At 46.1% G+C, this 70,036-nt stretch overlaps 6 protein-coding genes and 1 pseudogene across 10 annotated transcripts; 1 reads left to right on the plus strand and 6 right to left on the minus strand.

Moving 5' to 3' along the window:
* Nucleotides 1-1,400: 1,400 nt before the first annotated feature.
* Nucleotides 1,401-2,434, minus strand: LOC136537257 (uncharacterized). Its single transcript, XM_066529294.1, has 3 exons — nt 2,145-2,434; nt 1,538-2,078; nt 1,401-1,442 (listed from the first exon to the last, which is right to left on the minus strand). The coding sequence occupies exons 1-3, from the start codon at nt 2,432-2,434 to the stop codon at nt 1,401-1,403; spliced, it is 873 nt and encodes a 290-aa protein (XP_066385391.1).
* A 17,732-nt stretch (nt 2,435-20,166) lies between these two features.
* On the plus strand, nt 20,167-23,790 carry LOC136532875 (probable protein phosphatase 2C 33). 2 transcript variants are annotated; one of them, XM_066525463.1, is made up of 7 exons: nt 20,169-20,652; nt 20,777-20,948; nt 21,060-21,277; nt 21,397-21,504; nt 21,595-21,720; nt 21,820-22,055; nt 23,157-23,789. In XM_066525463.1, the coding sequence occupies exons 1-7, from the start codon at nt 20,443-20,445 to the stop codon at nt 23,506-23,508; spliced, it is 1,422 nt and encodes a 473-aa protein (XP_066381560.1). In that variant the 5' UTR covers nt 20,169-20,442; the 3' UTR covers nt 23,509-23,789. The 2 variants fall into 2 exon arrangements, with proteins under 2 accessions (XP_066381554.1, XP_066381560.1); XM_066525457.1 differs by having other exon boundaries at nt 20,167-20,652; nt 20,777-21,277; nt 23,157-23,790.
* A 532-nt stretch (nt 23,791-24,322) lies between these two features.
* Nucleotides 24,323-28,352, minus strand: LOC136532889 (calmodulin-binding protein 60 D-like; annotated as a pseudogene).
* Nucleotides 28,353-30,671: 2,319 nt separating this feature from the next.
* On the minus strand, nt 30,672-33,188 carry LOC136532911 (putative zinc finger CCCH domain-containing protein 21). The gene is made up of 2 exons (XM_066525492.1): nt 32,065-33,188; nt 30,672-31,347 (listed from the first exon to the last, which is right to left on the minus strand). Exons 1-2 carry the CDS (start codon nt 32,995-32,997, stop codon nt 31,063-31,065), a joined length of 1,218 nt encoding a protein of 405 aa, XP_066381589.1. The 5' UTR covers nt 32,998-33,188; the 3' UTR covers nt 30,672-31,062.
* Nucleotides 33,189-33,377: 189 nt separating this feature from the next.
* LOC136532922 (exonuclease DPD1, chloroplastic/mitochondrial-like) lies at nt 33,378-38,813 on the minus strand. Of its 4 annotated transcripts, XM_066525505.1 has the most exons (5): nt 38,476-38,813; nt 37,818-37,880; nt 34,891-35,520; nt 34,237-34,442; nt 33,378-33,988 (listed from the first exon to the last, which is right to left on the minus strand). In XM_066525505.1, exons 3-5 carry the CDS (start codon nt 35,421-35,423, stop codon nt 33,780-33,782), a joined length of 948 nt encoding a protein of 315 aa, XP_066381602.1. In that variant the 5' UTR covers nt 35,424-35,520; nt 37,818-37,880; nt 38,476-38,813; the 3' UTR covers nt 33,378-33,779. The 4 variants fall into 4 exon arrangements, with proteins under 4 accessions (XP_066381602.1, XP_066381598.1, XP_066381608.1 ...); XM_066525501.1 differs by lacking the exon at nt 37,818-37,880 and having other exon boundaries at nt 38,476-38,812; XM_066525511.1 differs by lacking the exons at nt 37,818-37,880; nt 38,476-38,813 and adding an exon at nt 35,728-35,848.
* On the minus strand, nt 36,027-37,804 carry LOC136532899 (pentatricopeptide repeat-containing protein At5g50990-like). The gene has a single exon (XM_066525482.1). It carries the CDS (start codon nt 37,698-37,700, stop codon nt 36,027-36,029), a length of 1,674 nt encoding a protein of 557 aa, XP_066381579.1. The 5' UTR covers nt 37,701-37,804.
* Nucleotides 38,814-40,762: 1,949 nt separating the features above from the next.
* On the minus strand, nt 40,763-43,335 carry LOC136540075 (COBRA-like protein 7). The gene has a single exon (XM_066532064.1). The coding sequence runs from the start codon at nt 43,136-43,138 to the stop codon at nt 41,132-41,134; it is 2,007 nt and encodes a 668-aa protein (XP_066388161.1). The 5' UTR covers nt 43,139-43,335; the 3' UTR covers nt 40,763-41,131.
* Nucleotides 43,336-70,036: the final 26,701 nt, after the last annotated feature.

A 70,036-nucleotide genomic window follows, 5' to 3' on the forward strand; every position in this document is an offset into this window, starting at 1 on the left:
GAGTGTACTTGGTCAAGAATTGATGCCTAATCCCAAACTCATCACATAAATCATCAACTCTTGTGTTCTTGAATTTACTTCCATTGTCACTTCTCACTTTCTTGATAGTTGTTTCAAACTCATTATGAATTCTCTTTATGAATATCTTGAAGGTTGCAAACACATCACTCTTGTCAATAAGAAAGAACACCCATGTATATCTAGTGAAATCATCCATAATCACAAATCGATATTTGTTTCCACCAATACTAGTGTACGTGGTTGGTCTAAATAAATCTATGTGCAACAATTCAAATGTCTTAGATGTACTCATCATGCTCTTCTTAGGATGTGTGTTGCCAACTTGCTTTTTGGCTTGACATGCACTACATAGCTTATCCTTCTCAAATGTGACATCTTTCAAGCCTCTAACTAGATCATGCTTAATCAACTTGTTTAATTATTTCATTACAACATGACCAAGCCTTCTATGCCATAACCAACTCATGCTAGACTTAGTGAGCAAACATGTTAACAATTGAGCTTCACTAGCATTGAAATCAACCAAGTATAGATTCTCATATCTAAATCCTTTGAATATCAAGTTAGAGCCATCTACACTTATGATCTCTGCATCATCCACACCAAATATACACTTGAAACCAAGATCACATAATTGAGCTACCGATAATAGGTTGAAGTTCAAGATCTCTACTAGTAGCACATTGGAAATGCTCAACTCATTGGATATTGCAATCTTACCAAAACCTTTGACCTTGCCTTTGTCATTATCACCAAATGTTATACTATCAATACCATTGCTCTCATTCTCATTGATTGAATTGAACATTCTTGAATCACCGGTCATGTGTTGTGTGCACCCACTATCAAGCACTCAATGCCTTCCTTCGGCTTTATATTTTACCTACAAAAGAAGATCAATTTTTTAGATACCCAAACTTGCTTGGGTCCTTGAAGGTTGATCACTAAGGTCTTTGGTACCCAAATGGCCATTCTTCTTTGGGCCTACAACTAGTGTACCAATGAACTTAACCTATACACCATTCACACCCTTAGTAAGCATGTAACAAGAATCAAAACAAATTGAGGATACATTAGCATTATTCTTGTTCTTATTCTTTATGCATGATTGCTCTAAGTGCCCTACTTGCTTGCATCTATTGTAAAACCAAACATTGCTCTTCACAAAGTGAGCTCTAGGAGTAGCAAAGGCCGCCTTATCTTTCTTGGGGTTATAGCCTAATCCTTCTTTGTTAAGGGAGAACCTTTGGCTACCTAAGCACTTTAGCAAGCGGGCCTCACCGCCATAGGCCTTGGCTAGGGCGTGAGTGAGCTCATCCACCTCTCTCTTGAGAGTCTCATTCTCAACCATTAACGAGGCATCACAAGTGAAACCATCACTAGTAGTAGAGGTAGGAGTGGTAGCGGTGGTGGATGATGAGCTACAAGAAAGGTTAGTGGGAACAACAACAATAGGTTCATAAAATGATTCTTCACTAATGTCACATGTTACACCCACATCACACGATACTATAACCCTTTCCTTATCTTGTTCAAGAAGCAAGGAGTAAGCCTTTTCAAGCTTGGTGTGAGCTTTTCCAAGCTTCTCATGGTCTTCCACTAGCCTCTCATGAGTAGCATTGAGCTCATCAAAGGATTGCTCAAGAGCACTAAGCTTCTTTTGTAATTCTTTGCACTTCTTACTTTTCTTGTTAATTATTGAGCCGGCTTGTTCTAGCATGTTCATTAGTTGTTCATTTGAGAATTCATCATCATCACTATCATTTTCACTTTCACTATCATCATTTTCACTCTCATCATATTTTACCTTGGAGCCCTTGGCCATGAAGCATGATGAAGTGTCAAATAGTGAAGGCTTGTTGTTGATAGCAATGCTTGCTAGAGTCTTGGATGCCTTGTCATCATCACTTGAATCATCATCAGTGGAGGCATCATTATCCCATGTGACAACATAGGATCCACCCTTCTTCTTCTTCTTGAAGGTCATCTTCTTCTCCTTCTCCTTCTTTTCTTTCTTTTCTTTCTTGTTCTTCTTCTTCTCATTGTCCTCATTGTCACTATTGTATGGACAATCCACCACAATGTGATCGAGACTCTTTCACCTATAGCACAATCTTGCATACTCCTTGTTCTTGAAGTGATCTCTTCTCTTTCTTGAACCATAGCCCTTCTTCTTCATCATTTTGCTAAATTTGCGCATAAAGAGAGCTAGTGCTTCATCATCACTATCATCATTAGAGCATTCTTCATCACTTGATTCTTCCTTTTTAGTCTTGTCCTTGCTCTTGTTCTTGGAGGATGAAGTGCCAGCCTTGAATGTCACACTCTTCTTCTTCTTGTCTTCCTCCTTCACAATCTCTTCACCATCACTATTGTATTGGTCCTTGGTCATCACATCACCAAAGCACCTCATTTAGAGTGACATCCTTCAATCCACCTCTAAAGATGATAGTTCTCAATGTCTTGAATCTCTTTCGCAAACACATCAAGAACTTGCGAGAGAAGTCCTCATCCATCACCTTCTCACCCAAATTCTTAAGATCATTGATGGTGACTTATAGCTTATAGAACATCTCTGAAATGGACTCATCATCCTTCATCTTAAAGTTTGATAGCTTGTCTTTGAGCATGTAGAGCTTCGCACTTTTTACCGTGGAAGTGCCCTCATATGTTTCTTCTAGTCTCACCCAAACTTCACTTGCCTTCTCAAGATCTTTGATTTGCTCAAACACATTTGAGTCAATGCCATTGTATATTGTGTTGAGTGCCATAGTATTGCATTGCTTGTTGATCTTGTCATTATCGGTGAGATTGGTGGGGTCAATGATCACAAACTCATTCTCTACCACATCCCACACCTTGTCATTGATTGAACCAAGGTACATCTTCATATTTCTCTTCTAATAGTCAAAAGATGTGCCATTAAAGAACGGTGGTTTACCCCCAACATGGTTGAATAGAATTTGAGCCATATTTTGCACCAAAGGTTGTTAAGCCTTGAAACAAATGGTGACCATAGCTCTGATACCACTTGAAAGGTCCTAAATGGCTAGAGGGGGGATGAATAGCCTATAAAAATTTCTACAAATATAGTAGAGCAAGTGGTTAGTATACTAAATGGTGAAATGCAATTTTGCTCTAGCTCTACAAGGGTTGCAAGCCACCTATCCAACAATTCTAGTTGTTATGATCACTAGACACAAATAAAGGCTATGTCACTACTCACTAAGAGCTCTCAACAAGTCTACACTAAAGAGCTCCACTAGGTGATACTAAACTAGCAAGCAAACAAGCTCTCAAAACTAGTTACACTAAAGAGCTTGTTACAACTACTTTGCAAGTAGGTAAAGGAATGAGTAGGTGATTATACCGCCGCGTTGAGGAATGAACCAATCACAAGATGTAGACAATCCAATCATCGGGAGAATACCAATGGCAAGAGACAAGCGATTTTTCTCCTGAGGTTCACGTGCTTGCCGACACGCTAGTCCCCGTTGTGTTGACCAACACTTGGTGGTTTGGTGGCTAAGAGGTGTTGCACGAACCTCATCCACACAATTGGACACTGCAAGAACCTATCCACAAGTGAGGCAGCTCAATGACACGAGCAATTTACTAGAGTTGCCTTTGACGCTCCACCAGGGAAGGCACAAGACCCCTCAAATAATTGATCAAGGCTAGAGACAATCACCAACTCCACTCAACGATCCTTCAATCACTGGGCCATCTAGGGGTCAACAAACACCAAGAGTAACAAGCTCACAACCAGCCCAAAATCACCCAACTAGTGCCACAAGATGATGCAACTCAATGCAATACACTAGAGGCTCTCCAATCTCACCCAAGATGATGAAATCAAGTGAACAAGTGTTAACACTGGATTTTGGTCGACTTTGGAAGATGACAGGTGGACCCGCGTGCGGGATGAAGGACATTCGGCAAACAAAACGAGCGGTCGGCTAAATGCTTGTGCGGTCGGTTACTTCGGAAGGTGGTGACTCCATTTGGGAAAGCAGAAGATGGCAGGCAAAGCCGATTGAAAAGATGAAAGTTGTAATAATGAAGGACTCTGAGAGTTTAGGGCAAGAAGTCGTAGTTTCCAAGTTTGTTTAAGAGTTCCTTTGTAAATCATAGTCTTTTAGGACTCATGTTTTGTCTAGGGTATAAATATTGACCCTCGACCATTGTAATAGGTGTTCATAACCAAATCAATACAACCGGCCCCGTGCCAACCTTCGAGTCCTTTTGTCATGTCGTCGAGTTCTTCGAGAGGAGTCATCGATCCGTCGACCTCCGTAAGTTCCGACAACCTTGTTATCATGTTTAGTATCATGCGGTGGATTTAGACGTGATGCAAGTAGTCTTGTTTGTTTTCAATGATCGTGCGGCGGATCTTTGCTTGACAATCAAGAAGTCTTTGCTTATGCTTTGTTTATGAGTAGATATCGTGCGGCAGGTGTTTGCTCAATATGCTTAGTGAAAGCAAGATAGTTATCGGCTCTATTAGATACGGCAAAATCTAAATAGATTCATTAAGTTATCCTATGTTGCATATTTTAAATATTTTATATATTTATAACACACTTCTGCCCAATCTAGATTGATATTGTTCGGCCCTCTCTTATGGTTTTATTCGTGCTTCAATGATCATTACTTTCATATCACCTTTGAAAATAGATAACACGCTCATAATGGCTGAACTATTTTAATCTAGATTGTCACATGTCGTGGGTACATGCATGTTAATTACGTTTAAGCTTTGACGAAACTAGGTGTCATGCGGCAGATGCAGGTTTTAGATTAGTTTAATCGTGTTTATTTGCATGTTCTTTCTTCATGGACCCCAACTCGGCTGGACTGCTGAGCTTGGTTATGCATTAACTCATAATTAATTTCACTTGTTCAAACATGTCTTCTCATGCACATGCATTCGGCAATCGGATCCTTACATGTATTCATCTTACAATTAGCCGAATGGTTTATAAACTTATTGGCAGACAGCTTCCTATAGCTGTATGTCGTTGTAAGTGGCTTCAGGGCCGTATATATGGAACTGTCTGGTCTCACCCGACATGTTCCGGTTTGGCATTTAACTGTTTTATCCCTTGTTAGTTTTCAGGTCAAACTGACTAGCACGTTTCCGGATCACGAAACACCAGGGCATCCGATTGAAGCCACGCTTTCCGGCTTGCTGTGTGTGAGGCACAGTGCGTCACATTTTGTGTCAACACACTTTTTGGCACACTCGGTGGGACCACCTGTTAGTTCAAGATGGCGTCTGAGATCAACAATGATCATGTTCTGGATGTGACCATGGCAGAATTTCCAGATAATTACAGGGATTTAGTGCTACAAGCATGTGAGCAATACCAACGGAAGTGTTTGATGTCTTTTTCCAAAAATAAGAGCAACAAAGTGTTTCAAAAGCAGTCAATGCCCAGGGTTCTTCTTCCACATCAAACTAATTACACTAAAGAGGAGGATGCTCAGAAGATGGTAGCCCTGGTTTATAAAGCTATGGGAGAAACCATGACAAACCATCACACAACTTTTCTGAATACCTTTCGGGCAATCATGATCAGTACTTTTGGTCCAATGGTTGATAAATACTTTGAAGAAAATGTTGGCCCACTCAGTGGACCGACACTTTTCAATGTTCCAAAGCATCAAGAGAAGCCTGTTGGAAAAGAAATAGCATCGACTTCAAATATAGGTGGATTGACTCACACTGAAAAGCAATCACATCCTACCTATGGCCAGGTAACATTTGGTACCACAGGAGAAGTGCCACCTTTAGCTTATAGAGTTTCTCCAGCATCAAACAGATTGCAAAAGAATATGTATGGAGATGGGTATCAAGAATTTACTGATTACAATGCTATCAATGCTATGCCAAATCCAGGGTATAGGAGTGCTTTAGGATTGCCTTCTGGAGTGCAAGTATAAGGAAATCAGGATTCAGGCATTGATGTTTTGATGCACAGGATGGCTGATATGATGCAGAATCAGTTCGGCTTGAAGCCAAAAAATCAATCCTATTCATACAAGTCTCCTTATCCAGAGTGGTACAACAGAGTGGCATTACCTCCAAGGGTGAAGCCTCCAACAGATTTGACCAAGTTTTCTGGTCAAGATGATACTAGTACCATAGAGCACGTCAGTCGATACTTAATGCAGCTTGGAGAAGCTGCTTCAGATGAAGCTTGGAGGATTCGATATTTTCCTTTGTCTCTTACAGGGCCAGCTTTCACGTGGTTCACGTCTTTACCAGCTCATTCCATTGTTACGTGGGCAGAGCTAGAGCAGAAGTTTCATTCATATTTCTACACGGGTACTAATGAGAAGAAGTTGGTCGATCTCATGAGTCTGAGGATGAGAACAAATGAGACACCATTGGAATATCTTCGCAGATTTAGGGAGACCAAGAATATGTGTTATTCTCTGAATTTACCAGATGATCAACTACCTGGAATAGCTATAGCAGGAATGTTGCCGAATATCAGGGAGAAGTTGTTCGGCATGGAGTTTGATGATCTTGGCCAACTTGCATAGCGTTTAGTAGCTATGAGTAATCAGGCCCAAGGATTCAGGAGAGATAATCACTTTCAGAAGAACAATGCCACTAATGAGGTGTATCAAGGTTTTCTGGAGGAAGCGACTGAGTATATTGATGAAGATGAGATAGCTGTAGCTGAGTTGAATTGGGCAAAGGAGCCTACTCAAATTAGTCAACGCTGGTTGAAACAACAAAAGGGAACCTATGATTTTGATGTTACTAAGGCAGACAGGCTTTTTGCATTATTGATGAAGGAAGGACGCATCAAGCTGCCAGAAGGACATCCCATGCTACGTCCTGAAGGAGTGAAAGACAAAAAGTATTATGGCTTCCATAATACTAATTCTCACTCTATCAATGATTGCCAAGTGTTCAGAATACGAATCCAAAAAGCTATCCAAGAGGGACATTTGAAGTTTGATGGCAAAATGAAAATTGATGATCAGCCTTTTTCGCAAAATATGATTTCTTTCTCTGTGAATATGGTCTCTGCCAATGATCTCAAAGGTAAAGGCGAGATGAAGGTGTTAACTTCTGATAGAGCAAAGAAAAGTGGTGCTATTGACCCAGATCGGCAAGTCACCAGTAGAGAGCTGCAGCAACGAGTTCGGTTTCAGAATAGCCGAACCGAGAAAGGTCAAACTTCCAAACCCAGAGTTACGTCACGTATTTTGCTAAACAAGTGGCAGAAAGAACAAGAGAAGGAATACTATAAGAAGCAATGGTTTATGGAAGAATGCCGGAGGTATGAGGAAGAGGTATACCAAAGGGAGCAAGAAGAATACATGACAGAATAGGAGCAGTCTCATTGGGGTTGTTCATTCTTTAGGCATTGTTGGAATGAAGGCTTGAGGTTGCCTGCTAGAAATAATTGTCCGGAGTGTAGTGCTCAGTACTCTGAGTATAGGCAATCTTGAGTCAACCGCCGTCCTGTCTATGAAAGACTTGGAACGAAGGTTCCTGAAGATGATCGACGCTTAAAAATAGATGATTTTGAGAATTAGCAAAGGAAGAGATTTGCAGGTCAAGGTTGGATTCATGATAGGGTGCAGGATGAAGAAGCTGATTCCTATAGATACGTATGGCAAAAAGGACAGTGGTGTCCTCCAGGCCTGAGGAAAAGTCAGAAAAGAAGAGTTCAACGGTTGAGGGATAGGGAGTTGAAACAGGAAGTTACCGAAACAAAGCAAATATGGCGTCCTAAGAAGAAGCCTGATGGATGTGGTCCTTCGGCTGATGCTTGCATGACTTTCTTCCTCCCATCAGAGTTTATAGCTCTCGAAAGCCAAGATGTCCAAGAAGAGGTGTACTCTAATTTTGATGAAAGTGAATGGCAGGATTTGATGGCCCAGCTTGTATTAACACAGCAGGCTGTTTTTGACAAACCAATCAAGAATCGTCACTTGAGACCACTCTATTTAAAGGGATATGTCAATGGCAAGCCTTTAACTAAGATGTTTGTTGATGGAGGGGCTGCTATCAATATCATGCCTTATACTACCTTCAAAAAGCTTGGGATGACTAATGAAGAATTGTTGAAAACTGACATGGTGCTTAGGGACTTTGCTGGCAACCCTTCCGATACCCGAGGTGCTATCCATGTCGAGCTGACTATTGGGTCGAAAACTCTGATTACTACCTTTTTTGTCATTGATGGCAAGGGGGCATATAGTCTACTCTTGGGCAGAGATTGGATCCATGCTAATTGCTGCATTCCTTCAACCATGCATCAAATTCTCATTCAATGGATTGGAGATGACGTTGAAGTTGTACATGCTGATGATTCGGTAAGTGTTGCTGCCACAGAATCTACCTACTGGGAATATGAAGGTGTCGATTGTTTCTCTGGAAAAGTGTGGAAAGAAGGTCCTGTAAATGTTTTCAGCGAGGGCCAATAGCCGATCCAAGCAGTCGGCTCTCATAGTAATTTTTAATGGGAAATCATGTCGATGGCAACAAAGGAAAGTTGGGACGTGGTTTTATGTCGGCTGATAAGTTGGAAGAAATTGATGTTGGTGATGGTTCTAAGCCAAGGCTGATGTATATTAGTGCAAAGTTAGACCCAGAATATAAATCAAAGTTGATAGATCTATTGAAAGAATTTAAAGATTGTTTTGCTTGGGATTACACGGAAATGCCTGGATTGGATCGTTCCATTGTTGAGCATCGATTACCCATTAAACCTGGATTTCGTCCTTACAAACAACCTCCATGGAAGATATACAAAGAGGAGGTATTGGCCGATGTGAAGAAGGAGGTTGAAAGATTAATAGAAGCAAACTTCATTCGGCCATGCAAGTATGCAGAGTGGATTTCAAATATAGTACCGGTATACAAGAAAAATGGAAAAATGAGGGTTTGCATAGATTTTAGAAATCTTAATAAGGCCACTCCCATGGATGGTTACCCAATGCTAGTTGCTGATTTACTAGTAGATGCAGCAGCAGGTTATGAAGTCATTAGTTTTATGGATGGTAATGCTGGCTATAATCAAATTTTTATGGCAATAGAAGATATTTCAAAAATAGCCTTCAGATGTCCTGGTCATATTGGTTTGTTTGAATGGATAGTCATGACATTTGGGTTAAAGAATGCCGGTGCAACTTATCAAAGAGCTATGAATTATATTTTTCACGAGCTGATCGGCAAGATTGTAGAGATCTACATCGATGATGTAGTGGTCAAGTCTAGAAATCATGAAGGACATTTAGCCAATTTAAGAAAGACTCTGGAGTGCCCAAGAAAGCATGGCTTGAAGATGAATCCAAACAAATGTGCCTTTGGAGTTTCGGCTGGTGAGTTTTTGGGATTTTTAGTTCATAAAGGAGGAATTGAAGTTGGGAAAAAGAGCATGGAAGCAATAGACAAAGTTGTGCCGCCAACCAATCTCACAGAATTACAATCATTGTTGGGCAAAATCAACTTTGTAAGAAGATTCATATCCAATCTATCAGAGAGAGTTTTACCCTTTTCTCCTTTATTAAAGCTCAAGAAGGATCAAAAATTTGTATGGGGTGACATACAACAAAAGGCTTTTGATGAAATCAAGCAATATATGAAGGCACCACCTGTGCTGGTACCTCCACAACTTGACAAGCCTTTTAAGTTGTATGTGGCGGCCGATAGCCTAACGATAGGATCGGCCCTTATGCAAGAATTTGAAGGAAAAGAAAAAGTCATAGCTTATCTTAGCCGAAAGCTGCTAGACCCAGAAACAAGGTATTCGGCTACAGAAAAACTTTGCTTGTGTGTGTATTACTCATGTACCAAATTTCGGCACTATTTGTTGAATGCCGAATGCGTGGTGGTTTCTAGTTTTGATGTAATCAAACATATGCTATCAATGCCAATTTTGAATGGAAGAATTGGCAAATGGATTTTAGCATTGTCAGAATTTAATTTAAGGTACGAATCGGCAAAGGTGGTAAAGGGTCAAATTATTGCCGATTTTATTACCCAACATCGGGATCTTTCTATTGAGGCGATAAGCATTGTGCCTTGGGCCTTGTTCTTCGATGGATCATCTTGTAACAAAGGTGGTGGTGCTGGTATTCTCTTGATTTCCCCACAAGGAAAAACTTTTGAGTATGCGGTTCCTATTGAATTTCATGTTACTAATAATCAGGCAGAGTATGAAGCGCTGCTTAGAGGGCTTCGGCTTCTTATAGAAGTAAAGGCCATTGATGTTGAAATCTTTGGGGATTCTGAGTTGGTGATTAGTCAACTGAGTGGTCAGTATGAATGCAAGAACAATGTGTTAAGAGAATATTATGAGGAGTGTAGAGAACTTTTGAAGAATTTTCTGGTAGTAACCTTGCATCATATCCCTAGAGAGTACAATGAAGAAGCAAATAAGTTAGCTCAAGCTGCTTCTGGATATCGAGAGAGTCGGGAAGTTTTTGCTATAGAAGAAGGTGTTTTAAATACTGATCAAGTAGATGGTGATTGGAGATACGAAATTACCAATTATCTGAAAGGTCCATCTCAAAAAGTTTCCCGAAAACTCAGGTACAAAGCTCTCAAATTTGTGTTCCTTGGTGATCAGTTATATTACAAGTCCATCGATGGAGTATTGCTCAAATGTTTAAGTCAAGAAGAGGCCAAGAAGGTGATGTATGAGGTTCACGAAGGATTGTGTGGTGCACACCAGTCAGCTTATCGGATGAAGTGGATAATTAGGAGAACTAGTTATTTTTGGCCGACTATGTTGGAGGATTGTTTTGAATATTACAAAGGGTGTCACAATTGTCAAAAATTTGGCAATATTCAAAAAGTTCCAGCATCTGCTATGAATCCCATAATCAAGCCTTGGCCGTTCAGAGGATGGGGTATAGATCTAATTGGTCAGATCAATCCTCCTTCTAGTAAGGGACACAAATTTGTACTCTTGGCCATGGATTATTTCACCAAGTGGGTTGAAGCTATCCCTTTGAAGAAGGTAACGTTAGAGAATATGATCAGTTTTGTTAAGGAACATATAATTCATAGATTCGGGATTCCTCAAACTATAACAACTGATCAAGGAACTCAGTTTACTTCTTCAGAATTCTATGATTTTGCCAAAGATATGGGGATTAAGTTGTATAATTCTTCTCCTTATTATGCACAAGCTAATGGCCAGGCAGAGGCATCAAATAAGATTATGATTAAAATCATCCAGAAGAAGATTGATGAAAAACCAAGGAGATGGCACTTGGTTCTTAATGAAGCATTGTGGGCTTACTGAATGGCTTGTCATGGGTCCACTCAAACGTCTCCCTATGAACTGGTTTATGGGCATCATGATGTATTACCATGGGAATTATGGTTAGGTTTAAGGCGAGTTGTGTTATAGAAAGAATTGGTAGAAGAAGATTATAAGAATCTGATGATGGATGAATTGGAAGATTTACATTTGATTCGTCTCAAGGCATTGGAAAATATTGAGAAAAATAAAATACGTGTTGCCAGGTATTATAACAAAAGGGTTAGGCTGAAGCAATTCGCAGAAGGAGACTTGGTTTGGAAAACTATATTGCCAGTTGGAACAAAGGATAGAGCATTCGGCAAATGGTCTCCAAATTGGGAAGGTCCTTTCCGAATAGTAGAATGTGTACCTGGCAATGCATACATATTGAAGACTTTATTTGGGGAGGAGTTTACCAGAGCTATTAATGGAAGATTTCTTAAGAAATATTACCCCAGTGTTGAGGTTGGTTCATGAACATAGATCAGAAAAGCCGATAAAGGGAAAATCGCCTTTAGCCTAAAAAATAAAACTGAGAATAGCCGATATTGTTCATATCGCCTTTAGCACAAAATAGCTGATGCAGTGTGCATCGCCTCTAGCACAAGAATGTTTATGCGAGACCGGGTGTTTTCAGCATTTTTCTGACAGTCACAGACAGAATTTTACCGAAAAGAATCAAAGAAATAAGTATTCTTCCAAAAGACAAGTTTATTTACAGAAGTCCATCCTAATACAAACTACTCCTCAAATAACTTGTTGAGGACGGACTGGGGATGTGTGGATTCGGCAAGGGCGACGGCATGATCATCGTAGACCTCCAGACGCTCATCGATGTCGTCGATCTCGTCCGGGCGTCCTCCAGCGAAGCCGACTGGCTGGAAGGAGTAGTCTTCGTTGGTTCGGGAGGTCATTGCCGCCAGCCCGAGAGAAACACCAAGGTGCACACCTTGGATGATGGCCTGATCAACACGGCCGTCCACAGCATCAAGGCGTGCCTCGGATGTCTCCCCCTGGGCATTCACCTTGTCGGCAACCTTGTTCACCGCCGCCTTCAGGCAGTCGTTCTCCGCAGAAAGAGCTGGGCAGAAAAGAAAAAAAAATGGGTCAGCAAGCAGGGGAAGCCAGAATGATAAAACCAAATGAAGATATCAAACCAGTGATGGCGTCGCAGAGTTGCTTCCGCTGGTCCTCCCATTCGGCTTGCTCGATGCCGAATTTCTTGGAGACGTCGCCTAGCTCCTCCCGGGCCTCGTCCCTCTCCTAGCAAAACTTGAGCACTTCCTCATGAGAATATGGATGGTGTGCATCTGCTGGTTCCACCAGGCCCCAAGGATTGGGATGATAGGAGCTTGAAGAGCTAGAGGATCCGGAGGAGCCAGATGATGGAGTTCCCGGTTGAGCTGCTGTCGCCGGAGGAAGGAGATGATATTGGCTGGAGCTGATGACCCTTATCCTGATGAATGAGGAAGAAAAAAATCGAAACTAAGAGATGAACAAGAAAATCGCAAGGGGGCAAAAAGTCGATTCATACCCACGGCGCCGGCAGCGCGATGCTCTGCTTCCTTCCGCCTCTCCGTCAGCAGGTCGCTTGCCACGGTCGCCACTGTTCGCCATTTGCTTTGGTGGAGGTTAGGGTTTTCTTCTGGGATGAATCGAACAAAGGAAGTGGAGGAGACAGATATGAGAACGCTAAAACGGAGATAGCGATGAGGGCTAACGGAAGGATTTATTTATAAGCCGAAGCGAAGAATCGTGGCGAATTCCACGGAGTCGTGGGGCGAGAATACCGAACGATGGAGAAGGGTTTTTCCCTTTCAGCTGGACCGCTACTGGGCCAGGCATAGATTAAGTCGGGCGTCGTTCGACTATCTCCCTGATTTGTTGGAGCCAGCATTGTTCGGCTGTACCCTCACAACATTTAAATTAGGATCCGTTCGGCTATCGGAACAATGGAGACAATCGGCTACATTCTAATCGAGAAATTTAAGGGAAAATGGCCGATTGCTTTTTCAAACGAATAAAAATATGTAAACATAAAGTTGATTGATCAAGGGACAGAGGATATCACACTTAGGTTTATTACAAGCCCAATGTCTATTTGTTTAGAAGCTGATTGATTGCCTCTATGGCTTCAGTCCTGATTCGGCTAACATTATCTAGCACTTTCTGATCCTCATCTTCAGAACTCTGGATGCTGGATAACTTAGTTTTGATTTGCTGATCTTCTTTGATGGCCGAAGTTATCTTTAGTGAAGCTGCTTTTATGTTCTTCGGCAAATTAGCTATATGGGCCCTGTGAGACTGAATTTTGGCATTCAGTTCGGCCAGTTGAGCTTCTAGTCTGCTTTTCTCATCCTCCATGGCTTTCAGTTTAGGCTCCAAGGTTGTCAAGGAATTTCTTGTAGTCTGGATATGAGAGTGAAGGTCTTTAATCTCTAGCTTCTTCAAAGATCTATCCTTCTGCAAAGCAGTCCTCGAAGATATGTTCTTGGTTGCCCTTCTCACCATGGCAAAGTGGTCGTCAAGATGGGCTACAGATTCTAGGGGGGCCTTGAGAGCAGAAGGGATATCTTGATCAATGAGTTCAAGGAGGTCTCTTATCTGATCTGCATCCTGAACTAGATTAATTGTATCCTTGTTCAGTAGAATGATCACCTCTTTTAGTCGAGCCTGATTTTCCAGTGATAAGGTTTGTTGAGAAGTAATCTCTTCACCTTTCTCAATGATGTAGTCCTCAATAGAGAAGGAGTAGCTGGGGGTCAGTTTAGTGATGTTCTTCTAAAAGAAAAGAGAAGAAAGGAGGTGTTAGCCGATTGGGTGAATTTGCTAAAATATAGTGTAAGGCAAGGCATTACCTGCTAAACTGCTTGATCATCAGGATGGGTTATACCCTGGCTTGCTGGAGGACTTGGTTGAATATTCAGAAGGGACGGGCTTGGAGCTTGATCAGGAGAAGTTTCCCTTACCAGTTCATCTAAGATTTCATCTATTCTCAATAAAGTAAATGATAATGGGCATAAGGGATAGATGTTATTTAAAAAAGAGAAAAAAAAGAATTAGTTGAACGATGTTACCTATAGTCTCATCAGATTTATGAGCCTTTGAACCTTCAGCTTCATGAGTCTCTGAAGCTTCACTGTCATGGATTTCTTCATTTTCGGTAGAAACTTCAGGGGTTGGTTTTACAGCTGCTGAGGTGCTGCCTAGTCTGGGAATTTTGACTTGTGGCTGCAATGGGAGTAATGAATATAGAGGTGGTCAGGTCTACTGCTAAGTGGGGTTGTTAACCTGATAGAGAATAAAAGGTTCATACCTTAAGAGATATTTTGACTCTCTTGGTCCTTGGTTTCTTGGATAGGAGAAAACTTTCAGGTGTTTCCCTTTTGCTTTTTCCTCTTGAAGATGCAGCAGCTGAAGTGGTAGGAGTTCTCATGAGTGCCTTTAAAGGTGCTGAATCCAAAGTTACAGGAATTTTCATGAATTCCTTTAATTTTGGAGCATCAAACCCCAGAGCAGGCTTAGGACCAGCCGAATAGTACTGGATTGCTTTGGCAGGGAGAGTAGACTCAAGATCCTGTGCATAACCAGATGTTAAAATAAGAAGTGAATTCAAGAGCAGGAAATGATGAGCATAATGAAATTACCTCACTATCAGAAGCAAAATTGGGCTGCAAGTTTTTGCATAAAGGATGAACTGATATATTGAAGATATGAGCATGCCATTCTTGCCACCAAGAGACAAAGAAGGGATGAGCAACATCTATTAGCCCAAATGGAGATGGTTCGTATGTTGGCAATTCACATCCTAATTCAAAGATTTTCTTGGCTTCCATTTTTTCTGTTATTACTTCCCTTGACTTTATGATGGTTGAGAAGAGGAATCTTGGGGGCAGCTGGCCACATCCTAATTGTCTGGCCACTGTATTTGGATAGTAGAATTCGTAGGTGGACTGCACTAATCTCCCATGATGAAATTCGGCTGGCAGAGTGCAAGGTTTGATAAAGGAGTTGAAGATCTCCGTGGATTCTTGACCTGAACAACCAGTTTCATAGCTAAACTTGCAGGGCAAAGTCAAATTTTCATTTTCTCTATAAGGGAATCAGAGCACATTGCCGAATCCTTTGAAAAATAGCTTGAAGAAATGACCAATGTCTATGTCAATGCTGATAGATGATGCTGCTTCCCCATAAGTCTGACAAGCCTTAACCTTTGCTGTACTGCCTTCAGCATAGTTAACTGAAGGAAAACTTAGATTGAAGAGGCTCACAGAGGTTATCTGATGCATGTATAGCTGGAGCCACATCTGAATTAGCCACCAGGGACCATTCACACAAGAGATTTCTCCACCTTGGTGCATCTAGAGAGTAATCTGATGCATCATATGATAAACAGACCCTAAGAGATATTTGCCTAGTGGGATCTGAGTGCCTGCAGCTAAGTCTTCAGCCATCACCGTATGATTCAGAGTTGGTTCATTGGATTTTCCACAGAAGATGAATCTGCATAGCCACATATTCATGAAGGCTTTCAACTCTTTGTCAGAAATGGTGCCAGATGCATTCATGTAGTTCTGGATGTATTTGACCCACCCACATCCAGAGCTGACGGCTCTTTGATTACTTTTGCTCTTGTACTTATAAGGGTATACTGGTAGTGACACGTTCAAGCCAATCATCATGAACACATCGGCTAGAGTGATGGTCATCATACCATGGCCGAAGATAAAGGCATTAATGGTGTCAGACCAAAAATGGGAAGCTGCTATCAAAAGGGAATCGTTTCTGGGTGTTTCTGCTAAGGATAATTCCAGACAATGACTGATGTCTTGACTTTCCCAGTGGCTGCTGCTTTTCTCCAGCATTCTCCTGTACCAATTCCGCCATCCAGCGATTGGGGGAAATGGCCAATTCTTGAACGTGTTTGGCCATCGGTTTGGCAAGGTGATCCTAGATTTGAAAGGGATTCTTTGGGTTTCCTTCTCGATAATTTCAAAAGGGTTAGGATTTCCCATTGGACCGAGGAAATAGGAATCAGGGTTGGTAGCATAAGGGGTCAAAATCTGATTCTTGTATTCCTTTAAAGGATGATTGAAATCAAAGAGGAATAAGCCAAAAGAAGAATGAGAAGATCAAGTGGAAATTGCCGAATATAAGTGAAGTTTACCTCTGGAATTTCATCCTGGGTCGCCATTGAAGATTCGAAGTGGGTCCGAGGTTGCGCTGAAAGCTTGAATTTTTTTACAGCGGCTGCGGTGTTGAACAGTGCTGACCTAGGAGGAAGAAGGAGCTTGTGGTCAATTTCAGAATAAAACAACTTTTATCCCGAAATTGAGGGGGCATGTGTTAACACTGGATTTTGGTCGACTTTGGAAGATGACAGGTGGACCCGCATGTGGGAAGAAGGACATTCGGCAAACAAAACGAGCGGTTGGCTAAATGCTTGTGCGGTCGGTTACTTCGGAAGGTGGTGACTCCATTCGGGAAAGCAGAAGATGGCAGGCAAAGCCGATCGAAAAGATAAAAGTTGTAATAATGAAGGACTCTAAGAGTTTAGGGCAAGGAGTCGTAGTTTCCAAGTTTGTTTAAGAGTTCCTTTGTAAATCGTAGTCTTTTAGGACTCGTGTTTTGTCTAGGGTATAAATATTGACCCTCGACCATTGTAATAGGTGTTCACAACCAAATCAATACAACCGGCCCCGTGCCAACCTTCGAGTCCTTTTGTCGTGTCATCGAGTTCTTCGAGAGGAGTCATCGATCCGTCGACCTCCGTAAGTTCCGACAACCTTGTTATCATGTTTAGTATCATGCGGTGGATTTAGATGTGATGCAAGTAGTCTTGTTTGTTTTCAATGATCGTGCGGTGGATCTTTGCTTGACAATCAAGAAGTCTTTGCTTATGCTTTGTTTATGAGTAGATACCGTGCGGCAGGCATTTGCTCAATATGCTTAGTGAAAGCAAGATAGTTATCGGCTCTATTAGATACGGCAAAATCTAAATAGATTCATTAAGTTATCCTGTGTTGCATGTTTTAAATATTTTATATATTTATAACACACTTCTGCCCAATCTAGATTGATATTGTTCGGCCCTCTCTTATGGTTTTATTCGTGCTTCAATGATCATTACTTTCATATCACCTTTGCAAATAGATAACACGCTCATAATGGCTGAACTATTTTAATCTAGATTGTCACATGTCGTGGGTACATGCATGTTAATTACGTTTAAGCTTTGACGAAACTAGGTGTCGTGCGGCAGATGCAGGTTTTAGATTAGTTTAATCATGTTTATTTGCATGTTCTTTCTTCATGGACCCCAACTCGGCTGGACTGCTGAGCTTGGTTATGCATTAACTCATAATTAATTTCACTTGTTCAAACATGTCTTCCCATGCACATGCATTTGGCAATCGGATCCTTACGTGTATTCATCTTACGATTAGCCGAATGGTTTATAAACTTGTTGGCAGACAGCTTCCTATAGCTATATGTCGTTGTAAGTGGCTTCAGGGCCGTATATATAGAACTGTCTGGTCTCACCCGACATGTTCCGGTTTGGCATTTAACTATTTTATCCCTTGTTAATTTTTAGGTCAAACTGACTGGCACGTTTCCGTATCACGAAACACCCGGGCATCCGATTGAAGCCACGCTTTTCCGGCTTGCTGTGTGTGAGGCACAGTGCGTCACATTTTGTGTCAACAACAAGTGAGTAGAGTGTGTTGCTCAGCTTCCAAAGGGTGTGCACAAGTGTAAGAGGTGCTAAGAGAGTGGCTAAGGCCGGCTACACCCTCTATTTATAGCCACAAGCAAATAGAGCCGTTATACCCCTTGGAGCTGTTTCTACGAGGTCACCGGATAGGGTGGTGCCTGGCACCGGACATGGAGGTGACCTGTCCAACGGTCGAATTTTAACGGTCACAAACTAGCTGTTGAGGCACCAGATAGGGTGGTGGTGGCATCGCCTTAGGGGTGACGGTGACCACCCAGCCGAGCCCCTGAAAACCCTACTCTCTGGATAAAAGGGGTGGTGCACCACCGCACCTATGGAGGTGACCATGGCGGTGCTCCCCTCGGCTATAAATCCAACGCATTGCCCTCGGGTGAAACAGGGCGGTGGTACCGAACAGGTAGTGACGGTGCACCGCCGTGTCCGGTGACCACTCCACAGCAGTCCTTCTCTGTCAGGTCCTGGTGGGCACTGCCCTAGGGGTGGCGGTGCCACCGAACAGGGGGTGGCGGTGCCACCTAGGCACCAAACCCCTTCCCTAAGTTGCAAATTCTTTCGCGTTTCATTTCACGGCAACTTAGAGCAATTTTCCGCAAGCGATGCTAACTCTCAAAGTATTTTCTGAAAACATATTAGAGTCAAGTTAGCATTTCTCAAAACATTTTTCATAAATATTTTCGCTTGCTCTCCGAAGTGCACTAGGCCTAAATGCAATGCATAAAGTCCAACACCTAGTGGCACTAGATGACCGAATTGTCTAGTTAAGAACCTCTCTTAATAGTACGGCCATCTACCATAAACGTGATCACACTCTCTATAGCGTCTTGATCACTAAAATAAAATCCCTATTTATACCTTTGCCTTGATTTCCATAGGGTTTTGTTTTTCGCTTTCTTCTTTTTTAAGTTGAGCACTTGATCATCATCACATGTGGCCATCTTCATCATTTCATGTGATCAATATCACCATTTGAGTGCCACCATACTTCACAACTTTGATTGCACTAATCTAGCTCATATCACAACTCATGACAAAGGTTAGTGCATATGTTTCATCAATTATTCAAAACCAAACTAGGACTTTCACCATTGCTTCATCGTTCCTAGCAAAGAGAACGGAAACAATCAGAGACGAATGACCTCCTGGGTAACTCCATTGATGATGAAGGTTCCACACATATTGCTTGTAGTCATGTTCACTATTTATTTAAAACAAACAAAATCTAAATAGTTCTAAATAGGGTACTATTAAATATATAATATTTTTAGAAGAAAATTAATACAAGTTTTATATTTTTTTAATTTAAAATAATAACTGGGTTTTTGGAGGTCATACCAGATTTTATTTTTTTAAAAAGAAAAGATTCAACAGTTAAAGACTTAAAGGGCGTATGTTATTCTGTTTTGTAATTTAAGATGGAAAAATCGAACTACCATGCAAGTTGGAGGTTGAATAATGTAAAAACTTTTTATAATATTTTTATTTCGTATGCAAAAATGGTTTTACATTGCTAGATTTTGTGAATACTTTGCCTATACTTTTGCGATTCTTTTTTATTGCATTGCATGTGGACATGCTGACTTGCTGCCTTGCTGGAATGCCACATGAGTCTCTAATCACCTGACACCAAGACATGTATCGATACCGACACGGTGACCACGAGACGACAACAACCTTGTTGAGATCGAAAGTTTTTTCAACCTGATGAATAGTATCATTTTCGTTTTATTTGGTAAATATTGTCCAATCGTGGACCAACTAGGCTCAAAAGATTCATCTCGTGATTTTCAACTAAACTGTGTAATTAATTATTATTTTTACCTATATTTAATACTCCATAAAGCGTCCAAATATTGATGTGACGAAAAGAGAGTGAAAAAACTTGGAATTTTGATGAAAACTAAACAAGGCCCCAGCGTAGACACGGTTTTCTTTAATCCCGAAAGTTGTAAACAATTCTCGGGAAAAAGAAAAGCTGTAAACCACCAGTTATCAAGCAGCACACGCAGCCCTGCGGCGGTGCTGCCTGCTGGCTGCTGGCTGGGGCTGACGAGTGACCGCATTGGCCGGAGATTTTGCACAAATCACCCTGTTTTATGCTAAAATCTCGACAAGATCCTGCACCTTCTCACTCTCTGATCAGCTGATTAAAATCCTGGTCCCCTTTTGCCGTCTCTCTGTTCACGGCCCTCGCCAAATTCCCAAATCCAAGCGCGTCGCCGACGGCATTGCGTCGCCATTGCCTCCAAATCCGAGTGCCACTCGCGTGATCCCAGATCCCGCTCGTCGTATTCCCCGCCGTGACCTCTGACCTGAGCATTTGCCGTGCGGAAAATGGCGCCGTTTCGGCCGGTTCTCGGAAGGGCGCTTCTTCTGTAGGACCGCGGGCCGCGGCGAGAGGCTGCGATGGCGCTCGCCGCCAGCGAGGGGAATCTTTCCCCGGCGCTGCCCCTGGCCACTCTGATCGGCCGCGAGCTCCGCGGCGACGGCACCGAGCGCCCGCACGTGCGCTACGGTCACTCCGGCTTCGCCAAGCGCGGCGAGGACTACTTCCTCGTCAAGCCCGACTGCCTCCGCGTCCCCGGAGACCCTTCCTCCTCTTTCTCCGTCTTCGCTGTACGGCCCGCTTTTTCCCCCCCTAAGATGTTTTTTTTTTGTCTCATTTGGGTCCGGTGAGGAATTCCGTTCGGTGATGTGATGCCTGTTTTATTTTTTGGTTTGACGGATCTGCGGTTTGCAGGTATTCGACGGCCACAATGGTGTGTCGGCGGCGGTGTTCAGCAAGGAGAAATTGCTGGAGCACGTGATGAGCGCCGTGCCGCAGGGCATCAGCCGCGAGGACTGGCTACAGGCGCTGCCGCGCGCGCTCGTCGCAGGATTCGTCAAGACAGACATTGACTTCCAGCGCAAGGGTGAGATGACACCAACTCACCGACACCGAGTGATCCTTGGCATCCTTGCAATGCCGTTGGGAATCTGGGCGAACCTGGCTGAAAAGATGCTTACTCTGGGAACTGGTGCAGGTGAGACGTCAGGAACAACGGCGACACTTGTTGTCGTTGATGGGTTCATGGTCACTGTGGCTTCGGTGGGAGACTCTAGGTGCATTCTGGATACACAGGGAGGCGAGGTCTCATTGCTGACTGTGGATCACCGGCTAGAGGAGAATGCTGAGGAGCGTGAGCGCGTTACGGCGAGTGGAGGGGAGGTCAGCCGACTTAACCTCTGTGGTGGACAGGAGGTGATGCTCACTGCTCAGTCATTTTGATGGAGAAGAATTCTAGGATACAATATCTGTTCTATGCTTTGGAAGCATTTCTGGATGTGTTTTTTTTATATATTAATTTCCCCCTTTTTTAGGTCGGTCCTCTCCGATGCTGGCCGGGTGGATTGTGCCTTTCAAGGTCCATTGGGGATACTGATGTCGGCGAGTTCATCGTACCTATTCCACATGTCAAGCAAGTGAAGGTGAAATCATGAGTTTTGATCAAAAGAAAAGAATTTAGCTCTTCTTAGCATATCCTTTGTTAACATGTGGTTTGCTTTTGGTAATTGTAGCTCCCAAATACTGGTGGAAGACTAATTATTGCATCAGATGGAATATGGGACGCTCTGTCCTCAGAGATTGCTGCTCAGGCGTGCCGGGGATTGCCTGCAGAACTGGCTGCAAAACTTGTTGTTAAGGTGATTATAAATGTGGCTGGGCTATTGCATCATCCTGTACTTTGCATGATATGCTTGATTATCTCAATTGTCTAATTAGTATCCATCTTGCTCGTCCAGCAAGCTCTGAAGACAAGTGGGTTGAAAGATGACACCACATGTGTGGTTGTCGACATCATCCCATCTGATCATTGTTCAACACCACCAGCATTATCTCCAAAGAAAAATCAGAACAAGTTGAGGTCTCTTATTTTTGGTAGAAGGTCTCATAGTTCTGTTGGAAAGCTCAGCAAATCTGCTTCTTTGGGCTCTGTGGAAGAAATATTTGAGGAGGGGTCTGCAATGTTGGAAGAAAGGCATGTTCTTATTTTCCCTTGCAGTTCATGTGCTTCTCAACTCCCTTTGTAGTTGTATGCACATTCTTGGTCATGAAGCTTTTTAGTGTATGTGAATTCTTCTTTGTTCACTGATACATTTTCGATACTTGTTTGCCATGCATAGTAACAATGCAGAAATGCTTCACAAATTATATGTTGCATGTTTTGGTCTCACTCATGCCTTGAGTTTGGTGCTTTTGAGATAAAAAGAATTGTTAGCGGAGGGATGGCTCACATCTGGATTTAGGAATCAGTGCAGTAGAAACCACTAAGTACTAACCTAGTTCATCCATTCTCTCTTGGTTAGGTATAGCTGGATGTTCCAGTTTTGGTATTTTGGGAATTCCATTCTATGTTCTCACTTCTCACACTGGCACAACCTGTTCTTTCATGGCTTTGCCATGTTCATGCTCCTTTGTTCTATTTCTAGGCCTTGATAGGAATCAACATTCGAAACATTGTTGGTGACATGTTGCATCGCTTGAATATATAGGTTGCCTTTCTTGTTTAGGATTAAAAATGTAGAGTGAAGTGAAGTGACTCATAGATTGTTAGTCACATTCTGGATGCGGATGGGGATGATTTTACTTATAAATTCACATTTGGATAAAGCATGTGTGCCATTTGCTTCTTCCAGTTCCAAAACGAACTTCTGCCATGTAAAAAGAATATTAGTTTTGCTAGTATACACTTATCTTCTTGTGACATGTGGTCTTGGAGATCAGGTTATATGCTGCAAGAGTCCGTTTGCTTAAATTCACTAGAATGCTTGATTGGATGGCATCATTCCTACTAAATTTGTCGTCTTGTCTTATCAGTAGAAGGTTGAGGTTCCCGGGAGCAGTTTGTGCTAGAATCGAAGAACTTTTTTACTACTAGGAGCATTTCATTTAGGTTAATAAACTCACATATATAACCATCACAAGACTGTCTTATGATTCACTTCACCTATTTGGCTGTTGGAGATCTATTACCAGTTGATGTTCTTTTTTTTTAATAGGAAGGATACCCTGTTACCTCTCTGTCTGCCCATTGGGGACTGTTCAGATATGCCTTAACTTGTATTGTACGCCTTCGCAGGTTGGGTAGAAATTTCCCATCAAAAGCAAATCTGCCCCCATTTCGCTGCGCAATCTGCCAAATGGACCAAGAACCATTCGAAGGTTTAATGACGGACAATGTAGGTGGCTGCTGCTCAGCCCCATCAACACCATGGGCTGGTCCTTATCTTTGCTCAGACTGTAGGAAAAAGAAGGATGCGATGGAAGGTAAAAGATCGAATCGCCGACAACGTGCAGGTGAAAGTACTGATAGGAATCACTGGGCCCTGTCCATGCAAACGTGCAAAGTAGTCTCCAATTTCGGTGTTCTGCTCCTTGTAAAAAAGAGAAGAATAAACCTTTTGTTGTTTGATGGAAGTATTGTTCGGTGAAACTAACTGCACTCCAGCCTGATCTGAAAAAAATCAGGGTACTAACAAGCCTGGTTTCTATTGACAGCGCCTATCAAACTTTCATTTGCTCTGAGAAGATAGCTGACAGAACTTGAAGCTGTAGTTTAAATTGGTGAACCGTAGCATGTAAAGGGAAGTGAGTAGCTTAACAATGTTTTATAGAACGATGGTGCGGCTCCTCATTGCTGCTTTGGAGTGTATTTTGTATGGAGCTGAAGACCCATATGTTTGATTCTATCCTAATCGACTCTATGGACAGTATTTGGTATTTTTGACTGGACTGGATTTCCTTGTATTTGTCGTCCTGTCCGCGATCATATTGTTGCAAACTGGGGGTACATGCCAGTAGGGAAGAAGTACTGGTTTCCTGTTAAGTTGGGTGCCATGAATGCTGATAAGCTTTGCCTCGTTCGCTTGGCTGATAAGCCATGGTGTGAAAGTACTATTGGCTGATTTGTTGTGAGAAAAATACTGTTCGTTGGCTGAAAAAAGTACGGCTTATAAGCCAAGCGAACAGGGGTTGCCTCTTTTGAATTTTTCCTTCCTGCAACGGTCCTAAAGCTAACGGTCGTACAACTGTCAGATGTGTTATAGTACAAGATTGAACACATTGTAGGGCACAATACATTTTAGTGTGGTTCTGGAAACGTTGGAACTTTGAACTCATCATTCATGCCAACTACCTTGGCCTGAAGAACGGAACTGCTGAAATATTTGCGTGTTGTTGATGGCCAGTACTCCGGACAGGCCCCATGTTCATGTTAGAGGACGTATGATCGATCTACCCTATTGGGACTTTGGGAGATCATATTTAACTTTCCCACAATATCTTACGATGAACAAGCAAAAGAAAAGGAAAACAACAAAGCACCCTTTTTATGCTTTTACAGACAGGGGAAGGGACTCTGGTGAACAGTCGAACGCCCCACAACTGTGTTCTTCTCACTACTCATCACTCATGTTACATCCCAAAATGACAAAAGATGACATCTGATCCTACCACCAATTGCACTACTAGTTACTATATATCTTCTCTGCATCAGCTTTGCCTTTCCTCCAGGCATCCTCAGACAACGCAGCAACGACCTGTGACTGTTAGCAGACAATCAGTCAGAGTGCAACCGACCCGACCCATGCATGCTCCGCTGCAGCTGCAGCTGCAGAACTCGGCGTCCGACCGATGGCCTGGTCCTCTCCTTCCGCGCGACGCAACGGGGCCACATGGAAAAGACAGCGTGTCCGGCGAGACGCGTCCTGATGAAACGCTGGGCCGTTGGCCTCTCTCGATCACAACCTGGCGCCGGTGCTGGAGAGAAGCAGCCCGCACGGCTGCGACCCGCTGAACTGCACGTCGAACGGGTCCCTCGCGTCGAACCCGCCCGCCCCAAATGAAGGGAACCACGCCTCGGCGGCGTTGAGCTGGTGCGCCGCGCTGGCCGACTGCAGCACGTCCTCCAGGGCCTCGCTCAGCGGCTGCTGCTGGTGCTGGAGGAGCTGCGGGTTCAGCAGCAGCCATGGCCGTCGTTGCGAGCTCGCCAGCGCGCCTGCGGCAGAAGGCTGGACGACGCCGTGTGGGAGGCCGAGCATCTGCGCCGCGGGCACAGGCAACGGCGCCGGCGGGGCCTGGACCGTGGCGGGTGGCTGCTCCGCGGCGCTCTGCGACTGCACCTTGAACTCGGCTATGCGGTCCGGGAACTTGTACGCGTCCTGCTGCAGCTTCAACCACCAGTGCCTGCAAACAACAGGTACGATCAGGAGCCGTTTGTGACGCGATCGTCGTGCTCCTGCCTGCCTTCTGCTCATCTGTTTACCTTCTGCGTCGGAGTGAGAGCGCTCAAGGTGAAGCAGTGGCTGCCGACGATAACGCCGACGACTTCGTAGATGCAGTTGAACAGGAGCACGATCCCGTGCCCGCTGCAGTAGGAGTAGAGCTTGTCGTCCAGCACGCACTCCCGGGCGTGCTCCACCGTGGATTCCCACATCTTGTTCGACATGCCGCTGCCAAGCAACTGAAATTGGAAACACGCACGGTGCAGCAGGATGAGTATAGAATGTTCACAAAGTCTGAAACAGAATCAATACTGCTGGATGCATGTGTGTGATATAGGGATAGTTTCTTACGCTGCGCAGTCCGTACTGATCCATCACCAAGTTCTTGAGGAAGCCTTGAACAGTGTGGATTCCCAAGTCAGCCAGCTTCTTGTGGAATACGCCGTCTTTCCCGATCTTCTCCAGACGCCACACGTCGTCTGCTAATGCAGGTGGGTGGTGCTTCTTGTACACTGGGTTTAGCACGAAAGTTTTATCAGTTTCTAGTTCAAAAATACAATCATGCATGGATGTTTCATGAATGAACACAAAAACATGGCAAGTAAAAAAAAGTGTAGACCAATTTACCTTCTCCACGGTGATCCTTCACCAGGAACGGATTGCTCACAGCTTCCTGCACCCGTTCTTCGATGGAACTAGCCCTGGACATCCTCGCGCCAAGCCTGAACTTGCGGCTCCTTATCCAGCTGGAGTTATCCGTGAAGGAGATGTCGCGGATGGAGGCGGTGCCCTTCTCGAGCACGATGGTCACCTCGCCGGACAAGAGCGGCCTCTTGCCTTCCCTCTCGAACACGACGCTCTCGCTGAACTCCTTCTCGGTGTGCTCCAGCCGCTCGTCGGCGTTGAAGTCGCCGTCGAGGACGAGGAGCTCGACCTTCATCGAGGACAAGGGCCCGGAGGTGACCATCTGGTTGGTGGCGGCGTCGGTCAGGACTAGCCGGAGCGGCTGCTTGTTCTCCGCCTCGACCCTGTTGCCTGTGAAAAGCGTCTGCGGCAGGTTTCCCTGGAACTGCAGCTTGTACCGTTTGCTGGTTGTCTTTAGTTGGAGCGGGAGCCTGAACATTGCAGAACAGAAGTTCAGTCATGACTCATGACTTCTGAAAACGAAAAAAAAATGGTGCATTGGCAGTGGGAGTTAAAAAGTTAAAGCCTAACACTGCACTGACAGCATAATTACTGAAGCAAATAAAAGCAATTATTCGAGGAATCATAGCACCATAATGAGTAACAAATTAGAGAAGGACGTCTCCTACAACAACTAAAACTGTAAACTCCGTACTCGAGTTAAAAAATGCACTCGCGCGAGTTGAAAATAAACAGACGTATACTGCTCTCGCCATTGTCAGCACTAGTGCTCAGTATAAACCCTTGTTAAGTGTATGGCCATATGGAATTATGGAGCATGTAAGCTAGCCTTCCATAGCTCTGAGAAACTAGCTGCTACTAGCATGGCATGTCGCCATGTAGTCCACGAGGACTAGGCAGTCTGAACGTCAAATACTAATGCAGCAGCTTAGCAATTCAGTGTTTAGAGGCTAACCTGTTTGCGGAATCGATGTGTCGGATAAGAACATTATGCACCTCCTCCTGCACCTGATTTCCGAACGCGAATGAACATCAGAATTCTGCCAGATGACACTGCAGGAAGCTCAATGGCGTGCAAATAGCTACGAGGAGAAGTTTTTTACGACTCTGCGCAGAAATGGCTCCAGCTTGGGCAGATGCCTCTGCATGTACTGCGCGCCAATGGCCTCCTGCATCGAGCTACTGAAAATGGGCACGAGGACAGAGGTGAACACAAGCGTCAGAAGCCAAGAACTAGAGCACCCGCGCGGCAAATGCAGCAGCAGCACGGAAAGCTCACTCACTTGACGAACGTCCGGCGGCGCTTGGCGTCGGGGCAGCCGGCGAGCTCCTCTTCGTCGCCGTCCAACACCTCCTCCTCCACGTCCAGCGCCCTCTTCAGGTCCATGGGTGGCCACGTGCAAGCCAACGCGGCGCTCACTAGCTCACTCGAGACCACTTGGCTCACTCAAATTCACCTGAGACTCTGAGAGGCTGAGACGGCTTGCACCGTTAGCTTAAAACCGCTGGCAGTGGCTATAAATAGCGCGGGACGCAGGGAAGCAGAGGAAGCAGCGTGGAAGCTTCTTCCAGGGGTCGGTCTCGTCACGGGCACGCTCCCGGCCGGCAAAAGACCGTAAAGCGGCGCCACCCGCCCGCGCGCGCGCCTCACCGCACCGGAATGACAGAATCCCTAGAAATGCCAAGATTCGGAGGCGGGCTCGGCCACCCACGAAAAAATTACAAAAATAACACTCGAAAGAGATTACGATGACACTCGAGTGAATAACAAGTAAGTCCATCTATATTTATGAATATAAATCTAGTGTCAAATCTACAGACGATGGAGTTCCATTTTTGCAAATCGCCTTTCCGTCCTCCTCCTCGGCTCCCCCTCTCTTTCAGTGCCGACGTACGCCTGCAGAAAGGGCGCGGGATTTTGTCAGGCCGGAAAGCGGCAAAGCGGCAAGCGGGGGCGGAGGCGCGGAGCTATCATCAGCTAGCTAGCTGTGTCCTAATGGGCATGGCCATGGCCGTGCCCGTGCGGGAGGGAGTCGACGGGTGTGGGGTTGGGGATGGATTGGGCAGCCGCGGGGCGCATCGGGAGGCGGGCCGCCGTGGTGCGTGGCTGGATTGGAGAAGCTTCCAGGAAGCAGAGGACCGGTGGTCGTGGCCATGGACGGGCTGGGCGCTAGCTGTGGATGGATGGATGCCCTCGACGGGTAGGCTTTTGGAGGCTGAAAGATGGGTACAAAGGAGAGCTTTCCGCCGGGAGAGGTGCTCGGAGCGGGGGACGAAAGGAAGCGCAAAGCGGAGCGGAACAAAGCGGGCAAAACAAGAGGATTCTGCTCCTCTCTCTCTCTCTCCCCCATTGCATTGCATTGAGTTCATGATGAGTTCTCGTGCCTCGTCTTTATATTAGAGAGACGAAAAATGAAATGATAGTGCTTTTCCATTTCCTTTTCATCTTTCTCTGATGGGGTGATCAATTCAGCTGTGAGTGAGCTGCGACTGTGAATGCACATTAACCGACGCCCAGCTATTAATCATGTAGTTCTAGAGAAAAGGTGAAATGATCATCTAACGATTCTTCAAATGATCAGAGTATCAGACCATTTAATTTCTCCTGATGAAGCTTGGAGTAGTAGCTGTTGGAGTTGTTCCAAATTCACTCCAAGATATAGGCCAGGCTTCTGACGGAGCGAAGCGGAGGCCCGTCGCCGGAGGCTTGGGCCGGAGCGTAGCGGAGTCTGAAGCCGGTCCTTCAGGTCTCGCCCCTGTGCTCGGGGGGGTGCGGGGGGCGGAGCCCCCCGCGGTACGGTACGGTATATACACCCTTGCTAGGGTTTTGTGGAGACTTGATTCTCTTGTAAGCCGTCATAGACGTGTAACCCAAAACTCTTGAGATAGTGAGATTGTTGCTGGCTGGTGCCCGTGGTTTTTCCCCTTCACATCGGAGGGGTTTTCCACGTTAAATCGTGTGTCTCCTCTGTGGCTTGATTCTTTACTTCATATTACTATACGTCGTTCATAACAGTAGCGAATGTTTAGAAAAATCCAACTTATTCTCTTGTGCAGATATCCAGACAAGCCTAAAAACACGACAGATAACTCGATTTCCATTGCCCTCTAATTCCCGAAAAGGGATCCTAGAAAGTGCGAGATCAGGGCATTTGGCGCCCGCCCAGGCGCCCAGGCAGGATAAGCAGCAGATAGCGTTAGCAGAGGCGCTGCTCTGCCGCTGTTCTCTCATTCTCTGGTGGCTCAGGCTCAGCTCTACAATCGCCTTTGCTGGCCCTAGAAAGCAACCTGTTCACGACATCATGGTCATGCTCGTCGGGCCCCCCCCGGGTTCTCGCCGTGCTATCCCCAAATCTCCCTCGGAAAGCTGGAAGCGGCACACCCCGTCCATGTGAGCAGAAAGAGGCCTTCTTTAGCACACGATGCTGATGCTCTGCGCTCCGCTTTGGCCGTGTGTGCGTCAGTGCGTGCGCCCTGTCCTTGTCCCTAGCTCTCTAGCTCGCGCATGGTATCCGAGGCGGCGGCGCCGCTTGGTTATCGTCGGCTAGGGCTGACGAGACGCAGGGCGCTTGGTTCTTTAGCACACGATGCTGATGCCCCTGATGCTCCCCGTAGCTCGGATGGAGTCCTGGAGATGTGGGAACTTTTCTTTTGTCAATGGGGAAGTAAGATTTTAATTTTTCATGTTTTTGTTCGGAACCCGTACATGAACTCCACGCGCCTAATTCCACCATTCCGTCCCTAAATTACCGTCTGGATCTTGGAATTGAATTTATTTTAATAATCATAATTTACTAATTAGCTATAGATTAATTAAGCTAATACGGTCGTGTATGGAATATATTTGTATATTATTATGGGCGATATAAAAGAGATACTTATGTGTTGCATTGATACCGTATGAGAACGAGTTAAAAAGCGTGTTATAAGTTGCAAAGTAGAATTAATTTCTGTTCTCCACCGTATGAATTTGAAATATGCTTATATATGAACTTTGGAAAGTTGTAGAACATAAGTTCCAAGCCAAATAGGCTAGTCTGTTAAATATATTTCAATTTCCCCTAAAATGAAAGGATTCAAATGGCCCATACTTCAAATAAGTTTTAGAAAATATGTTAACACCTACTCCCTCCTTAAATTATAGCCTTTCTAGTGACATAGCTTTTACTCTACACAGTAAGACTACGTATAATCAAACTGATCTATACTTTAGAACGGATGAAATATATGCTTAAATATGTTTCATGGTTTCATAGAAAAAATATTGAAAAACTTTGATTTAGAATAGACTGGCCGCTACAGGCTACATTGAATGCCAATGCCCTCACCCTCAGGCCCTGACACACAAAATATATATATATATATAATTTGAATAGTTCATGATATGAACAGCAATAGTTCTCTTTAGGGTCAAAGGCAAAGCTCCTCTGTGCTTTGCACTTCTTTTGAAACGAAATCAGCGTGGCGCGTCAGTGCTATGGCACACATGCGACAGGGACTGATACACATGCGAAAGGTCATGAGGTAACGCCCAGTGGGCGGTGACTGATACACAGATTTCTCGAAGACAATGCTTGCGCTCTGCAATTTGACTTCACAGAAAGGAATACTAAGAAATCATCAGACTGGGGTCTCGCTGCCAGTTGCAGATTCAGTCAGTCACACAGGACTACAGGACAGGAGGGACAGAAGGATCCGGCACGGCATCACAACTGGAGAAAATTCCGGGAGAAAAAATCACAATATTATGGCCCAGTCCGATAGCATACAAAGCCTTATTATTTTGTCACTACACATCCATACATGGCCAATATGGCCCATCTTATTTTGTCAGCGAACTTGATATCATTGCCCGTTTGGCCCATCAATACCAAGCCATAATTGGCCCATAAACCCAGACCCATAATTGGCCCATCACTTGGCATTGGCCGTATTACTACTTTATTAAACTAATAACATGATCTTAATAACTAATGCATGCAGCATGCTGTACTTTATTTAGCTAACTGATAGTATGAATGACAGATGAAGCAGCTCCCAAACTTAGCAAGCACAGGAGGGGAGAAGAGGCATTGTGTTTACGCGGCGGCAAGTAGGAGGCGGACGGTCGCCGGTGGCCTAGCAGGACTCGGCAGTGGGCGCCGTGGAGTGGCGGAAGTGGCAGCGGTGGCCGTAGGGGCAGCCAGAGGTGGCGGCGAACAACTGGCACGGGAGGGTCTTGTAGCGCGGGTGGCGGATCACGGGGCGCAGCTCCTCCATGCCGTGCGCGAACCTGCAACGCCCGTCGTAGGGGCACGCGCCACGCTCCCACTTGTTGCAGAGCTCCGTCTTCACGGCGCCCTGCCGGAACGCCTCCACCTCCACCTCCACCTCCCCGTCATCCTTCTCCTTCTCCCCTGCGTCCTGCGATTGCCATTTCCATTGACATCACGAGGTCAAAAGTCAAATACAGAATCTGAGTAAACTAATTAATCCAGTTTACATCTGGTTTGCCGTATTACGTCAAATCGATGCCTCATCGAATCAAGTATCAGCTATCACAGCAACTGCTAATCAGTTTCTAACCTAAATGCAAATGTTGTGAACTGTCTAATCCAAAGCACATACTCTTACATTCTGATAGAAGAATTTAACTGAAGCTGCTGCTTCTTCAGATTGACTAAACTAAAGCAAACCATAACTTCGCCATAACTTTTGTGCTTTCCTTCAATTAAAGCTGGCCATCCCAACATCTATTTGCAGCATAACCAGATGCATAACACGAGTAAAAGTTTCGAGCTGTAATTTTGACTTTCAGTTGCTTAACCATAAGATGCGTTCTTACGAATTTGAAGTACACAATTCTTAATTAAACCAATTCAGCATAGCCTGAATGCCTGATAACTCATTCATTGTAAATGCTAGCTAATGCCAACAACAAATTGCCATCCTCGTGTGATTTTGCAAGCTTAGTGTTAAGTTTTTCACCATTCTAATTGTAGCGAACACCAAATTCTTCCCGACTATTACCAATTTCAGGAATCAGTGCGCTCTTCTGTGTAAATTTCCTTCGAGGTGAACAGGCAAGAGTATGTGCGGTGTGAAATTGAAGGTACTGAACAGTAAGAATTGGGGGCTCACCTCCATCGCCTGAGACGCGCGAACACGGAGGCGCTGTGGTGTGGCCACGCCCTGCGGCTGCTTCTTCGAGAGGAAGCCCTTCGAACGTATGGAGATGCTCTTCGGGGTGCTTGGAGCTTCAGCCTGCGTTGGCTTCGGCGGCGGAGTCAGAGCCACCGCTGACGCCTGCTTACTCTGCTCAGCGGCATCGAGCTCTTCGAGGAGGAGGGAGAGGTGCAGGTTCTCGGCGCGGAGGCGGACGCGCTCGAGGCGGAGGTCGGCGAGCTCGGCTGTAGTGTCTCGAAGGCGGAGGAAGCAGTTCTCGTAGCGCTCGGTGATCGCGCGCAGGAGAGACTCCGCCTTCTTCACCTGCTCACTGTCCCGCTCCTTCGAGATCCTGGGTGAAGAGCTGTTTCCGCAACCGCGACTGTCTGAGACGGACGCTGAGGGCGAGTTGAGAAGCGGCTCCAGCGGCGACGCCTTCTTCGTCGTGCTGAACCCGGAGGCGTTGCCACCGCCACGGCTGTCGGTGACGCACGATGACGATGAGGGCGAGTTGAGCAGTGTCTCCAGAGGCGATGCCTGCTTGGGCGTGCTGAACATGGAGCCATTGCCAGCGCCACGGCAGTCGGAGACGCGCGTTGAGGGCGAGTTGAACAACGTCTCCAGCGTTGACCCCCATGTCAGCGAGCTGAGCCTGGAGCCGTTGCCACCGACATGTCTATCGGGGACGCACGATGAGGGCGCGTTGAACAGCGTCTCCAGCGGCGATCCCCATGTCGGCGAGCTGAAGCCCGAGCGGCCGTTTCCGCCGCCACGGCCGTCGGAGACGCACGATGAGGGCGACGAGTCGCGCAGCGTCCCCAGCTGCGATGCCCATGTCGGCGAGCCGAAGCCGTCGAAGGAGAGGCGGGACGGCCTCAGTGGCGAGAAGAACGCCAGCTCCCCCTCCATCACCTCCGCTCGCGCTCGAACACCCAAGCCACGAAGCAATAGCAACGGAGCGATGAAGCTAGGGTTCGAATCGTAAGGAAGACGGTGAGGTCGTGGCGGTTACCCTGTCGCCGTTGGCCTGGGAAACTGGAGGGAAGAGAGGTTGGTTGGGGTTTGACTGACCCCGGCTTATATAGAGGCCCGTTGCCGACCAAAACAGAGGGCAGAATTGACTTGTTTCTCCAGGTTAATGAAACGGAGCCTCCTACAAAACAAGACAAGAGTTTGTTCACAGTTAATAACTGGATCTTTCGCAAAATAATAATAGCTGAAACAACATTTCCGGTAAAAAGAAACATTGAGACACCACAGGTTGGGTCTGACTGTCTGAGACATGTACAAGACAGGGGAGTGGAGGAAAAAATGCATTCGTGGAATGGTCTTTATTGCCGTGCATAGACACATAGTAATAGTGAAAGCCTGACATTGCAGTACATCCCACAGAAAATGTCAAGAACATTACATTTCTTGGTTGAGCAGCACACACATAAGTTTGTAGTCAGGTAAAGATATGTTGAATTGATGACTTAGTAATGTATACAAGCCTATAAGGGCAGAGTATCAGTAATACGGATTACTGTACTGCTGATGTATCAGTGACAATCAGGCTGGCTTTATTAGGTTGTTAGAAAGAACATCGAAGAAATCAAGGCTGGGATCTCTAAATAACATCTCTGTAAATAATACAACAACAATGGAATAATTTAGTGCTTCAGGCGATCTTCCCGGTGAGACAGATACAGTTACTTTTCAGGACGAGACGCTGGAAGATCTGATGCTCGGAAAGACTTCTCGAGCAGCTGAGGAACAGTTAGTTTCAGCTCAAAGGTCAATTTCTGAAGCACGTAACAGAGGGTTGTCACATCCTGCATGGCACGATGCGCGCTCCCTGTGAGTGGAATTTTGTAGCGTTTTCTCAGGTTCTTCAATGACACAGAACTGAGTTTTGACCCTGCAAACCAAATATGAATAGGAGGTTTAAAATGCATCTTACTTCATCCCACAAACACTTAATCACGAAATTGTAATGCTATAGGTAGAAACAGCTAAATGACAAAACAAAGTTTAGCTTGCTAGTTCATCAACAACAACGGTGCACAGTACATTGCTGTATTTCATCAATTTATTTTACTGGAAAACAAAAGCTCTTCAGAACAATATGTCTATGCAAGGAAATGGAAAACTTACAAGAGAGCATACCATTAGAATCGACCAATTGTCTTGCGATAGGAAGAGTATCTACAAAGAGCCAATCACCAGGCATCTCTACTTTACACCGTCGGAACTCAAAGATGAGAAAGGGTACGTCAAAGGAACGCCCATTATGAGCAACCCACATAACTGGTTTGCCGTCCATTTGACGACTCCACACATATTGTAGCAGAATGGGAATAAGCTCTCCAAATCTGCATAGCCATACATGAGACCACCATGATTATAAAAGCAAATGCGTAAAAAATAATAAAGGGTAATCATGTTTCAAATGAATTGTAGTTCAGAAATTAAGTTTAACTATAATTTGTAACCTTTATATGTTAAAAAATATAATAAGTCGCAAATTGCCTCTAGGAAGTAACATATGGGAGATTGATCCTAGTACATAGTTCTTTCTTCACATGACTGCATTTTCAGAACATAATACTGCCTTGTTCCCTCATCTCATGGTTATAAAGTAGTGATATTTGAGCATGTTAGCAAGCAATGAAAAACAAAAACAAAGGATACATGGGATAGAGAAAGTGATCCTCAATTTCCCCTATTTTAGTGTTCAACAGGGGACTTCAAATCATGCCTTACTGCTAGTAAACTAAGAATGACACTTGGCATATTTGGCATAACAAAGCATGAACATACCTTGGAACATCAGGTCTGCAGAGCATGCTGTTGCTAATACCATGAACATATGAATTTCTCACCTCTTGCTCGGGATTTATGAGTGTCTGGAAAGTGCTATTCTTTCCCCCCATAAGATCACGAACAGCAAACTCAACAATTCTGTCATCACGACGTGAGAAGCCTGTAGTTTCAATATCAAAAACAAGGATAGTTGCAGGCCATTCGGTCTTGACCCCAGAAAACTCTTCCTCAACATTGTAGCAATGAAGTGATTTAAGCTGCTCAAGTTCTGACTGCTTGAACACTTCAATTGATGATTCAACCGATTTACCGTGCAAATGACGGCTATTGCTAAATGACTGCTTACTTCCTTTTCTTGTGCTTCTTGCTAGCACTGTTGTACTAAGAGGTCTACTTTGATGTCTTCTGCTTGAGAGGAAAGTTTCATATATTAATCTGCTATGGTATTTAAGCCACCTGATACTGCAAGTGTCTCCTATAGAGTTCCTTAGTAGATGGAAGTTCCCACAGCAAATGGAAGACAAGGACATTGCAGAAACAGAATGAATGGGGCATCAAAGGTATTGCTACTCCTATTTTTCAGTAGCTAGTTTTCACTGAATATTGGATAACCCTTCAGCATTAATCCTGAAATGATAAGCAAAACATAGTTTTTATCAGAAAATTAAACTGATCCAGGATCAGAAATGAAATAAATGTTATCATCGCGCACCACATATCATATCATGTCAACACAAGTAATCATCGAAACAAGCCCAAAACAAGACAGCAAAGCAGTTTCAATGTCATGCATATGAAAACATAAGGGTACTGAATGAATCATAAAACACAAACCCAACATAGAGATTTTGATCTTTCTCATTAAACACTTGCATTGCTTCAGAGTGTACAATACACATGCATGTGTCTGTCATCTAGCCCTTCTTTCCTTGGTTCCCTGTGATGTGCCAAAGAGCTAAACTAGTAACCAAATGTCCAAATGTTTCATTCTCATAGGAATTAAATTTTTTTCATTGCTATGCAGCAGCAGAACCAGCACCAAATTCTCGAGATGGAGAAAGTAATTAGATCTTCTGTATCCCCTAGGAACTGCTCGTTTAGCTGGATCACATCTGTATTGCTCCAGGAAAGGCCTACCAGTAATCCTTGCAGGAGCAGCATCCGCTTTCAAACCGGTGAAATCGAATTCTATCCCTCATAATAATAACACGACAAGGTACCTTTGAGATTATCTTCATCCATTCATGACAGTCGCTGCAAATCTGCAAATTCTTTGAAACCATTATTTCTGTCCCTGGACCAGTCTTCAGGACACTATAAGCCACTGCTAGCTTCTCACTATGGAAGGTAAGGTTTTCTTCTCTTTCCTCCTCCGAGACATCTTTTGTTACTAGTTCAGTCAATGGAGCATAACCTTCAACCTTAGCTCTTTTACATAATCCATGCAGCACTAGGTATATATCCTCGCCTTCCTCGGTGTCTGGATGAGATCTATCACCAGCTTTAAATTCATGGGTGCTTCCCCCTAACTCAACCCAACTCAAGCCTTTGCTCTTCCTAATTTTCTTTTGTTTCCTCTGTTTCCATACTTCCTCTGAATCATTCCATCTATTTGCTGATGAATAGATGTTTGAAAGAAGGGTATAATCCCCACTGCCATGGCATGCCATATGCTCAATAGTGACCTCACCTAATTTTGTTTGGCAATATCTGCGACAGGCACTAAGTAATGCCCTCCATATCACATCAGGCTTTACATTCATCGACATTACCAACTTGTATGCCTCATCCAGCAACCCAGCTCGCGACAACGTATCCACCAATGCACCGTAGTGCTCAACCTCTGGCGTGATAGAATACTCTGTAGTCATTGATCTGAAGTATTGGCGAGCCTCTTCAACCATGCCACAGTGGCTGCAGGCTGTCAAGAGTGCAACAAATGTAACCCCGTTAGGAACCAGCTCTTCACTTTTCATCTTGTCGAACAAAATCATTACATCGGATCCAAGACCATGCGATGCCAAGCCACTAATCATTGCATTCCAGACAAAAATATGGTTTCTCTTGACTTTATTGAATATCTCAGTTGCCACATCAATTCTTCCACATTTGGCATACATGTCAACAAGTGCTGAAGTTAAGATATGATTCATTTCCACCCCCAGTTCAGTCATCAGGTGATGCACCCACACTCCATACCGGCGAGCACCAGCTCGAGCACATGCTAACAGAACTGAGGAGAATGAGAAGCAATCAGGCACAAGGCCTGAACTGACCAACCTGGTAAAAAGATTTATTGCTTCTTTCAGGTGCGAGCTCCTTACTGCACCGGCAATCATTGAATTCCAAGAGACCAAGTCCTTGACAGGAATCCTCTTGAAAATCTGATACGCCTTATCTAGCTGTCTGCTCTTCAAGAATCCCATAAGCATCAGATTGCCATGGAAGGGATCGGTGCTCCACTCCAGCATTGACCAAAATAGTTCACGTGCTTCCAACATGTGATCATGGGCAATATATAACTTGAACAGAGGAGGTGTTATATGCTGATTAGATAGCAACCCAACTTTAGTGAGATGACAATGGATTTCCATGGCAGCATAGAGGTCTGAGCATTTTGCACAAGCTCTGAGAAGGAGAGTATAAGTTCTGTAATCAGGGCAGAAAGCAGTGAAATGGAGCAAAGTGCTATAGTCCATAAGTGACTTTTGTGGGGAGCCTTTCTCTAAAGAAGCTCTGAGGATGGAGTTGCCATATCGAAAGAAGATTCTGCAGGGATGTTTCTTCAAACAGTTCGTGTAAGACATATTGCAAACAAGCTTCTGAAAGCGAGTTCACAAGAATGAAGGAAAAAAAAACGCCAGGCAGCTAGTTTTTAAAGTCTTCCTGCGACCTAATTTATCCAGAATGAAGTTGGACAACACCTTAAATCACATAGTAGCAACTAAGGTAATCAGGCAACATGAACTCTATGCTCGTTGACTATCCTGAAATGAACGAATAAAATGGCCATCAATTTTTGTGCATGAATTTATTAAAAACACAAAGTAAGTATTAACAGTATTGCACATGGAGCAGCCACATTTTCCTGGTAACCTAATTATCATCTTTGTAATAATGAAACTCATGACGGTTGTTTATTATGATACTATTTAAGTCAAGCAGATACATTCGACAGTAAATAACAATGCTCGACCATCCAAGTCATTTCACACCTAGTCCTTGTCTTGCTCCTCTACACTCGTACGGTCGTACCATAATTTATACCTTACACGTTACAGTTCTATAGCAATCAGATGCTCAACAACTCACCAATTTGCAGGGCATGATACAGAAATCCATGTGGCCCGATAGAACTAGGGGCAAATATAGCAAGCATCCATTGAACTATCTAAACAGCATATACACATTCATACATAAAAAACATCAACGGAAACCAACTAAAAACTACCAAATCTGACTACAAGAAAAAACTCAACGGCAGTCACAGCGGTGAATCCAAGGTGTTCGACGAAATGCCCCCACCGAAAAACAACCAAACAGTGCATCAATGGGTGTCCCAGCAAAGATTAAAGCAGGTACCTGCGAACCAGCCGAGGCGACCAAGATCCAAGACGGCGAAAGAGCGCAGAGAAACCGGGAAATTAAGCGGCAGGGACGCACTAATACAGGGTGGGGTGGGGAAGAAGCAAGGGACGCTACGGAAGGGATATTCCTTGCGGGGATGCCAAGGCGAGGGAGGGGGAAGGGAGCGAGCGAGAGAGGCGTGGAGGAGAGGCGCAACGGGTGTGGCGAGCGGAGAGGGAGGAGGAGTGGGGGTTCGGGAGCCGGAGGCCGGGAGGGGCGGGGGCGGAGGGCGGGCGCCCGTTGTTAGCGGATCAACCGCGCCGCGGGCGTGGGGCATCGGGGTGATGTGTTTCTGCAAGTGGCACGTGCTTCCGCCTTGATTAGGGAAGCGCTCGCTTTGAAACGGTTGGTTGGTTTGGCTTTGGGCTGCGGGCTGCGGCCGTGTGCCTGCCAGGCCATTTGCTCCAGAAGATCTGGGCCTACCGGGCTGTGTTTCGGTGTGAAATGGGGATAGCACCATAGCAGTGTGGGTGGGCTTAAGGAAGTAGAACTGCGTTGGACTTGGGCCCTTGATACAGCTGAGATGAGAGGCCCGGTTTGTATACCTCAACTTCTTCAAAGGTAAACTTTGCACTTTATCTTTTTCGTGAGGGCAAATGAGGAACAAATCAATTGCCAGGCATAGTCACGGTCACGGAGTTGGCGGCGGAGACCTATTCCTCAACACAAATCGAACGGTGAATTGGTGATGTACAGCCAATCTTAGGTTGCGTCAGTGCAAGCAGTCCGGCGCAAGTCGTAGGAAAAGGGAGGTTCATATTTTGCATTTCCTCTGCAGAAGCAGTCTGCACTTTTGATGAGAAGTCAACTGAATGATGATGTTTACACCAAAGAGCTGTACAGCAATAATAGCACAGGGGTAGGTAACATGATGCTCTATTGCTCGGCACGAATTCACGCATGACGTGCACACGGAGTATATATATTTTATCCAAAAACTTTATCTTTTCTTTTTGTTGTAAATCTCTATTCAGCATGGAAGCATGTTAGTACCTGCATCCAAGCATATAAGAGTACTTTGCATGGATATCCTGTGATCATTCTTTGGTGTACGGCTCTTAATTCTCAAATGGAGGAATGAAAGCCACGTATAATCTCCGCAAGGGACGGCCCTTTAGTCCCAAAAGGATCTGAATATTTTACAGCCTGATGGATCTGAGTATTTTAAAACCTGATGACCGGTAAGAACGTGGTGCTATGTAACACGCGCTCTCACACGATATGATTATTCTGCAGGTTTGAACACTTCCGCTTTCCTTGTCACCAACAGCTCTTTTCTCTGCATAATAAAATCCATAAACATGTGCAGAGTTGTGCGTGCCAGTTATGTTGTCTCAGGCACGAAGTGGACACCATATGTTACGTGCGCTGATGATATACGCTGCGTCTTGAATTGATTCAAACTGCGTATGACATCGTCGGACGACGAGGAAAAAAACCAGTGAGCAAACGAACGTTCTTTTTGGCCCCGTTCGCTCGTCTTACGAGCCATACTTTCAGCGAATAAACAGTGTTTTTCTCTCACAGTAAATCAGCGAACAATACTTTCAACCATGGCTTTTCAGCGAAACGAACGGTGCCTTTGATCTAATCCAAGTATCCAACCGAGTCGAACAGGAGACGCAACTACCAGCAGTTTCGAGAAGGCAAAGCGAAAGGATCCATTGGTGTTTCAGCTTTTGGCCTAAGAAGCGAACGTTGCAACTTGCAACTTGCGGTGAGTTTGCAATGGAGGCTGCTGGCTGGTGGTGACCCTGTTGTACCTGTAGGCTGTAGTGGACCCCTTAACGAACAACTGTCCGCCAAAGATCTTTCGAAATTTGAATGGAAGAAACATACAAGGTCTTAATTCATATCAGTTTAATACTATCTTGATCTGAGAAGCATCCAATGCTCATCCGCACGCATGCAAGAGTCATATATGAGACCGGTACGCTCTGCCGAGAGCTGAGAAGCATCCAATGCTCATCCGCACGGATGCAACAGTCATATCTGAGACCGGTACCCTCTGCCGAGAGTTTGTGCTAGTACTACAACAGACTCAACTGATACATCCTGACAATCTCAAAAAAAAAAACCTGATACATCCTGACAGAGGCATCAAAACGCCATCAGATGGGCAGGCATACGGTTTGATAATCAGTCAATCAAAGTGAAAAGAATGCCCTTGAGGGCCTGTTCGTTTGATCTCAAAATCAAGGGGATTGGAGGGAATTAAATCCCCAACAAGTCAAAATTCACCTCAACCCCTCCAATCCCTTTGATTTTGGGATCAAACGAACAAGGCATGAATGAATTCACAGAGTAAATTCGGTATGACAGACCAAACATGAGACAACTGGATTAGAGATGTACAGATCACTCATCTGGTGTAAACATGTAAATGTCATCAGAATGAGGAACCAATGTTGCAAACTCGCAACAAATGCTTCCTCTCACCTGTTTTTCTCACTATCCAAGTATTCATACTGTTTCACAACTGCTGCTTCATCTGACTAACAAATAGCAGCTAAGTAAAATCTACTAAAGAAATCACAGAAACAAAAAGGCCTTCTTACAAATGGCATCGACCAAACCACCTGAAAGAATCAAAGAATTGGAGTCCCGTGGATCATTGCTGAAGCAATAGGAAAGCCGAAGCAGCAAGGAACAAGACCAAAGCAAAGCCACTGCTGAGACTGCTGCCGAACCCACTGCTCATTGGAATTCTCTGTGGCATAGCACATTCGTCACCATTGAAGAAGACCTTTGTTGGGAAGCCATCTCCAGCAACAACATTTATCCCCGGGGTCAGCTTCTTGGTGAATGAGAGGACTGACTGTTGCTTACCGGGCACAAGGTAGTCGATCCCACTCATGTTGGTCTGCTTCACCAGGTAATTAAGCCCCTCCGAACCCTGCATAAAGATTGTGTTCTTGCCCACTGCAGTGGCGTTGAATGAGTACGCCTTCTCAAAGCCGTCGTACGCCTTGTCCATGACGATGGCAGCAAACCAATTGGCCATGTCGACATCCTCCCAATTAAACAATGTCACCCGAGCGCTCCAGCCCTTGTTGTAGTCTGTCGAGACGTGCCAATTGATGCTCACACCACAGAAGTCACCGCAAGGCATTGGCCGGGGCACATTGTAATGCTTCAGCTCAGCCCACGCCAAAGCCTTCTGTGAGCGGTTGTCGAATGGCACAAGCAGCGCCTCCGGTGGCAGGAGCATGGATTGTGCAGTCGTGCTGCACGTTGAACCTCGCCTGTTTGCAGGGCACCCACAGGCGCAGGTGTTGCAGGGGATCACTGAGTCGTTGTAGTACGCCGAGAAGGTCACACAACACTTGGGCTTGGCCCCCTTTGTTGTGGTAATGTTGCACACCACCTGCCATGTTGCCACAGCAAGCGTCGTCGAGTCAAGACCGCTCGGGTCTGGGAATGCAGTTGGGCTGACAGGCACCGGCTGGTCACAGGTATAGTCTGGGTTCAGCGATGATGCACCGGCGATCTTGAAATTGGCAGGGGGGAACAGCTTAGTCCGGTTCAGGTCTGGTGGCATCTTGAAAACTTGCATCTGGAATGCCGATTTCGACTGTGCCTCGTCCATGGACTTGGGCAAGATTGTTCCATTCCTGCAGCAGTTGTCAATCTTCCCAATCTGGGTGTCATTGTACCGGGACAGGGGCAGGTCAAGGATCACCGGCTTGCGGTCGCAATTGAGCACCTGCGAGAAATCAAGGCTCTGGTAGTACTGCCCAGGCGCCCCATAGATACAGCCCGAGGTGTCCACCTCTGATGGGTGAGCGCCCTTCATGGAGTAGATGAACTCGCCGCGCCGCCACTCCCACGACAGCCGCCAGTTGTCGAGGCGGCCAAGCTTGGCGTTGTTCTCGAGCGTGACGAGCGCAAGGTAGCTGGAGGGGTAAGCCTGGAGCACGTCGTAGGTGATGACGAGGTCGCCGGTGCCGCGCGGCAGGAAATTCTTGGTCGGGTCGGTGGCGTTGGCGTCGATGACAGTGGCGTTGGCCTCGGCCTCCGGCGTGAGGACGCAGCACGTGGACAGCACCTTAGAGGTGAGGTTGGTCGCCGCCGGGCACGCGTAGGCCGGGTCGTCCAGCGACAGCGCGGTGGGGAGCGGATCGAAGCCGGGCCCGGCGAAGAGCGTGCCGACGATGCCGACGGAGGCCTGGATCTGCGACAGGTCCCCGGCGGTGGCGATGGGCGTGAGGAGGTCCGTCTGTGGGTACCCGGAGAAGGAGGTGGCGTTGCCGGCGTCCTCCGTGGTGTTGTACGGCAGGTCGCCGCCGCCCGTGAGCACGGCGCCGTCGACGCCGACGAGGATCTCGTCGTAGCCGAATGTGACGAGCGCCGCCCACGACTTGAGCGGGCGGGTGCCGGAGTTGCGCACGGTGACGTTGGCGCGGAAGGCGTAGGGCTGCTTGTTCTTGTCGCTGACGAAGGGCCGGATCTTGGTGCGGTCCCCGAAGTTGTACGTGAGCTCGATGCCGTTGCAGCCGGGGTCGGGCGCGGGGGCCGCCGCCGCCGCCGGCGTCGTCCCCCTCTGCGCCGCCGCGAGCCCCGCGAGCAGTAGGAGACCGAGGACGACCACAGCGTGGGGAGCTACGGAGCCAGCCATCGCTGGATCGGGAGCACGGGGCGTGGTGGACTGGTGATTGGGGCTGGGCGGAAGCGGGGTGGCGAGGTAGATGAAGCGATCGGAAAGCGCGTGCACAGCTGGGGATGGGAGATGAAGGGGGAGGGGCGGTGGGTTTGAACTGGGGGAGCGGCGGCGTGCGTGCGTAGCTTGCCTGCTGGTGCTGGGCTGCTGGCTACTGCTTCCCAAAATGAATTGCAGAAAACGATCGGGTTTTGAACAAAAGGGCGTGAAAGCGACGCCCGCCGGAAAGGAGACGAGACGGCGTCGAGGGGGAGCCGGAGGAGAGGGGCTCCAGTCCAGGGGAGGGAGGAGGAGCGTGAGTCGACGTTGATTGGTGAGGGCCGAGTGGGTCCGGGCCCAGCTGGTAGTAACGCAGCGGACGCGGAGAGGCGGCGCCTGGTTGAAACGGTAGGGTTCGGTTCGGGCAGCGGCGCCGCGGGGCGGGCGAGATGCGCGGCAGGCCGTCCGATTCTGGCGTGTACGGCTGCGGATGGGACTTGTGTCGCCTGTGGAGTGGGGCCCGCGCATGCGCCGAGGAGAGGTTGCGCATGTTGCAGAGCGCGAAGCAGGGCAGCACGATGTTTCCAGCGAACACGCTTCGATGCACGCGGAATTGGTAAGGAAATCGAGCCATTTTCTGTAAACAAATCGGACGGACTTTTGTACATGGTCAGTTACCATGTTTCGGAACAAAGACCATGCGCAGTCCCCGTGCGTGTTTTGTTGGGTGCAGGTAGACAGACGTGTATGCACACGATGCCGCGCTGCTGGTCGCAACTGGCAAGGGCGTATGCCGGTGGCTTAACATACACGAGTTGATCGATTCTACATGGAAATTTAAAAAATATCGACCGTCGGACTGCTACACAGCCCGGAGCTTTGCGCTTTAAGAAGGAGACTTTTCATGTAGGTCAAGAAAAATCTTTGAATCCCTAACCCGTCCGCACACAGATGCTCGTACCCCTGTGAGTGGGCCAGTTCACAACCAGTGCTTTGGGAAACGCGAGGCAGATGAGGGGATTTTTTTTTCTCTGGCCAGCATAAATCGCCCCCGAGGGGATTCGATCTTTTACCGAAAGGGTGCCGCAGGAGCGCTAGATCAACCGGACTGGCATCCTTTGACTCTACATGGAAATTTTGAAAGACGATTATGTTATCTATGATTTATAGTTTTTTTACTAGTATATATGCCCGTGCGTTGCACGGGAATCGTGATATTTTTACGCTGCTTAGACAAATATATTAAGAAATTCTACGGCGGTGATGAACGCACGTAGCTCGGATGACGCTATGCCATCCGGCAACACGACGGCAATTCGCGGAAGCAGATAATCAAATATCCGAAAGTCATGCATATATGATAGTCAATTTAAAGAAAAATACTTCGAGCTTTTTTTTAATGTCACTTCTCCAGAAACTCACGTATTAGTTGAAGTTCTTTTCTCGTGACAGTGTCTTTCCATACAGAGAAGCGGCCACTTCTCCAGAAACTCATGCATTATTTGTTGTTCTTTCTCGTGACGTTGTCTCTTTCCATACATAGAAGCTAACGAAGATGTTTGTCGGAGCAGGGGTCTAAGTGCACCAACGGATGATGAGCACACGCGTGCCCGCCCCACTCCCACACATGCACGTCAACACGATGCTGGTGTGTAGACAGGCCATCTTTTTGGATCATGCAGTCAGTAGGTGTCTTTTAGATCATACATGCAATGCAAATTAGTATATATATTTTATATTAGATCATGCATGTAATAAAAAATTAAAAAAATATATTTTACTTTATTTTTTGTCCGACCGAAGAAAAAAGGACCGTAAAGGGCGGGCAGGCGGCCATTTTTTGTTCCACTAATTTGCACGCGGGCCGTACGAGCGCGATTGGACTATTCGAGCGCTGCATGCCTGCGTCCAGAGTCTCGGACGTTCGGGGGAGCGGGGCGACGGCCTGAGGGCGTACTTGGCTGTGGAAGCGGTTCCCATAATTGCAGGGCGGGGCGACGTTTAGAACGCAGACGATACCCATAGAGGCTTTTTATATTTGTTTTTGTTTAGGTTAGATTTAGATTTGCTTTATTAGTCGACAGCGTGACGCATAGACGTGAGTTCACGTTCATGGCTCCGCGATTGTCGCTGGTGGGCGCAGCTGCAACATGGGAAGATCCTCTACAATCTCGTGCGCACTTGTCGGGCCCAGGTTTTGTCATCACTAGGCACAGATGTTTCTTAACGGTCTGTTTGGCCGGGCTCCGAGTGGCTCCGGCTTCTCTGACTCCTCTCCTGTTCATCTCCTGTAGCGACACCGTTCATCGGAACTGTTTTTCTCTCTCCTCCTTTTCTCTCTCACTGACAGCGCCGGAGCCGAAGAAGTTCGTTTTTTAGCTCCTCCGGCTCCAGCTCCTGCGTGCTACAGTGTGAGAGCCAGAGCCGGCTTTGAGCTGGTCCATGAGTACAATAAGAAACCCTAGACCCTTATGTTCCTCAAATTCCCAAATCCAAAGATGCGCCACCGCCGGTTCTTCCTCTCCCACCGTGCTCCATCTCTCTGCCCCCACAACAACTTATATATAGCATATTACATTTGAAACTATAGAAAATAGAAAATCTACTAAAAAATTAAAACTCCTCCACAACAACTTATATATAGCATATTACATTTGAAAAATATATTGGATATACAAGATACATTTTTTCATGTTACTTTAGAAGCATTTTCCTACTTATTTAAAAGTTAGAAAAAACAATTAACTACATATATAATTGATAACCTCACAATATTCAACCTAAAAATAAAGCCCATCTCAATGTAAGCAGCCCACTACAGCCCAAAACGAACACCACCTCAGCCGTTAGATCGAAAGTGACGATCACGATGTCCCCAGAAACCCTATTAGCCACCGAGTCCCTATCAGCCATCGAACACCTCCGCTCTCCAGTCCGCACCGACGCGCTGTTCCTGCTAGCAGGCCACAATCTCTCCTCCCCCGTGCCGCAATCTTTCCTCCTCCGCGCCGCCCTCCGCAATGCCACGCCGTCGACAGGAGGCCGTCACTCCCCGGACAGGACGCCAGCCCTCCTCAGTCTCCACAGAGAAAGGCACTCCTTTTGTCTGCACTCGTCTCCCGTTGCTCTCACCTTGCGCCACGTCGCCGCCCCACTGTCGTCGTGAGCGCCTGAGAAGATGAGGCGTGCGGTAGTGATGGCTTGGAGGGTGGTGGTGGGAGGAGGAGCCCTTGTTGTCGAGACGCCTGAAAGGTCCTAATGGCTAGAGGGGGGGTGAATAGCCTAATAATTTTTTTACAACAACACTTAGCAAAATAGTTAGATAATTATGAGGCGAAGGAAGTGTTGCGCTAGCCTACTCAAAATGCAAGCCACCTACCACAATTCTAATTTAGATAGTGTCGATTTACACAAGAGCTATGACACTACCCTATATTAGTGTGCTCTCAAAGGCTAACTAAAGAGCCACACCAACCAAGCAAGCAAGCTCTCACAACTAGCTACATTAAAGAGCTTGTCAACTAGTTTGTGGTAAAGTAAAGAGAGTGATCAAGAAGGTTATACCGCCGTGTAGATGAAAGAACCAATCAATCACAAGAATGAATAACAATGAAGACTAATCACCTCGGAATCAATGATGAACACAATGATTTTTTACCGAGGTTCACTTGCTTGCCGACAAACCAGTCCTCGTTGTAGCGATTCACTCACTTGGAGGTTCACACGCTAATTGGCTTCATACGCCAAACCCTCAATAGGGTGCCACACAACCAACACAAGATGAGGATTACACAAGCCACGAGCAATCCACTAGAGTACCTTTTGGCTCTTCGTCGAGGAAAGGTCAAAAAACCCTCATAATCACCATGATCGGAGCCAGAGACAATCACCACCCTCTACTCAACGATCCTTGCTGCTCCAAGCCATCTAGGTGGCAGCAACCACCAAGAGTAACAAGCGAAATCCATAGCGAAACACAAACACCAAGTGCCTCTAGATGCAAACACTCAAGCAATGCACTTGGATTCACTCCCAATCTCACAAAGATGATGGATCAATGATGGAGATGAGTGGGAGGGCTTTGGCTAAGCTCACAAGGTTGCTATGTCAATGAAAATGGCCAAAGGTTATAGCTTGAGCCGACCATAGGGATTTAAATAGAAGCCCCCATCAAATAGAGTCATTGGCTCAAAAAACGGGCTGACTGCGCGTCGACCGGACCCTCCGGTCCAATCGACCGGACGTAGCACCGGACGCTCCGGTCGTGAATACTAGACATGTCTGGTAGGAAAATCCACAGAGTTGAAGTGTAATAAGACCATTGTAGATCATATTACCCAAATTCCAGTCGAATATCACATCCATACAATGTAATATTAGAGTACAAAAAGTGCAGAATTACATAAATTATTACATCGCCGCATTGGCGGAATCAAAAGTAGCATTCATTCAGAACAGCTTGAAGATAAGATCGCCAAACTCGAGCGTAGGAACGAACCCCTCAACCATCACACTCCTCAGAGCTATACTCCTCAGCAGAACCTATGTGCAAAGTTTATCAGTATGATTTGTACTGGCCACTCCCACCCCATGAGCATTGCTTTGTGAAAATTGGATGCAAGTTGGATATAATCAAAAGGAACCTATACGGCTAGGGTTTCCTATGTATTAGCATATCAAGTATATAATAATGGTTGGTCAAGTTTTAACACCATTCCCACACCCATTTCACCCCATTTCTGTTCAGAGCCAGGTTTCGATCCTATGATCGATATACCACCATCTCCACATCATCACCACATCACCACCATACCATCGCTCAGTCGACAGGCCAACTCCCTCTTGGCACCGTTTCATGGCCCATAGCCCCTGGCTATGACCAAACACTCACTCATAGGGGGAAGAAGAGAAGGACTCATCTCACTATCTAGTTTAAGCGAAACCCAAGAAAGGTCCATAGATGACCAGTCGGCATATGTATCAATCGATCAACCATACACTCTACAGAGGTTTTACATAACCACAAGATCTACCTTCCTCGCTGACCATCATCAACTAGGCTGATTCTGGCCGCTTGCTAGCCTATGATAATGCCACTCTACCATTCAGCCCTGGTACACCCCAAGTCTAGTCTGGGGTGGCTGAAACTATGAGTCACGAGCTAGGTCCACAAGGTCTCCATGAAGTCTTGGAAGGGTGTGGGGGAATCCTCCGCGCCCCGTACCTCCTCGCACTGTCCGCTATCAACCTAGCAGTAGTGGCAATATCCTACCAAGTAGTCTGGCCATCCCGCACCATATAGGGCAAGTGGTATGTAAGGCTTCCCGGTGAATCTGAGTACTAGTAAATCCTTAGGGATGATCAAGCCAGAATGTCTTCATCAGGGTTTCCATTTACCGTGCCACCACAGCACCTCCACCCTGGGCTCCTCCCATCATAGGTTCACACCCAGGGCCACCTCATATACCATTTACCCACCACAGGTATCCGTTTCCAGGGGTACCCAGGTAGCACCCCGCGGCAAGACTTGCCCTAGGCTCGTCGTATATTCCAACTTGGTCGACACAACCCTCACCCTCCATGCACCTAAGTCACACACGCAGCGCTCTCCCCATAGTCCAAATAACACCAGTTTCCACCACGTATCAATGTAGTACAAGCGTAGTAGAAGTAATAAGCAATGAATTATAGTAGCAAGCGTGTGTCTAGCCTAATAGCAGGGTAAGCAGGGGTAAGGTTGCATCAAGGTAAAGGCCATCAAGTAAGCATACTACCATGCACGTCCTATCATAGTGTGAATATAACAATAAAGTAAAGCAATAGCAGTTCTATTTTAGCCATGCGTAATAGGTGCTATGAGGTTGGGTGGGATGTTGCACCTTCAATGAAGTCATCCCCATACTCCTCACGGTACTCACGATCCTCGTCCATCTGGTTCTCCTCTGAGTCTGCATACGATCGAATTATAGTCACGTTAGCGACGTCCACAGAATAGCACAAAGAAGCAATGAAAATTCAAAAGAGCCAAATGCACTCAAACATGGGTTCATTGCATAGAGCTTGATTTTAGATGAATTTTGGTCCTAGTTTCATATTTTTCTGAGGTCGTATGAATTAGTTATGAATTTCCAAAGATTAAATCCATTTCTGAAAATAATAAAGGCCGATTAATTCAGGGCTGACACGTGCCACACTGTGGCCGGTTCACGTGGCATGCTGATGTCAGCATGATGTCAGCATGGCATCATCAGAGCTAAACCGTGGCTGACAGGTGGGTCCGGGGTCAAACGGTCACTGACAGGTGGGGCCAGGTCAAAGTCAGCGTCAAGTCAATGGTCAACATACCACAGTGGTTGACATGTGGGCCAGGGCAGCTGACGTCAGCAGCTAACGTCATCATGATGTCATCATGACGTCGCCTCCTAACATGTGGTCCAGAGTCTCTATGTCGCTGACATGTGGGCCTCGATCAACGGTCAATGTTGACCGGTCAACGGTCAACCAGGCCGGGTCCAAACTGGGCCGGTTGGGCCTAGATACGGGCTTGGATTCGGGCCAAGCTTGGCCCGCCACGTGGCATGCTGTGGCGCAGCCACGTCGTAGCCTAGGGCCTCCACTGGGCTTCGGTCCATAGATCGGCCCACACAGCGTGGCTCATGGTAGACTTGTGTTCACGGTCCATGGACCGTAGGCTAGGTCTTCGGTGGACCGAGTCCATCCCTTTTTCCTTTGGCATGATCTACGTGCACCGGGTACATGTGAGTGTGGCTGACGAGGGGAAACTTCCCCATCTTCTTCCCAGGCGTGCTCCCGCCGGTGGTGAGCTCCCCGGCGAGCCTCACCTGCGGCGCTGGTGTTCAATTTAGGTGGGCAAAAGCATTGCCCCGCTATGGCAAACATGATGGTGAGGTCAAAGTGATGAGTAGGGTTCCCCATGGGGCTACCCATGGTGGCAGAGGTTTGGCTGTGGCATGTCGACGGTAGCAGGGCGATGTGGTGGCTGGGAGCATGCTTGGCGGGGGTGTGAGCTTCCTATGGCTCTAGTGAACAGGACGGGTGAGACAAGGAGGCACCAGGCCCTCCCAGCGGTCCTAGCCATGGTGGAGTCAAAGCGGTTGCAGCGGCGCTCCGGCCGTGGCGTGGTGTGGTCAAACGGGGGTCCTCTGGTGGCCTTCGTCTACCTCGACTACGAGCGTGGCGTGTTCCGTAGTGAAGAGGTGCCAGCCAAGGTGGTGGCATCACCTCTACCACCGTGATGCGGCCGCGGTGGCTTTGCCATGGTCATGTTCATGGCAGCGGTGTGCGTGCCCGTGCGTGCTCATGTGCGTGCTGCAACACGTTCTCGTGCTGATTCGGCTCGACATTGCGTGCGGCATGTGGCGGTGCAGGGCGTGTGCATGCGTGTAGGGCATCGCGTGTGTGGCTTGCGTTGGTGTGCTCAAGCCGGGATGGCTCGACATCGCCGTGGCGTGCTTGGCGCGTGTGCGTGTGTCAGCGTCCATGCGGCTAGGAGGAGGTCTCAGCAGCGAGAGGCTCACCGTGCGGTGCTTGGCGGTGTTAGGTGGTGGTGCGGTGGCGAGGTGCTACCTAGTGGTGGAAGCCACGTCGTCGGAGTAGGCGCTCGGGGTGGCGCTCCGAGCTCCGGTGGTCGACGACTCCGAGCTCCCTGCTCGCCTCCCTCCTCTGGGTCCTCCTCTTGGCCCTCTTCTCTTGGAGTGGTGTGGGCAATTGGGCCACCGAACGACAGCAGTGGGCTGAGGAACCCTAGGATGCTCTAGGCGTTGTTTTATAGCCCCAAGCTCTAAAGCTCACTAATGGTGGACGGGATCAGATAGCGATCGCAGCTTGGCATGATCAATTTACCAAGGGTGCTTCTGCTGTCATTATCGCCTGCAAGTGGGCTTCGCCTAGCAGTGAGGGTGCGTAGAGGATGTGTTGCGGCCAAGGAAACACGGGATGGGGCCACAACAGTGATGGGCGGGGTGCGCGTGAGGGGGGGGGGCAGGGTCACGCCACGGGCGTGGCCCTGTCAGACTTGGTCGGTTTGGCTGGCATCCTCGAGCACGTCCGATTAGTTGGTGGTGTGATCGTGCGTCTGAGGCAGGTTGCGTGGAACTCCCGCTCCCATCTCTACCCTATGGTCGGGGAAAGCAGGGGACCGAGGTGGGTGATGACACCTAGGTCCCGCTTGGCAGCGGCTGCGGTTGGGTGAAGGGCGTGCTGGCGTGGGCATCCTGCTAGGCTGCCCTCGTGGGCCAGCTTGGTGGGCCACAATGCATGCATGGGGTGAAAGGCGGCATGAGTTGGGCCGAACAGACTAGGCTGCGAGGCCTCCTTCCTTTTCCTTTTCTTTTTTTTGCTTTGATTCAAATTTAGTTAGAGTTTAAACTTGAGCTTCGAGTCATGCAGTGGGTCCCACAAGGTGTTTCAAATGGTGGTCAAAATACATCCCATATATTAGGGATTATTGGCTATTTTTGTTATACAAAAATAGTTGAAGTTTTTATATAGGGGTGTTTTATTCTTCCAACAAATAATTCATTATTTAGGGTTTATCATAAATATTAAGTAAGTTAGTTAAACATCACATAAGGCAAAAGAATCCAAATCACAAGTGGGTTTAAGGATGCATGCATGATTTATTTATTTAGGAATTTAATTACACATGTGGCATAAAACCAAACTATGCTTATGATTTTAACTAGGGTTTGGCTTCTACATGTGTCGCTCAACATCACATAGGGTTTAAACAAAAATTTTGTAGTTGTGATTTTTGGTATGTGGATTTTTTGGGTTGTTACAGTCCTACCTCCTTAATAGAATCTCATCCCTGAGATTAAAGCGTAACGTACCCTTCGAAGAGATAAGGATATTGTAGCCGGAGGTCAGACTCTTTCTCCCATGTTGCTTCCCTCTTAGTGTGATTGCTCCATTAGACCTTGCACATCAGAATAGTTTTGCTTCGGGTTTCTTTGGTATCTCTACCCAGAATTCTGATAGGATGCTCTTTATACTCGAGAGTGTTCTGAATGTCAAGTGTATCAGTCGGGATCACTTCATCGAGCACTCTCAAACACTTGCGTAGCTAGGATACATGAAACACGAGATGTACACCCGCCAATTCCTCAGGTAGCTTAAGTTTGTAAGCGAGTTTTCCAATCCTCTTGCGTATCTTGTATGGCCCAACAAATCTTGGGGCAAGCTTGCCTTTCATGTAGAATCTGAAAGTTCCACATAGCGGGGATACCTTGAGATAGACGAAGTCTCCCACATTGAACTCAAGTTCTCTTCTTCTTTTGTCAGCATAGCTCTTGTATCGACTTTGGGCAATTCTCAAATTCTCCTTTACTTGAGCAACTCCTTCTTCGGCATCTTGAATCTTAGCAGAGTCAAAGAACGATCTTTCCCCCGATTGAGACCACATCAAAGGTGTCTTACAAGGTCTGCCATATAGAGCTTCAAACGGCGTCATCTTGATATTGGCTTGGTAGCTGTTGTTGTAAGAGAACTATGCATAGGGTAGACATTTCTCCTAGTCAGGGCCATAATTCAGTACACTAGCGTGAAGCATGTCTTCTAAGATCTGATTCACTCGTTCAGTCTGTCCATCTGTCTGTGGGTGATAAGCGGTACTGAAATCAAGTTTGGTTCTAATGGACTTTTGCAGGGCTTCCCAGAATCAGGACATAAACTGAGGACCACGATCAGATACAATACTAGAGGGAGTTCCATACAGTCTGAGAATATGCTCAACATATAGATCTGCTAACTTTTCGACATCGGTCTTGGTCTTAACTAGTACAAAGTGAGCAACCTTGGTTAAACGATCAACAATCACCCAAATGGAATCATTGCCTTTCTGTGAATGGAGCAATCCAACTATAAAATCCATGGATATGCTCTCCCATTTCCACTCGGGAATGTCAAGAGGCTTTAACAATCCTACAGGCCTTTGATATTTAGCCTTGACTCTATTACAGGTGTCACATCATGACACATGTCCCGCAATGTCTGTCTTCATGCTTTTCCACCAAAAGTGTTTCTTTAAGCCTTGATACATCTTTGAACCTCCAGGGTGAATACAATACTTAGAATCATGGGCTTCTGACAGAATTTCCTCTCATAGTGCTGGATTAGAAGATACACATATTCTGTCCTTGAACCAGATGGTTCCTTGTTCATCTTCATGGTGGTTGGTCTTGTAGCCTAGTTTCATCAGACCACAGAGATATTCGATCTCTTCACAATTTTTCTGAGCTTGACAGATGCGATCTATGGGATCATACTGTATGCAGAGCTCATTCAACAAGCCATGCAGTAGTATCTCAAGCTGGAAATCTTCAATCTCTTCCTTGAGCTCAGGTGGTATGGATTCAGTGATCAAAGTGTGACAGTAACTCTTGCGACTGAGAGCATCTGTGACTACATTAGCTTTTCCCGGATGATAGTGAATTTCTAGGTCATAGTCTTTAATCAACTCTAACCAATGGTGTTGCCTCATATTCAAATCTTCTTGAGTGAAAAGTACTTCAAGCTCTTGTGATCGGTGTAGATATCACACTTGTTGCCTATCAAGTAGTGCCTCCAGATCTTCAAAGCATGCACAACTGCTGCTAACTCAAGATCATGAGTAGGGTAACGGTTCTCGTGTTCTTTTAACTATCGAGACGCATATGCTATCACTCTCCCACCTTGCATCAATACACAGCCAAGTCCTTGACGGGATGCATCACAATAGACCACGAAATCTTTGCTGATATCAGGCAATACTAGCATAGGAGTTGTGGTAAGCTTCTATTTCAATTCTTGGAAGCTTTGCTCGCACTCGGGCGTCCATTCAAACTCCTTAGTCTTCTTCAAAAGGTTTGTCAATAGACAGGCAATCTTGGAAAAGTTCTCGATAAATCGACGGTAATATCCAGCCAATCCCAAGAAACTTCTAACTTCAATCACGTTACACTGTTGATTCCATTCTTTCACAGCTTCAATCTTAGCTGGGTCAACTGCAACACCTTTAGCTAATAGTACATGGCCTAGGGAGGCAACTTTCTGTAGCCAAAACACGCATTTGCTAAACTTTGCGTAGAGCTGATGTTGGGCTAATTTCTCAAGCACAGTTCTCAGATGATGTTCATGTTCTTTGGCAGTGGGTGAACAAACAAGGATGTCATCAATGAATACTACCACGAACTTATCCAGCTCATCCATGAAAACCTTATTCATCATGTTCATGAAGTAGGCGGGAGCATTCGTGAGTCCAAAGGACACCACAGTGAACTCAAACTGCCCATACCTAGTCACAAAAGCTATCTTCGGGATGTCACTCTCTCGAATCTTCATCTAATGATAGCCAGATCTAAGATCAATCTTGGAGAAATACTTGGCACCTCTGATCTGGTCAAGCAGATCATCAATTCTTGGTAGAAGGTACTTGTTCTTGATGGTGACTGCGTTCAAGTTTTGGTAATCAATGCACATTCTCATCGAGCCATCCTTCTTCTTAACAAACAGAACAGGGGATCCCCAGGGTGAAGCACTGGGTCTGATATACCCCTTTGAGATGAGCTCATCAAGCTATTTCTTGAGCTCGACTAGTTCGTCAACTGACATGCAATAGGGTCTGTTGGCAATGGGTCCTATTCCTAGCAAAAGATCAATGATGAACTCTACATCATGGTCTGGTGGTATACCCGGTAATTCTTCAGGGAATACATCAGGATAGTCTCTTACCATAGGCACATCATGAACTGTCTTCTCCTCTTTTTGTGATTCTGAACTGTCTTTAAGGGCACATAGGATAGAAGTGGACTTTCTAGACTAGGGTTCACATCTAATAACTTGGCCTAATAGGTGGGTCACTTGGACGTATCTTGGTGAACATGATATGATACCTCAGTGAATGGTTAGCCAATCCATACCTAAGATGACATCTAGGTTTGTGGAAGGTAACAGGGTTAGATTGGCTTTAAAGATAAGACCCTCAATGGTAATACTCACTCCCTTATAGATATGGGTGCACTTTAGGTCTCCTAAAGGTGAGCTAGTGATGATAGGCTTTCCATGTGGGGTTATAGGCAGGTCATGCTCTCATGCAAACTTGGATGATATGTAAGAACAAGTTGCTCTAGAGTCAAATAGAACTAATGCAGTATTGCCATTAACTAAAAACATACCGTACACAACGTTAGGGGTAGCCTGTGCTTCCTCGACGTCCAGATGGTTGAGACATCCACAAGTAGCAGATCCCTTGAACTAAGACTTCTGAGTGGCTAAGTTTTGAGGGCACTCAGTGACTTTGTGACCCAGTTGGCCACAAGCAAAGCAGGTGAAAGGCGCACCGCTTGTAGGGGTTAGCGCAGATGCCTTCTAGTTTCTAGTGCTTGGTGCAGAGCTGTTCTATGCTAGGCATTCATTCATTGAGCGGGGACGGTTGGAACGGTCCTAAGTGTTGCGGTCCTGAGCATAACGGTCCCGGGTGTAACAATCCTGAGCAGGGTGGGAGTATTTGGTGGTGTAGCCTCCACCACCCCTACTCGATCCAGGATTGTCATCCCTATTGTGATGAGAGCGTTCCCTAGATGGTGCATCTCTGCAGAACCTCTTGCGATCATGGCCACAAAAGGACTCCTCAGGCTTATGCTTCCTCTCCCTATACTCCTCTCCAGCTTCAGCATGGTCCTTCTCGATCTGGATGCAGCGATCCACCAGAGCACGCAGCGTGCTACTCTCAATACCGCCAAATTTCAGCTTGATGTGCGGGTTAAATCCCTTGTGGTAATAGTATAGCTTCTCCTTCTTAGAGTTCACAGCATAGGAAGGTGCATAGCATAGAAGGTTTGTGAAGCGAGTGATGTACTCAGTCACCCTGTCCTTTCCCATCTTGATGTTGTGGAACTCCTTAGATTTGGCCTCCATGATACCCTTGGGAATGTGATACTCAGTGAATGCTTTGGCGAACTCATCCCACGAGATGTTGGCAGGGTCCTCATGGGAATCACTGAAACTGTCCCACTAGGCATGTGCTGCACCTATGAGCTAGTGTGTGGTAGCTCCAACACACTTATTGTTGGTGAAGGTGGTGAGGTCGAGCTTCTTTTCCACCTCCTTGAGCCAGTCATCGGCTACAAGCGGGTTAGGGTCGGTGCCATCATAGGTAGGTGGCCTCAGCTTCAGAAATCCCTCCAGCTTCCTTTAGAAGTCATTCTGCTAACCTCCCTAGTGATGGTTTGCTCTATCTACAAGAGCTACAAGAAGCTGGGTCTGTTGTGCCATCACCTCTGCCAGGTTCGGTGGTGGTGGTGGTGGAATGTTCTCCTCAACAGGCGGTAGGGTATTCTCTAGGTTGAAGGGTATCCCTCCACATCCACGACCATGGCCACAGCCATGGTTGTTGCCACCACGCCCCCTGTTTGGTTCGACTAGTTCGGGGGTGGGCGCACGTCCATGGTTCATTAGGCGAGCAGATCGGCGGTTCAGCATCTGCAACACGGATCATAGGAATTTTAGTGTTTGTGCCATAAGTGCTTATAATGAGTATGATTATATGATTTTGACGATTTAAAGAAAAACATTTATACTATCCAACACTCATTACAAAGAAGCAATAAGATCCATAAGATGCAATAAGATCCAAAACATTCATTACATGGGTTTTATTACATAGCATCATCTCTAGTAGCTACACTTGGAGACTCGCGAGAATCATACTATGCATAGTGTCTCAAATTACATCTCATAAGGGGTACATCATGGGGTACAACTTATGGAAGCCACTGACATGACTCATGACCATGCAGGGTCATCTACTCTAACTCATACACCGCAGCTGGGATATGACTATTCTCAATCTCGATCTCCTTGTTGGACTTGTGAAGTCAGGACACATACTTCAAGGCCTCGGTGAGCTCCTTAGTAGGCTTGGCTCTAGTAGGGTAGGGCAGGCGTCTAGGTTGAGGTGAGTCGAGGCTAACTCAAACTCCTCTATCCTAGGCTTTGTCTTGGTGCGAATCTCCTTGGGTAGCTGATCCCACATACCCTTCATCTCCCTGTGGTGCTTCTTGTCAGACTTCTGCCAAGCCTACCAAGTCCTCTCACACTTGTCCTATAGGTACTCGTTCTACCTAAGTGCCTCAATCAGGTGACCCTAGTTGCGAACGGCCTTCTTCCTAAACTCCTCTAGCTCCTAAGTCATGGTCTTGTTCTGAGATTGGATTTTCAGCATATCAATCCCCTTGGACCTCTCTCTGTCTCCTCTATGGTTGAACACTGCCTTCTTGTCGTCCAACTCTCTCTATAACTCCAAGACCTTGCTATTGAGGTAGCAGTTCCTGTTGCCTAGGTCGGCGGCTTTGTCCTATAAGTCAGTGACCTCGGCTCTGTGGACTTCTTCACGATGGTTGAGCTCATCCTATAGCTTGGCAACTGTCTCAAGCAGACTAGTTTGCTCTTATGCTCCCTGTAAGTCTTGCTCCTGGTACTCCCATAGAAGGGCCTGGTCCTAACGTCTCCTCTGCTGAAGCTGGGTCACGTACCTATCCTGCTCTAGTAGGTGGATAGCCGAGACGCGAAGGCATCTATCCTCCTCAGCAAAGATAACTCTGCCGGCTGTGAAACTCTGCTCACTAGGGGTAAGGCTGAGGTCGAGGGCCTAGGGAAGTAGACAGAACTCTGTCGTCTTCAGGTGCTCATAGTGGTCCCTCATCACTCTATGAAGTGCCTTATGTGAGACAACTCATAGTCCCTCCTCAACTGTGTCCTCTATAGTCAACTCGGTGAAAGCTGGGACAGAAGGTAAGGTAGTGCTAGCTGGGAACTCGACTGAGGTGACAACCGGTCCTTCGATTCCTCCTTCCTGAGCTGACTTCCCAGAGCAGGTGACCTTGACAAGCTCGTTAGGGACTCCTAATGTGACAAGAACTCGGTAGAAGGTCTATGCAAAACCCCCGAGCTCACGTAGGTCGAAGGTAAGCTTGGCGTGGTCCAGAGGTAGCGGTCCTAGAGGCGGCCATTCGATGTTCGTTGCCATCTGCATGTTTTAAGGAAATAGGTGTTAGCAGGTCAATAAATAGATAAGCCTTGCATAAAAATAAATGTAGGGTCGGTATATAACCGAAAGAAGGGCTGTTCACATCCTATTCTATCGTCCATTTCTGAGGGTTTCGTCCTAGGGTTAAGTATGGCTCTGATACCAACTGAAACGACCTGATTTCCACGAAGGAAAATCCATAGAGTCGAAGTGTAATAAGACCGTTGTAGATCATATTACCTAAATTGCAGTCGAATATCACATCCATACAACGTAATATCAGAGTACAAAAAGTGCAGAATTACATAAATTATTACATCGCCGCATTGGCGGAATCAAAAGTAGCATTCATTCAGAACAGCTTGAAGATAAGATCACCAAACTCGAGCATAGGAACAAACCCCTCAACCATCACACTCCTCAGAGCTATACTCCTCAGTAGAACCTGTATGCCAAACTTTATCAGTACGATTTATACTAGCCACTCCCACCCTATGAGCATTGCTTTATGGAAATTGGATGCAAGTTGAATATAATCAAAAGGAACCTATAAGGCTGGGGTTTCCTATGTATTAGCATATCAAGTATATAATAATGGTTGGTCAAGTTTGAAAACCATTCCCACACCCATTCCACCCCATTTCTGTTCAGAGCCAGGTTTCGATCCTAGGATTGATATACCACCATCTCCACATCATCACCACATCACCACCATACCATCGCTCAGCCGATAGGCCAACTCCCTCTTGGCAATGTTTCATGGCCCGTAGCCCCTGGCTACGATCGAACACTCACTCACAGGGGGAAGAAGAGGACTCATCTCACTATCTAGTTTAAGCGAAACCCAGGAAAGGTCCGTAGCCGACCAGTCGGCATATGTATCGATCAATCAACCATACACTCTACAGAGGTTTTACATAACCACAAGATCCGCCTTCCTCACTGACCGTCAGTCAACTGGGCTGATTTCCGGCCTGCTTGCTAGCCTAGGATAATGCCACTCTACCATTTAGCCCTGGTACACCCCAAGTCTAGTCTAGGGGTGGCTGAAACTATGAGTCATGAGCCAGGGTCCACAAGGTCTCCATGAAGTCTTAGAAGGGTGTGGGGGAATCCTCCGCGCCCCATACCTCCTTGCACTGTCCGCTATCAACCTAGCAGTAGTGGCAATATCCTACCAAGTAGTCTAGCCGTCCCGCACCATATAGGGCGAGTGGTACGTAAGGCTTCCCTGGTGAATCTGAGTACTAGTAAGTCCTTAGAGATGACCAAGCCAGAATGTCTTCATCAGGGTTTCCATTTACCGTGCCACCACAGCACCTCCACCCCGGGCTCCTCCCATCATAGGTTCACACCTAGGGCCACCTCATATACCATTTACCCACCACAGGTATCCATTTCCAGGGGTGCCCAGGTAGCACCCTGCAGCAAGACTTGCCCCTAGGACTCAGTCGTATATTCTAACTTGGTCGACACAACCCTCACCCTTCATGCACCCAAGTCACACACGCAGCACTCTCCCCATAGTCTAGATAACACCAGTTTCCACCATGCATCAATGTAGTACAAGCATAGTAGAAGTAATAAGCAATGAATTATAGCAGCAAGTGTGTGTCTAGCCTAATAGTAGGGTAAGGTTGCGTCAAGGTAAAGGCCATCAAGTAAGCATACTACCATGCACGTCCTATCATAGTGTGAATATAACAATAAAGTAAAGCAATAGCAGTTCTATTTTAGCCATGCGTAATAGGTGCTATGAGGTTGGGTGGGATGTGGCACCTTCTGTGAAGTCATCCCCATACTCCTCATGGTACTCATGATCCTTGTCCGTCTGGTTCTCCTCTGAGTCTGCATACGATCGAATTATAGTCGCGTTAGCGACGTCCATAGAATAGCATAAAGAAGCAATGAAAATTCAAAAGAGCCAAATGCACTCAAACATGGGTTCATTGCGTAGAGCTCGATTTTAGATGAATTTTGGTCCTAGTTTCATATTTTTCTGAGGTTGTATGAATTAGTTATGAATTTCTGAAGATTAAATCCATTTTTGAAAATAATAAAGGCCGATTAATTCAGGACTGACACGTGCCACACTGTGACCGGTTCACATGGCATGCTGACGTGACATCAGCATGGCGTCATCAGAGCTAAACCGTGGCTGATAGGTGGGTCCCGCTGATGTCAGCATGACGTCATCATCTCGGTTGGTCACTGACAGGTGGGTCCAGAGTTAAACAGTCACTGACAGGTGGGGCTAGGTCAAAGTCAGCGTCAAGTCAACGATCAACGTACCACAGTGGTTGACATGTGGGCCAGGGCTGCTGACGTTAGCAGCTTACGTCATCATGACGTCATCATGACGTCGCCTCCTGACATGTGGGTCCAGAGTCTCTATGTCGCTAACATGTGGGCCCTGGTCAACGGTCAACTAGGCTAGGTCCAAACTGGGCTAGTTGGGCCTGGATATGGGCTTGGATTTGGGCTGAGCTTGGCCCATCATGTAGCATGCTGTGGCGCAGCCACGTCGCAGCCTAGGGCCTCCACTAGGCTTCAGTCCACAGATCGGCCCACACAGCGTGGCTCATGGTAGACTTGTGTTCACGGTCCATGGACCGTAGGCTGGGTCTTCGGTGGACTGAGTCCATCCCTTTTTCCTTTGGCATGGTCTCTGTGCACCGGGTGCATGTGAGTGTGGCCAATGAGGGGAAACTTCCCCATCTTCTTCCCTAGCGTGCTCCCGCCGGTGGTGAGCTCCCCGGCGAGCCTCACCCACGGCGCTGGTGTTCAATTTAGGTGGGCAAAAGCATCGCCCCGCTATGGCAAACATGATGGTGAGGTCGAAGCGACGAGTAGGGTTCCCCATGGGGCTGGCCACGGTGGCAGAGGTCTGGCTGTGGTGTGTCGACGGCGGTAGGGCAATGTGGTGGCTGGGAGCATGCTTGGTGGGGCATGTGAGCTTCCTGTGGCTCCAGTGAACATGGCGGGTGAGACAAGGAGGCGCCAGGCGCTCCTAGCGGTCCTGGCCACGGTGGAGTCAAAGCGGTTGCGTCGGCACTCTGGCCGCGACGCGGTGTGGTCAAACGGGGGTCCTCCGATGGCCTTCGTCTACCTCGACCACGAGCATGGTGTGTTCCGCGGTGAGGAGGAGCCAGCCAAGGTGGTGGCGTCACCTCTACCATGGTGATGCAGCCATAGTGGCTTCGCCATGGCCGTGTTCATGGCTATGGTGTGCGCACCCGTGCTTGCTCGCGTGCATGCCCGTGTGCGTGCTGCAACGCGTTCTCGTGCCGATTTGGCTTGACATTGCACGTGGCATGTGGCAGTGTAGGGCATGTGCGTGCATGTAGGGCATCACATGTGTGGCTTGCGTTGGAGTGCTCGAGCCAGGACGGCTCGACGTCGCCACGGCGTGCTTGGCGCGTGTGCGTGCATCAGCGTCTATGGGGCTAGGAGGAGGTCTTACCAGCGAGAGGCTCACCGTGTGGTGCTTGGCGGTATTAGGTGGTGGTGCGGTGGCGAGGTGCTGCCTAGTGGTGGAAGCCGTGTCATCGAAGTAGGCGCTCGGGGTGGTGCTCCAAGCTCCGGTGGTCGATGACTCCAAGCTCCCTGCTCGTCTCCCTCCTCTGGGTCCTCCTCTCGGCCCTCTTCTCTCGGAGTGGTGCGGGCAATTGGGCCACCGAACGGCAGCGGTGGGCTAAGGAACCCTAGGGCGCTCTGGGCGTCGTTTTATAGCCCCAAGCTCCAAAGCTCACCAATGGCGAACGAGATCGGATGTCGATCGTGGCTCGGCATGATCAAGTGGTCAAGGGTGCTCCTGCTGTCGTTATCGCCTCCAAGTGGGCTCCGCCTGGCAGCGAGGGTGTGTAGAGGATGCATCGTGGCCAAGGAAACACGGGACGGTGCCACAGTGGTGATGGGCGGGGCGCATGCGAGGGGGGGGGGTTGGGTCACGCCGTGGGCATGGCCCTATCAGACTTGGTCGGTCCGGCTGGCATCCTCAAGCGCATCCGATTAGTTGGTGGCATGATCGTGCGGCCGAGGTGGGTTGCGTGGAGCTCCCGCTCCCATCTCTACCCTGTGGTCGGGGAAAGCAGGGGTCAAGGTGGGTGATGACACCTGGGTCCCGCTTGGCAGCGGCTACGGTCGGGTGAAGGGCGTGCTAGCATGGGCGTCCTGCTGGGCTGCCTTTGTGGGCCAGCTTGGTAGGCCACAGCGCATGCGCGGGGTGAAAGGCGGCGTGAGTTGGGCCAAACAGATTGGGCTACGAGGCCTCCTTCCTTTTCCTTTTCTTTTTTTGCTTCAATTCAAATTTAGTTAGAGTTTAAACTTGAGCTTCGATTCATGTAGTGGGTCCCACAAGGTGTTTCAAATGGTGGTCAAAATACATCCCATATATTAGGGATTATTGGCTATTTTTGTTATACAAAAATAGTTGAAGTTTTTATATAGGGGTGTTTTATTCTTCCAACAAATAATTCATTATTTAGGGTTTATCATAAATATTAAGTAAGTTAGTTAAACATCACATAAGGCAAAAGAATCCAAATCACAAGTGGGTTTAAGGATACATGCATGATTTATTTATTTAAGAATTTAATTACACATGTGGCATAAAACCAAACTATGCTTATGATTTTAACTAGGGTTTGGCTTCTACATGTGTCACTCAACATCACATAGGGTTTAAACAAAAATTTTGTAGTTGTGATTTTTGGTATATGGATTTTTGGGTTGTTACACTATGCATGCTAGTTTTCATTTCATCATTCAAACCGACAACTAGCATACACCACACAAGCATGGATATTGAAGTTTAAAACTTGTGCCATGCAAGCAAACATATGAAATGCACATTCAAATGCATCATCCAAGTTCATGAGCTTGCTCCCCCTACTTGTGTGCTCAAAATTTTAGTTGATCCCTTTCCTTTGTCATGTCTCTCCCTTTATGATATTTCTTCCCCCTTTTCACTATCTTTACTACTATCTTTGTTTCTCTCCCCCTTTGTCATAAATGACCATAAAGGTTTAAAATATAGATAGTATTACTTGTAGGGTCGAGATTATCAATATCAATCAATGGGGTGAGGATCAAAGTTCCAAATTTGGTTCAAACTAGAATATATGCCAAAGATATTTAACTCGATTTGATCCAAGGACAAGCTTCTTCACACCTTCAAATGAGGGTTATCTTGAACCATGTTGAGTTAAACACTTAGAGTTCATTTTCTAGATTGAAAACTAGGTTTACAAGCCCACAAACGTGGCATATGCTATCACTAGATCAAGTCAAACATAGAAGCAATAGTGATACCATATAAACATCAAATTCATTTAATTTTCATGAATGAGCCTAATAAAACAGAGAGATGTCTAGATGCACTAAACATGTCTTTAGCAAGGATGTATGCCATGCCAATCAACTTTTACCTTGGATAGCTTGAAGGGGAGGCATGTCATATAAGTGGGGGGTGCATCAACACATATTTGAGAAATCCAATATGTTCAACTCATTCCTTAGCTTGTAAAACCTTTTCTCATCCAATGGCTTAGTGAATATATCGGCAAGTTAATCTTCAGTGCCTACACTCTCAATGCAAATGTCCCCTTTTTGTTGGTGATCTCTTATGAAATGGTGGTGGATATCTATGTGCTTAGTTCTTGCATGTTGAACCGAATTGTTGGTTAGCTTGATTGCACTCTCATTGTCACATAGCAATGGCACTTTCTTGAATTTGATTCCAAAGTCACTCAAAGTGGCCTTCATCCAAAGTACTTGTGCACAACAACTACCGGCGGATATGTATTCGGTTTCGGCGGTTGATAATGCAACACTATTTTACTTCTTTGATGACCATGAAACAAGTGATCTTCCCAACAATTGATATGTGCCCAAGGTGCTCTTCCTTTCAACCTTGCACCCCACATAATCCGAGTCAAAGTAACCAACTAGCTCAAATTTTTGCTCCTTTGGGATACCATAAACCAACATTTGGTGTATGCTTCAAGTACCTCAATATTCTCTTTGTAGCCTTCAAATGACTTTTCTTTGGTGAGGCTTGAAATCTTGCACACATGCATACACTAAACATGATATCCAGCCTTGATGCGGTCACATAGAGTAGGCTTCCAATCATAGACCGATACAACTTTTAATCCACCATATTTCCACTTGCATCACTATCCAAGTTACCATTGGTTCCCATTGGTGTGCTAATGACTTTGCTATCACACATGCCAAATTTCTTGATCATGTCCTTGATATACTTGCCTTGACTTACAAAAGTCCCATTCTTTAATTGCTTGATTTGTAGACCAAGGAAGTAACTCAATTCTCCAATCATGGACATCTCAAACTCATTAGCCATCATCTTTCCAAACTCATCACAAAATTCTTGATTTGTTGATCCAAATATGATGTCATCAACATAAATTTGCAATACAAATAGATCTTTTCTAATCTTCTTGATGAAAAGAGTGGTGTCAACTTTGCCCATTGTGAATCCTTTAGAGAGTAGGAAATCCCTCAATCTCTCATACCATGCTCTAGGTGCTTGCTTCAAGCCATACGATGTCTTCTTCAACTTGTATACATGGTTGGGCTTCTTATCATCTTCAAAACTGGGAGGTTGCTCAACATATACTTCTTCATTGATGTAGCCATTGAGAAATACACTCTTGTAACAGAACCGACCAATTATACGAAATTAAGTAAGAAAATCATCCACCAGAGCAGACGATTGAACAAACTTAAGCCCATATAACCCGATAGTCCGTGAAATCACGAAGGATTTCAAACCAACTCGTGTCCCAGCCATGATCGTAATAATCTTAGCGGTCACCATCACAAATTACATAAAAGTTCGCATCACAGATACATCAGAGTTTAAACATAGTTATTACAAACCAGTTCGAATAAAAGTAGCGGAAGTCATTTGTTCAAACCACACACACACACTCACGCGGAGTTTAAATATAGTGCCAGCGAATGATCATCTCCAACAAAAGCATCAGATGAGACATAAGGAATGACCATGCCCATGGTCCTAAGCATCACCCATCGCAGGATAAAGGCAGTTGATACAGTAGCCGTAATACATCTGCCCATCTACAACAAGTGGGAATAAAACCCTGAGTACGAGAAGGTACTCAGCTAGACTTACCCGACATAACCAAAAATAAATGACACCAAGGATTATGAAGGGCTTTATAGTAGGGTAGCTGACTCATTTGCAAAAAGAAGCATTTTTAGCATTTCGAGAACCTTTAGAAAAGCATTTTTGCCAAGTTAATTATTATTAACCTATCGACTAGATTTGCACCTATACTAGAGTAAACATGTGATTAAGCAGATAATGATAACCAACGATCATTAAATAACTTCCATACTATCATATTCATTATAACTGTCCAAGTGTTCCATAAACATTTACTACGATGAAGTAACTCAAGTCAAGTGCTCACTATCCAGGAGCGATGGCGATTCGAATCGATTCCTAACCAGCTGGTGATTTATTCCTTACACAAACCTCACTCACCCGCTAAAGTGAGATATTGATCACCGAGTCAATTTTCCAGGAATCTCGAGTTTGCCAGGAACCACATGTACCCGGGGGCCGACCGACTGCACTTTAGTCTTATCATCCCGCCCCCGTGTCCTACCACACCTGCTCCGGCACAGTGCGTTGCGGGCAATCTACTCGGCCCGAAAACTCTCCCAGCTTCGCGGTTGGAAGGTACTTTATCCGGCCAGCTAAATGTAAGGCATACGTTCAACATGACTCGAGGCCCAACAATGGTCGGTCCTTAATCGACACAGACGGAAACACTACAGTCCAAAACTCTGCAAGTCTCCGTCCGGTCTCAACTTCATTTAACACTTAGTTATACCATGACTTCATAGTCATCCAAGCAGATCCAGGTAACCACCTATAGCTCGCAGGTGACAGGAAATCACCTGACTTCTACCGGTCTAAGCCAGCTAAGCATTGACTTGACTGCGGATACCAGGGTAACAAGGATATAGTATAACAAAGGTAGACAAGGTATAATGCAGCAATGGTTGCAAACAACTCCTGAACATAATGCATCAATTAAAGTAAAGCATTTAGTTAAATAATTGCAAACCGGGAGAAAAATGCTCCGGGGCTTGCCTCTCTCGAAAGAGCTCGGACGGTGATCGGGGCACTCCGGAAGTTCCTCAACGTCCTCCTCGTCGGCTTCTAGCACTTCCTGCTGCTGCACCTCGAGCTGCTCCTCGAGCTCCTCGGGTATGACGACTGGATTCTCGGTTTGCGATCCTGTATGATGCAATGCGCGTAAGTGATTATGCACACGGTGCATCGAAGAAGATGAATGCAATGGATATGTCGAAATGCAAGGTAGTCAACATCATCCAAGAAACTATACTACAAGCACATGTCATCTACTGTATTCTCTTCTACTTCTAATATGTTAAGTCAACATATCTTATGAAATGCTTCAAAGATACACCAAAGCTTTACTAATTTCTTAATTATACTTAAAGCAACACTTGCTTAAACCCTAATTAATAATAGGTTTGAATAGCAACATATATTTCTGATGCTCCTAAAAATCTGAGAAAATTACAGTAGCATAATACTATCCTAAACAAACTACCATAAAAATTTCATGGCATTTGGATAAGTAAACTATCCTATACAAAAATGACAAGCTATAGCTTAAAAATGAGCATGAAATTACTTTGTACTATGAAAAGTGTCAAACAACAGAATTAATATTTTTCCTAGGTTCTTCATAGCATACAATAACTGTACAAAAATTGTCACAGGCATGTTTTATACAAAATTTGTTCTCTAGCAAAAATAACAAAAATCAGCCATTAAAGGTACTTGAACTACACCTCAAAATTTTCCCACAGCACATGCGTGAAACATATTTTCCCTAGGAAGTACATGACATAAGAAGATTAACAAACTTGGAATCATATTTTTCTGAAGCCTATAGATTTTTCTACACATTTTCAAGTTATCAGCAATATACATGATTAAATAAAGTTCTACATAAAAGTATCTCAAAAATGACATGCAATAATTTTCTCAAGTAGACCTGGTGATAAGGAACCTAGCAAAATTTGTTTCAACAATTTTGGAGCTAAAAGGAGTACACAAACATTTTCTAAAGCATTTAAATAGAATTCTGAAAAATCATTTTTGAAATCCCTTTTTAAACTTCAGGCTCAAATCTGCTAGATACACCCGGTTATCCACCCAAATCCCGTGCCAGAGAGACAGATAGGCGGGACCCGGCGGGTCAACCGGCCCACTGGCCAGCCACCCGGGGCCTTTGCCAGCCACTACGGCTGGGCCCCGTGGGTCAGCGACCCAGTGGCAAGGGAGGTGCCCGGCCGCGGCGGTTCTCGCCGCCGATGAACTTGCCGGCAGTGAGGTCACCACCGGAGGCTTCCCCGAGACAAGGTGGACCTAACGGTACCCCTACCACGGCCAGTGGAGCTCGGGAGCAAGCTCACCGGCGTCCATGGCGGCATGGTGGTGCGGCTCAACGCCGGCCGGCCAGCTCCGGCTGAGAGGTGGCGCGAGGAGTGGCTGGCGAGCTCTACCACGTCAGTGTGGTGCTGGTGCGCGCGGAAAGAGGGAGATAGGTGAAGCGGAGAGGCGAGTCCCAGGGAGCGCAGCATTCCGGTAAGGCGGAGCTCACCCGATGAGCGATTGGCAAGGAAGGGGAGCTCCCTAAGGCTTACCGAGGCGAGCCCGGGGTGCGCGAGGTGACGGCGGAGCTGTAGGCGAGATGGAGAGGTCGCCGGCGAGCTGTAGTGGCCAGACGAGCGAGCTCCGGCAAGGCGTGGCGTGCGGTGGCGATGGCGGACGCGCGCGCTGCTGCAGTCCAAGAGAGAGACGAAGGGAGGAGCAGGAAATGAGATGCCGGGCGAGCTCTGTGGTAGCCTAAGCAGTGGCTAGCAGTGCCAGAGCTGCCACGGCGCGTGGACGCGGTGTCAGGCCGCCGTCGACGGGTAGCGCCACGCGGCGGGCAAGCCCTAACACGGTCGAGGGCATGGCGCGGCGATGGGCACGGCGCACGCGAAGCAGGCCGGACGAGCGGGCCAGCGCTGGAGCTGGGCCGAGGCGGGACACGCGCGGCAGGCGGGGACGCGTGGGCCGGCGCACACGGGCGGGTTCGCTGGCGCGCTGGGCCGGCTTCGGCCGTGGGCCAGAAGCGAGGCGGCGGCCCACGAAGGAGAAAAAGTCCTTTTTCATTCATATTTTCAAGAAATTTTTAAATGCTAGATTTCAAATATTATTTTGAGCAAGAAAATGACATCTTTTGAAAATGTACCAAAAATGAAAGTTGATTAGAATTTAATTCTCTACAACTTTACTTTTATGACCAAAGCCAAATTCTTTCTAGATTTTGAATTGTAACATCAAAGTCCACGTTTAGCTCAAAACCCTAATTTTTGGAATTTATTTTTGAAGCCAAATTTTGAATTAATTTGAATACAAACATTGCTCCAAAAATTGAACTAAACATTGCTAGATGATTTACAATAGTAGCCAAACATGTTTTACTAACCTAGCAAGACAAATTCAGGGCAAAACAATTCTTAAACAGGTGTATGCAACATTCAGGTTTCACGCATGTTTCAGATGTTTCAAAATAATGTTTCAATTGGTATGCACATGATTAAGCATGTATGATTTGGATGCTTGATGATGCATGATATGCGTGATTTGCAGTGCCTAAATGTAGGCATAACACTGGGGTGTTACAACTCTTAACATCCATTTGATAGAGCTTGATGTTGTGGGCACAAGCATAGGCTAGCAAGATTCTAATTGCTTCTAATCTAGCAACCGGAGCATATGTTTCTCCAAAGTCAAGACCTTCAACTTGTGTATAGCCTTATGCTAATAATCTTGCTTTGTTCCTTACTACTATCCCATCTTGATCTTGCTTGTTTCTAAAAACCCATTTGGTTCCAATCACATTGTGTCCCTTTGGTTTTTCTACTAATTCCCATACTTGATTTCTTGTGAAGTTATTCAATTCTTCATGCATAGCATTCACCCAATCAACATCCTTCAAAGCTTCATCTATGTTCTTTGGTTCAATGGATGACACAAATGAGAAGTGTTTATAAAATGATACCAATCTTGATCTTGTTTGTACACCTCTTGAAATATCACCAATGATAGTTCCAACGGATGATCTCTTGCAACATTGGTTGGTTGAAGGATTGGAACTTAATTGCTTACACTTGCTTGATCATTGAGTTGAGATGATGTACTAGCCATTTGATCTTGTTCATTGTCATGAGATCCACTTGCACTAACTTGATTTGTATCATCTTGCATATTTGAGTTGGAGAGCACTTGTACTTGATCATCTTCATCATCATTCACTTGCCTAGGCCTCAATTCACCAATGTCCATATTCTTCATGGCATTTGAAAGTTGAATGCCTCTAACATCTTTTAAGTTCTCATTCTCTACTTGTGAACCCTTGGTTTCATCAAATTCAACATCATGAACTTCCTCAAGAGTGTCACTATCCAAATTCTAAACTCTATATGCTTTGCTTGTGGTGGAATAGCCAAGTAGGAATCATTCATCATATTTCTTATCAAACTTGCCTAATCTTATGCCTTTCTTCAAGATATAGCATTTGCAACCAAAGACTTGAAAATATGCAATATTGGGCTTTCTACCATTCAAGAGCTCATATGGTGTCTTTTCTTTCAATCGGTGACAATAGAGGCGGTTGCTACAATAGCAAGCCGTATTGATAGCTTCGGCCTAAAAGGATTGACTCACATTGTACTCACTAAGCATAGACCTTGCCATATCAATGAGT

The sequence above is a fragment of the Miscanthus floridulus genome, chromosome 2 (assembly GCF_019320115.1).
Source record: "Miscanthus floridulus cultivar M001 chromosome 2, ASM1932011v1, whole genome shotgun sequence".
NCBI lineage: Eukaryota > Viridiplantae > Streptophyta > Magnoliopsida > Poales > Poaceae > Miscanthus > Miscanthus floridulus.

Coding starts and splice junctions, on each gene's coding strand:
- LOC136532922 (XM_066525505.1), bottom strand. CDS start 35,423: ATGTCCTTGTCTTCCATTTGCTGTGGGAACTTCCATCTACTAAGGAAC. Junction 34,443..34,890: donor TGCAGACCTGATGTTCCAAG/GTATGTTCATGC, acceptor ATGGCTATGCAG/ATTTGGAGAGCTTATTCCCA. Junction 33,989..34,236: donor ACAATTGGTCGATTCTAATG/GTATGCTCTCTT, acceptor TTTGGTTTGCAG/GGTCAAAACTCAGTTCTGTG.
- LOC136532911 (XM_066525492.1), bottom strand. CDS start 32,997: ATGGAGGGGGAGCTGGCGTTCTTCTCGCCACTGAGGCCGTCCCGCCTC. Junction 31,348..32,064: donor GCGCGTCTCAGGCGATGGAG/GTGAGCCCCCAA, acceptor TGGCAATCGCAG/GACGCAGGGGAGAAGGAGAA.
- LOC136537257 (XM_066529294.1), bottom strand. CDS start 2,434: ATGAGGTGCTTTGGTGATGTGATGACCAAGGACCAATACAATAGTGAT. Junction 2,079..2,144: donor GATCACTTCAAGAACAAGGA/GTATGCAAGATT, acceptor TCCATACAATAG/TGACAATGAGGACAATGAGA. Junction 1,443..1,537: donor TTGAACAAGATAAGGAAAGG/GTTATAGTATCG, acceptor CCTTTCTTGTAG/CTCATCATCCACCACCGCTA.
- LOC136532875 (XM_066525457.1), top strand. CDS start 20,443: ATGGCGCTCGCCGCCAGCGAGGGGAATCTTTCCCCGGCGCTGCCCCTG. Junction 20,653..20,776: donor CCTCTTTCTCCGTCTTCGCT/GTACGGCCCGCT, acceptor TGCGGTTTGCAG/GTATTCGACGGCCACAATGG. Junction 21,505..21,594: donor CACATGTCAAGCAAGTGAAG/GTGAAATCATGA, acceptor TGGTAATTGTAG/CTCCCAAATACTGGTGGAAG.
- LOC136532899 (XM_066525482.1), bottom strand. CDS start 37,700: ATGTCTTACACGAACTGTTTGAAGAAACATCCCTGCAGAATCTTCTTT.
- LOC136540075 (XM_066532064.1), bottom strand. CDS start 43,138: ATGGCTGGCTCCGTAGCTCCCCACGCTGTGGTCGTCCTCGGTCTCCTA.